At 44.9% G+C, this 72,089-nt stretch overlaps 1 protein-coding gene and 1 long non-coding RNA gene across 2 annotated transcripts; both read left to right on the forward strand.

The window, feature by feature from the left end:
* Positions 1-38,269: 38,269 nt before the first annotated feature.
* On the forward strand, positions 38,270-43,500 carry LOC123409114. The gene is made up of 8 exons (XM_045102097.1): positions 38,270-38,588; positions 39,238-39,336; positions 39,500-39,583; positions 39,815-40,299; positions 40,478-40,913; positions 41,055-41,134; positions 41,608-42,993; positions 43,173-43,500. Exons 1-7 carry the CDS (start codon positions 38,270-38,272, stop codon positions 42,952-42,954), a joined length of 2,850 nt encoding a protein of 949 aa, XP_044958032.1. The 3' UTR covers positions 42,955-42,993; positions 43,173-43,500.
* Positions 43,501-45,525: 2,025 nt separating this feature from the next.
* Positions 45,526-48,040, forward strand: LOC123411064. The gene is made up of 2 exons (XR_006613165.1): positions 45,526-45,677; positions 45,889-48,040. It is a non-coding gene; the product is annotated as an uncharacterized LOC123411064 (long non-coding RNA).
* Positions 48,041-72,089: the final 24,049 nt, after the last annotated feature.

The raw sequence follows: 72,089 nt of genomic DNA on the forward strand, positions 1-72,089 counted from the left end.
GTGGGTTGCCCCCCCCCCGGTGAACTCCCGGAACCCATTCGTCATTCCCGGTACATTCCCGGTAACTCCGAAAACCTTCCGGTAATCAAATGAGGTCATCCTATATATTAATCTTCGTTTCCGGACCATTCCGGAAACCCTCGTGACGTCCGTGATCTCATCCGGGACTCCGAACAACATTCGGTAACCAACCATATAACTCAAATACGCATAAAACAATGTCGAACCTTAAGTGTGCAGACCCTGCGGGTTCGAGAACTATGTAGACATGACCCGAGAGACTCCTCGGTCAATATCCAATAGCGGGACCTGGATGCCCATATTGGATCCTACATATTCTACGAAGATCTTATCGTTTGAACCTCAGTGCCAAGGATTCGTATAATCCCGTATGTCATTCCCTTTGTCCTTCGGTATGTTACTTGCCCGAGATTCGATCGTCAGTATCCGCATACCTATTTCAATCTCGCTTACCGACAAGTCTCTTTACTCGTTCCGTAATACAAGATCCCGCAACTTACACTAAGTTACATTGCTTGCAAGGCTTATGTGTGATGTTGTATTATCGAGTGGGCCCCGAGATACCTCTCCGTCATACGAAGTGACAAATCCCAGTCTTGATCCATACTAACTCAACTAGCACCTTCGGAGATACCTGTAGAGCATCTTTATAGTCACCCAGTTACGTTGCGACGTTTGATACACACAAAGCATTCCTCCGGTGTCAGTGAGTTATATGATCTCATGGTCATAGGAATAAATACTTGACACGCAGAAAACAGTCGCAACAAAATGACACGATCAACATGCTACGTCTATTAGTTTGGGTCTAGTCCATCACGTGATTCTCCCAATGACGTGATCCAGTTATCAAGCAACAACACCTTGTTCATAATCAGAAGACACTGACTATCATCGATCAACTGGCTAGCCAACTAGAGGCATGCTAGGGACGGTGTTTTGTCTATGTATCCACACATGTAAATGAGTCTTCATTCAATACAATTATAGCATGGATAATAAACTATCATCTTGATATAGGAATTATAATAATAACTATTCATTTATTATTGCCTCTAGGGCATAATTCCAACAGTCTCCCACTTGCACTAGAGTCAATAATCCAGCCCTCACATCACCATGTGAATTACATTGTAATAAATCTAACACCCATACAGTTCTGGTGTCGATCATGTTTTGGCCGTGGAAGAGGTTTAGTCAGCGGGTCTGCTACATTCAGATCCGTGTGCACCTTGCATATATTTACGTCCTCCTCCTCGACGTAGTCGCGGATGAGGTTGAAGCGTCGTTTGATGTGTCTGGTCTTCTTGTGAAACCTTGGTTCCTTTGCCAGGGCAATGGCACCAGTGTTGTCACAGAACAAGGTTATTGGATCCAGTGCACTTGGCACCACTCCAAGATCCGTCATGAACTGCTTCATCCAGACACCCTCCTTAGCCGCCTCCGAGGCAGCCATGTACTCTGCTTCACATGTAGAATCTTCTACGACGCTTTGCTTGGAACTGCACCAGCTTACTGCACCCCCATTAAGAATAAATACGTATCCTGTTTGCGACTTAGAGTCGTCCGGATCTGTGTCAAAGCTTGCATCGACGTAACCTTTTATGGCGAGCTCTTCGTCACCTCCATACACGAGAAACATCTCCTTAGTCCTTTTCAGGTACTTCAGGATATTCTTGACCGCTGTCCAGTGATCCACTCCTGGATTACTCTGGGACCTACCTGCCATACTTATGGCCAGGCTAACATCCGGTCTAGTGCACAGCATCGCATACATGATAGAACCTATGGCTGAAGCATAGGGGACGGAGCGCATATGCTCTCTATCTTCATCAGTTGCTCGGCACTGAGTCTTACTCAATCTCGTACCTTGTAAAACTGGCAAGAACCCTTTCTTGGACTGTTCCATTTTGAACCTCTTCAAAACATTATCAAGGTATGTGCTTTGTGAAAGTCCTATCAGGCGTTTTGATCTATCCCTATAGATCTTAATGCCTAGAATGTAAGCAACTTCTCCTAGGTCCTTCATAGAGAAACTTTTATTCAAGTAACCTTTTATGCTCTCCAAAAGCTCTACGTTGTTTCCAATCAGTAATATGTCATCCACATATAATATTAGAAACGCCACAGAGCTCCCACTCACTTTCTTGTAAATACAAGATTCTCCAACCACTTGTATAAACCCAAATGCTTTGATCACCTCATCAAAGCGTTTGTTCCAACTCCGAGATGCTTGCACCAGTCCATAAATGGATCGCTGGAGCTTGCACACCTTGTCAGCATTTTTAGGATCGACAAAACCTTCGGGTTGCATCATATACAACTCTTCCTTAAGAAAACCGTTAAGGAACGCCGTTTTGACATCCATCTGCCAGATTTCATAATCGAAAAATGCAGCTATTGCTAACATGATTCTGACGGACTTAAGCATTGCCACGGGAGAGAAAGTCTCATCGTAGTCAATTCCTGGAACTTGTGAAAAACCCTTTGCCACAAGTCGAGCTTTATAAACGGTCACATTACCGTCAGCGTCCGTCTTCTTCTTATAGATCCATTTGTTCTGAATAGCCTTGCGGCCCTCAGGTAGTATCTCCAAAGTCCACACTTTGTTCTCATACATGGATCCTATCTCGGATTTCATGGCTTCTAGCCATTTGTTGGAATCTGGGCCCACCATTGCTTCTTCATAATTTGCAGGTTCATTGTTGTCTAACAACATGATTGATAAGACGGGATTACCGTACCACTCTGGAGCAGCGCGTGATCTCGTCGACCTGCGTGGTTCAACAGAAACTTGAACTGGAGTTTCATGATCATCATCATTAACTTCCTCCTCAACCGGCGTCGCAATGACAGAGGTTTCCCCTTGCCCTGCGCCACCATCCATAGGGATGAGAGGTTCGACAACCTCGTCAAGTTCTATCTTCCTCCCACTCAATTCTCTTTAGAGAAACTCCTTCTCGAGAAAAGCTCCGTTTTTAGCAACAAACACTTTGCCCTCGGATTTGAGATAGAAGGTGTACCCAACTGTCTCTTTTCGGTAACCTATGAAGACGCACTTTTCCGCTTTGGGTTCCAGCTTTTCAGGCTGAAGCTTTTTGACATAAGCATCACATCCCCAAACTTTAAGAAACGACAATTTTGGCCTCTTGCCATACCACAGTTCGTATGGTGTCGTCTCAACGGATTTTGATGGTGCCCTATTTAAAGTGAATGCAGCTGTTTCTAATGCATAACCCCAAAATGATAACGGCAAATCAATAAGAGACATCATAGATCGCACCATCTCTAACAAAGTACGATTACGACGTTCGGACACACCATTACGCTGTGGTGTTCCAGGCGGTGTTAACTGCGAAACAATTCCACATTGTCTTAAGTGAGCACCAAACTCGAAACTCAGATATTCACCCCCACGATCAGACCGTAGGAACTTGATATTCTTGTTACGATGATTTTCCACTTCACTCTGAAATTGCTTGAACTTTTCAAATGTTTCAGACTTGTGCTTCATCAAGTAGACATAACCATATCTACTTAAATCGTCAGTGAAGGTGAGAAAATAACGATATCCGCCGCGTGCCTCCACGCTCATTGGACCACACACATCGGTATGTATGATTTCCAACAAGTCACTTGCACGCTCCATTGTTCCGGAGAACGGAGTCTTAGTCATCTTGCCCATGAGGCATGGTTCGCACGTGTCAAGTGAATCAAAGTCAAGTGACTCCAAAAGCCCATCAGCATGGAGTTTCTTCATGCGCTTTACACCAATATGACCCAAGCGGCAGTGCCACAAAAATATGGCGCTATCATTGTTTACTCTAACTCTTTTGGTCTCAATGTTATGTATATGTGTATCGCTATCAAGATTCAATATGAACAATCCTCTCACATTCGGTGCATGACCATAAAAGATGTTACTCATAGAAATAGAACAACCATTATTCTCAGACTTCAAAGAGTAACCGTCTCGCAATAAACAAGATCCAGATATAATGTTCATGCTCAACGCAGGCACTAAATAACAATGATTTAAGTTCATCACTAATCCCGATGGTAGCTGAAGTGACACTGCGCCGACGGCGATTGCATCAACCTTGGAACCATTTCCTACGCGCATCGTCACTTCGTCTTTCGCCAGCCTTCGTCTATTCCGCAATTCCTGTTTCGAGTTGCAAATGTGAGCAACAGAACCGGTATCGAATACCCAGGCACTACTACGAGAGCCGGTTAAGTACACATCAATAACATGTATATCAAATATACCTGATTTTTCTTTGCCCGCCTTCTTATCTGCCAGATACTTGGGGCAATTGCGCTTCCAGTGACCCATACCCTTGCAATAGAAGCACTCTGTTTCAGGCTTAGGTCCAGCCTTGGGTTTCTTCGGCGGATTGGCAACAGGCTTGCCGCTCTTCTTCGAATTGCCCTTCTTGCCTTTGCCGTTTCTCTTGAAACTAGTGGTCTTGCTCACCATCAACACTTGATGCTCTTTACGGAGTTCAGACTCTGCGACAATCAGCATCGCAAACAACTCGCCGGGAGACCTGTTCATCCCTTGCATGTTGTAGTTCAACACAAAGCCTTTATAGCTTGGCGGAAGTGATTGAAGGATTCTGTCAGTGATAGCCTCTTGCGGGAGTTCAATCCCCAGTTCAGCTAGACGGTTTGAGTATCCAGACATTTTGAGCACATGTTCACTGACAGACGAGTTTTCCTCCATCTTGCAAGCATAGAATTTATCGGAGGTCTCATACCTCTCGATCCGGGCGTTCTTCTGAAAGATAAACTTCAACTCCTGGAACATCTCAAATGCTCCATGACGCAAAGCGACGTTGAAGTCCCGGTTCTAAGCCATACAAGACTGCACATTGAACTATTGAGTAGTCCTCCTTACGTGCTAACCAAGCGTTCTTAACATCCTGATCAGCCGTAGCGGGTGGTTCATCTCCTAGCGCAGCATTAAGGACATAATCCTTCTTCCCAGCTTGTAAGGTTAGCTTAAGATTACGAGCCCAGTCTACAAAGTTGCTTCCATCATCTTTCAACTTAGCTTTCTCTAGGAACGTATTAAAATTCAGGATGACACTCGCGTGAGCCATGATCTACAACACAAATATATTCAAAGTGGACTTTAGACTATGTTCAAGATAATTAGAGTTTAACTTAATCAAATTATATGCTAAACTCCCACTCAAAAAGTACATCTCTCTAGTCATTTGAGTGGTTCATGATCCACTTACACTATCCCAAGTCCGATCATCACGTGAGTTGAGTATAGTTTCAGTGGTAAGCATCCCTATGCTAATCAGATCAACTACATGATTCATGATCGACCTTTCGGTCTCACGTGTTCCGAGGCCATGTCTGCACATGCTAGGCTCGTCAAGCTTAACCCGAGTGTTCCGCGTGCGCAACTGTTTTTCACCCGTTGTATGTGAACGTTGAGTCTATCACACCCGATCATCACGTGGTGTCTCGAAATGACGAACTGTAGCAATGGTGCACAGTCGGGGAGAACACAATTTCGTCTTGAAATTTTAGTGAGAGATCACCTCATAATGCTACCGTCGTTCTAAGCAAAATAAGGTGCATAAAAGGATTAACATCACATGCAATTCATAAGTGACATGATATGGCCATCATCTCGTGCTTCTTGATCTCCATCACCAAAGCACCGGCACAATCTTCTTGTCACCGGCGCCACACCCTGATCATCCATCAACGTGTTGCCATCGGGGTTGTCGTGCTACTTATGCTATTACTACTAAAGCTACATCCTAGCAAAATAGTAAACGCATCTGCAAGCACATATGTTAGTATAAAGACAACCCTATGGCTCCTGCCGGTTGCCGTACCATCGACGTGCAAGACGATATTTCTATTACAACATGATCATCTCATACATCCAATATATCACGTCACATCGTTGGCCATATCACATCACAATCATACCCTGGAAAAACAAGTTAGACGTCCTCTAATTTTGTTGTTGCATGTTTTACGTGGTGACCAAGGGTATCTAGTAGGATCGCATCTTACTTACGCAAACACCACAACGGAGATATATGAGTTGCTATTTAACCTCATCCAAGGACCTCCTCGGTCAAATACGATTCAACTAAAGTTGGAGAAACCGTCACTTGCCAGTCATCTTTGAGCAAAGGGGGTTACTCGTAACGATGAAACCAGTCTCTCGTAAGCGTACGAGTAATGTCGGTCCAAGCCGCTTCAATCCAACAATACCGCGGAATCAAGAAAAGACTAAGGAGAGCAGCAAAACGCACATCACCGCCCACAGAAACTTTTGTGTTCTACTCGAGAAGACATCTACGCATGAACCTAGCTCTGATACCACTGTTGGGGAACGTCGCATGGGAAACAAAAATTTTCCTACGCGCACGAAGACCTATCATGGTGATGTCCATCTACGAGAGGGGATGAGTGATCTACGTACCCTTGTAGATCATACAGCAGAAGCGTTAGAGAACGCGGTTGATGTAGTGGAACATCCTCACGTCCCTCGATCCGCCCCGCGAACAATCCCGCGATCAGTCCCACGATCTAGTACCGAACGGACGGCACCTCCGCATTCAGCACACGTACAGCTCGACGATGATCTCGGCCTTCTTGATCCAGCAAGAGAGACGGAGAGGTAGAAGAGTTCTCCGGCAGCGTGACGGCGCTCCGGAGGTTGGTGATGATCTTGTCTCAGCAGGGCTCCGCCCGAGCTCCGCAGAAACGCGATCTAGAGGAAAAACTATGGAGGTATGTGGTCGGGCAGCCGTGAGAAAATCGTCTCAAATCAGCCCTAATTGCTCCATATATATAGGAGGAGGGAGGGGGACCTTGCCTTGGGGTCCAAGGGACCCTCAAGGGGTCGGCCGAGCCAAGGGGGGGAGGACTCCCCCCCCAAACCGAGTTGGACTTGGTTTGGTGGGAGGAGTCCCCCTCCCTTCCCACTTCCTCCCTCTCTTTTTTTCTTTTCCTTTGATTTCTTTTTCTTGGCGCATAGGCCCCCTTGGGGCTGTCCCACCAGCCCACTAAGGGCTGGTGTGTCTCCCCAAAGCCTATGGGCTTCCCCGGGGTGGGTTGCCCCCCCCCCCCCCGGTGAACTCCCGGAACCCATTCGTCATTCCCGGTACATTCCCGGTAACTCCGAAAACCTTCCGGTAATCAAATGAGGTCATCCTATATATCAATCTTCATTTCCGGACCATTCCGGAAACCCTCGTGACGTCCGTGATCTCATCTGGGACTCCGAACAACATTCGGTAACCAACCATATAACTCAAATACGCATAAAACAACGTCGAACCTTAAGTGTGCAGACCCTGCGGGTTCGAGAACTATGTAGACATGACCCGAGAGACTCCTCGGTCAATATCCAATAGCGGGACCTGGATGCCCATATTGGATCCTACATATTCTACGAAGATCTTATCGTTTGAACCTCAGTGCCAAGGATTCGTATAATCCCGTATGTCTTTCCCTTTGTCCTTCGGTATGTTACTTGCCCGAGATTCGATCGTCAGTATCCGCATACCTATTTCAATCTCGTTTACCGACAAGTCTCTTTACTCGTTCCGTAATACAAGATCCCGCAACTTACACTAAGTTACATTGCTTGCAAGGCTTATGTGTGATGTTGTATTACCGAGTGGGCCCCGAGATACCTCTCCGTCATACGAAGTGACAAATCCCAGTCTTGATCCATACTAACTCAACTAACACCTTCGGAGATACCTGTAGAGCATCTTTATAGTCACCCAGTTACGTTGCGACGTTTGATACACACAAAGCATTCCTCCGGTGTCAGTGAGTTATATGATCTCATGGTCATAGGAATAAATACTTGACACGCAGAAAACAGTAGCAACAAAATGACACGATCAACATGCTACGTCTATTAGTTTGGGTCTAGTCCATCACATGATTCTCCCAATGACGTGATCCAGTTATTAAGCAACAACACCTTGTTCATAATTAGAAGACACTGACTATCATCGATCAACTGGCTAGCCAACTAGAGGCATGCTAGGGACGGTGTTTTGTCTATGTATCCACACATGTAAATGAGTCTTCATTCAATACAATTATAGCATGGATAATAAACTATCATCTTGATACAGGAATTATAATAATAACTATTCATTTATTATTGCCTCTAGGGCATAATTCCAACAATAATAACTTATTGATTATTGCCTCTAGGGCATAATTCCAACAACCCTATCTTTGCACTTCATATTGAGAAAGAGTCTTCATCTACTGATGAAAGGAGATCCTCATTCCCGAGGATCTTGAACATGCCCCTCCTAGGCAGAAAGAGGAGCATTATGCTTCAATTGATGCCTTGGTCACTTTGAGGTTGGATGCATTAGGTGCAAGAAATCCACCACTGGAGAATCCCGTGGGTGTGATAAAGCAACCAAATGCATCTCTCCCTAATATTGGCCAACAACCTCAAGTTGGTGACAACAATCGTGTTCCTTGGCAATAAGCAAAACCTACAGTGGACAAACCTAAGTATAATGCTGGGGGAAACCCTCCTTTACTTGATGACACTGCCAAATTTTCATTGTGAAGAGTTGGTATGTAGGATCATCTTAGGTTTGCCAATGATGAGATGCTCGGGATCTTGGAGAAAGGTTACAACCCCGTGAACCCCAAGGATCTCACACCGGGTGCAATCTATGACGAGCACCTCAATGACACCATGATCATGCTCATAAGAAAGGGCATGTCTGACAAGCAGAAAAGGCCCTACATTCACCTATCAAATGCAAAAGAACTTTGGGATAGTATTGTGATGACCAAGACGGGAACGTCCCCTCTTTGTCTTGCACAATATGAGATTCCAAAAGGAGAGTTACAATATTTTTGCATGAATAAAGGAGAGAACCCCAAGCATTTTCTTGAGAGATTGATGACACTCGCTGCCGACAATGAATCATATGATTGTGACAAGAGCCAAGATGGATTCAACTTTACCAAACGATTTCTTGTGGATAAACTGTTGAAAGCTCTTGCTCCATGTCACCATCAAATGGTATGGGACATAAGAAGAGAGCATGGTTTTAAGGACATGTCTCTGGATGATGTCATTTAAACCTTCCAATTATTTTAAGAATCAAAGGCCAATGCTAAAAGAACTCTTTCCATACATGGCTCCTCATCACCCAAGACAAATCTTGCCTTGAAGGCCAAGCATGTGAGGGTTGATGATGTTAGTGAAGATGAAGAAGAAGGTTACGAAGATGACTCAGATGACGAGCTCTCATATCAAGACATGGCCCTCTTTGTGAATAATTTTAGTGCGGGAAAATTCAAGGGAAGATTCCAAACAAAGAATATACGAACTTGCTATAATTGTGAAGAAACCAACCAGTTCTCAAACGAGTGCCCCTATGAGAAGAGAGAAGACAAACCAAGATATCCAAAGACTTTTGTAAAGAAGAAGTTGCCCAACCCATTAAACTCCAAGTTCAAGAAGAGAGATGGGAACGCAATGGTGGCTCAAGATGATTCCGACCCCAATGATGTTGGGGGTGTTGCAGGTGTAGCTCAAGGCACTCAAACCACATTGAGACTTGTCAACAAAAGCAGTGATGTTGTTACCTACAACCACATGAAATACTACAAGGGTAGCACACACAAATGTCTCATGGCAAAGGGTGTCGTGGAATATAACGAGGGTCAAGCATCTCTGGACAAGGTAAAGGTAACTCCACGGCCTAACCCTCCCCTATTCACCCCTACCACATCTAGTGATGAATATCTTGATGAAGAGGACCATGATCATGAATCTGAAATAAGTGATGCTATGTTTGCTAAAATGAAGAAAGTCATGTGCTCTCTCAAAGGAAAGAAGCTCATTATGTTTCTATGCTTATGGAGATGGTGAGTAAGCAAACCACCTCCATTAAGGAACTCGAAACCCTCATTACCGTGGAAAAGGAAAAATGTGAAATCCTTGAGTAGAAAGTCATATATGAGGAAGCACATAATGATGAATTATGTTTAAAAATAGGTGCAAGTATTGATAATCACACTACAGAACTTGCCTCTTTGAAAAGACTAAAAGTGTTTATTATGTGTTAATAAATGACAAGTGTAAGCTTGAGGAGTCTCATGCTACTCTTTCTAAGGATTGTGAGCTCTTACATTTGTCTCTCAAGACAAAGGAAGAAGAGCTCAACATTCTGACAAACAAGTTTGATGAACTCAAGCTTACATATCTTAACACTCTTGGCAAAGTTTATTCCTCTCCTATTATAAATGTTGATGCTTGTGCTACTAACCCCAGTGGTGACGTAGCTAACATACTTGAGGAGAACCGGTTACTAAAGGTTCAAATTGAAAAAGCGCTCATGTCATGTGCCCAAGGACAAAAGAACCTCAATGAAGTGTTGAGTCAACAGAAGGAGGTAGTGTCTAAGGAAGGACTTGGATTTGACCCAAGGACAGGCAAGAATAGAATGGTGACAGATAAGTCCACAACTCCCCTTAAGGAGATATTTGTGCGAGAAGGGCACAAGGAGAAAGGATTGGGTAACGTTGGGAAGGTTGCGAGTAGGAAGGCCACAAGGGGCCAGCCTACTCCCAACAAGCCAAAAGAATGTATGCCTCCATCATATGTGCGTTGTAAGGCAAAAGATGGAGATGTTTATGCTATATTTGTTGGTCCAAGGAATGCCTTTCGTTTCTATGCAATTTGGGTTCCTAAGACCCTTGTCACTAACTTGAGAGGTCCCATTGTAAAATGGTTGACTCTAACCAAGACTTGAAATTTGTGTAGGTTGCCTTCTCCGATGGAGTGAAATGGGTGATTGATAGCGGATGCACAAATCATATGACCGGAGATGGGACTTTGATCATGGACTTCATGGAAGTGATTCGACCATTGTCGGGACCCCGATCCTAAGCCATAGGAATCCAGCGTGTAACACATCGCATCCCTTTGCGGTCTCACGCACGGTTAACCCCACGGCTGCAGCCTTACCTTAGCCGGGACCGTTTGCGTCTTTTGACTCACGTATGCAACTGTGTCGCTAGCATTCCAATGTCAAAGAACCCGGATCGACAAGTCTAGTCATAAACCAAAGTGGCAGTACCGCACAGGGACAGGCATACATGACCCAACATAGCAGGTGTCGGTCACTAGCGAATGTAGACGAGTCGTAGCAAGCTACAAGGACTCCATTACATCGCGTGACATTTCCCCAAAGGGGACAGACACAGCAGCTAAGAAGGACACATGCCGGTCAACCAATGTGTCCGGAGCAGTACCGAGCTACCATGGCTCGTTGGATCACAAAGGGGCATTTCCCTGTAAGGAGTGCTACTAAAATTCACGGCTAGGTAATCGACCCCATACATATCAAGTACGACACACGTATGCATGGCATACCGATATGTATAGATACATCGATGGCATCACAACATAACCATAAACATACAAGCTTTATTTAAGAGGCTCAGAAGAGCCACACACATAATATTACACAGTAAAGGTCTCACGACCCATAATAGTAGTCATTCAGTTACAAGCCAGCAGAAGTGTTTAAAACTGTCTGAGTACAGACAGGTGCAACTAGAAGGCACATGGCCTGACTATACTATAGACCCAACCTAGGGCCAGATCGTAGCTGGGACACCAGCTACTCGTCGTCGTCGATGTCTATGAAGAACCCTCCATTAGGGTCATTAGCAACCTCTGCAACATTTATTAAGCAAACATGAGTACGGAGGTACTCAGCAAGACTTTAGGATAACTATCTACTCATGCAATGTATCAATAGGGTATTGTGGGGTTTAATGCGGAAAGCCAGCATTTGACTCGTGGCTAAACAACTTGCATTTTAAAATAATTTTGACAACTTGATTTCTCGCACACGAGTCCACTAACACCACAACAATACTCCATCGTGGAATCATTCCGTCTCCATACGGAAATGCCGTCCACGACACTCACGCTTGTCTTGACAATTTTATGAGTAGCCATTTAAGTTATCTATGAACAACTTATGTCTCCAAGTAGTCCATATCCGCGGACGCGGCTATTCGAATAGATCATAACCCTGCAGGGGTGTACTTCGTCACACACGCTCTCGCCACTTATCGCCATGTGCATGTCATGCACCTCGACAACCTTCAAGCGGAAGCCCAGCGAGGGAGTGGGCCACGACCGTTAACCACATTAATACCTAGTCCAGGTTTATCGCCTATTTGAGAGTAACCCATACGGAAGTCCGGCCGAGGTTTCCGTCACGGCCCCAAACGATGTGCGCAGGGTTCCCAAGCCCACCATCCGGGTGCCACTTGGTACACCGTGCCACTGCCTACCGCATCACAGCCCACCTCTCAGGTCAGCACCATGCACGGCCTCCAGCATGACTATAAACACCAGAAACTACTTGCAACTCCTGGACCGAGTACTAAGCGATTAATAAGTCGAGCGGGGTCATATTTCAGGGCCCAGCATGTGGTAGTATCTCGTCTTGGATTACATACACGGAACTCAGTTCCTAAGGACGGTTCCAATGAAACAACCCGCCATGTACTCCTACACAGCCTTTCACCGGTACCTTTACCAAATCAGGTTCAACACACATCCTTTGCTTACCGAACACATTCTCACAATTCTGTTCATCTCCCAGATGACAGACCATACACAACTCTAAGCATAGCATGCATAGCAGGATAAGGCACATCATGGCTCAAGCAACTACCAGGTATGCTATGTTGCAAGGTTCAGCTATTTACTGTGACAAGGATAGGTCATGCAAAGGAAGTGGGTTCAACTAACGTGGCAAAAGCATTTGAAGCATTTGATCCTAATGCAATAAGTAAGTGCAGGAGCAAGAACATGGGATTTATCGGGATGATCAAAAATGGTTGCTTGTCTTGTTGCTCAGAGGAGTGACAATATCCGTCAGACGGATATTCGGTGGAATCCGGGGGAGCGGAGCCTACCGAAAGGAATGACAACAATCAATATCAAACATATGCAATCAAGATGATGCATGAGCATGGCATGAGGATACAAGGTGATATACTATTATAGCTAACATGTATTAGGTTTGAAGTTGATTTGAATCAAATTCAAATATCACTTCAAACGAGGTATTCTCGGATACCATTTTAATTGATTCGACCTGATGCTCAGATCAACTTGCTTTTAACATGCATGGGATGACATGTTAGGTTGCTGGTTTGTAATTAGGACAGTGTTTGATCATGTCATTTAAAGTGAAATTTAAATATCTTCCCAAATTCCATCTACAAAGTATTTATAAGAATTAACTTATTCATTAATCTACATGTTTGGGTTCTGTAACATTTTCAAACATGTTTGAAAATGACATATTCAGATTCCTTGAATTTTTCTGATACTTTTTCATATATAAATTATTTTCATTGGAGTTACAGATTAATTTCTATGAATCTTAGAAGTTTTGGCATTTTTCTGGAATTCTTTTAAATCAGAAAACTCTTTATTGCATCAGCATGACATCAGCAGGTCCAACTGGCCGTTGAAAGTCAAACCTGACCAGTGGGACCCACTGGTTAGTGACTCTGGTCTGTTTTAGATTAGAATTAATCTTAATTAGCTAATTTACCTCTCTGGACCCACATGTCAGTGACTTATCAAATTAATTAAATTTATTTCTGTTAATCCTAAACTGCCAGAGGCTGGCCCCATGCGTCAGTGGCTCAGGCCAGCTGGATCCACCGGCGGCGAGGTCGTCCTCGCCGGCGGGGAGCCTCCGGCGACCACCAAAATGACGGAGGGGCTCGGAAACGGCGCACAGGGGGCCAAACTCTGCACGGAGAGCACCAGAGGAACGACACGTCTCCCGCGGGTTCATTTTTGCACTTAGCCGGGGCTGATCTGGCCGGAGATGGCGCCGGCGACGAGCTTGGCGGCGGCCAAAGTTCGGGCGTCATTGGGGTCATCGAAACAGAGGGAGCTACGCACGGAACTCAGCTCTTATGCATCTACGCGATGGCCTGAAGCTGCTGGTGGCCTCAGAAGGACGAGCTGATCACCGGAGGGCTATCGGCGACGAGCTCCCGCGGCGGATCTCGTCGGGCTCCGGTGAAATCATGGCTAGAGGAAGGAATCTAAGGGGGAAACTTGTGTAAAAGTTGCGCAAGCTCACGGGGAGTGCAGTGGTGGCGCTAGCTTGCTCGGGGATGGCCTGGAGAGGAAGAACGTCGGCGACGAACTTCGGTGAACCGAGGAAGAAGACGACTGCGTCTCGTCGTTTCACTGCGTCTCGGCGTCGGGCTCGTGGCTAGAAAGCTTCAGGGAGTTGTGGCGGACCTATTGCACGTCTCAGGAGGGAGAAGGGTAGGCTAGAATGACGGCGAGCTCGAGCTCTGCTCGGGCTCCAATGGCGGCAGAAAGAAACGAGGCAGAGGGGGAGAATGAGGAGAGGATGAGCTCGGGCACGCCTCGGGAGGGTTATCCCCTCGCATGCCAGCGCAGAGCGGCGGCCAGGCAGGCGCACAGGTGCGTGGCCGCGCCGGAGTACGCGGCGGCCACCTCCTGCTGCCCACTGGCGGGGGAGGAAGATGACAGGAAGAAGCTAGGCCGGGCGAGGTGAGCGACAGGTAAGACTTTTCTCAGTTTCTTTCTGTTTTGTTTCTGTTTTAATTACTGACATTGATTGCTATTTATTTCAGCTCCCAAATAGTTTGTAAAAACTATTTTGAACACACCAGAATATTTTTTGGAATATATCCAACCATTCCTGGAGTTTCCAATATTTTTGAAAACTTAAAGTTTCTGATTTCAAATTTTAAACTTGAAAACAGTAGCTTTTTGCATTTATTCAAAATGCTTAAAGTATCAAGAAAATGGTTTTCTTCATTGCTTATTTACTTCCAAGATTTATCAGTAAGATTGAACTTTTCTTGAGGCCATTTTGGGTTCATTGATTTTAACTACTTTGAAATTTCCTTTAATTTGAGAAGTGGCTAGGGTTTGTTGAATTTTCCTTCACCACTTACTTAATTCTTGTTGAAAATTTCCTAGATGCAATGCAAAGAAAACATGAGCACAAGGCTAACTTGATTAAGGTGTCAGGGATGGTTTATGAGCATTATCTTTGGTGGAGGATCAAAAGGACACATACTTGGGTTGGGTGAGGTGGCTATCATCAATGACATGTCACTTGCAAATGTCATGCTTGTCCAATCCCTTAAATATGATTTGCTTTATGTTCGTCAATTGGCTTATGTTGGTTATGATACACTATTTGTACTAACAGATGTAATAGTATTTAATAGAGATACTCCTGAAGTTGCCTTTGTGGGGGACTGGGATGGCAACCTTTACATGGTTCATTTCTTGAAAGAGAGCACATTCCGTGCAACTTGCCTCATGGCCAAGGCCGAAAGGGATGGCTATGGCATCGCCATCTAGCCCATGTCGGCATCAGAAAACTTCAAGATCTCTTAAAGGGTGAATACATCCTTGGACTAACCAATGTATCTTTTGGTAAAGATCGTGTGTCTAGTGCATGCTTATCCAAGAAGCAACATCAATCAAAGCATCCCCCCCAAGAATATAGTATCAACTTCAAGACCTTTAGAGCTCCTCCATGTGGATATCTTTGGGCCTCCTTCATGGGATAGTCTTTGTGGGAAGAAGTATGGGTTTGTCAATGTTGCTGATTACTCAAGATACACATGGGTGCTCATTCCCAAATCCAAGGATGAGACAAAGATCACGTTCATTGATTTTGCCAAGCAAGTTCAACGCAAGTTTGACAAAGAAATCTCGGCAATAAGAAGTGACAATGGATCCGAATTCAAGAACTACACCCTGGAAGAGTTCCTTAGTGATGAAGGAATTGATCATCAATACTCCACACCATATACCCCACAAAAAAATGGGGTAGCTGAAAGGAAGAGCCGCACTCTTGTGGAGATGGCAAGACATGTTGGATGAGTACAAGTCTCCCCATAGCTTTTGGGCAGAAGCCGTAAACACCGCATGCCATGCATCAAATCGTCTCTTCCTTTGCAAGATCTTGGAGAAGACCCCATATGAGCTCATAACCAGAAACAAGACAGATGTCAAGTATTTCTGGGTATTTGGCTACAAATGCTTCATTCTCAACAAGAGAGAAAGGTTAGGAAAATTTCAATCTAAAACAATCGAAGGAATATTTGTTGGTTATGGACCAAACTCCCATGCCTATAGGATCTACAAGAAATCCACGAGATCATTGTAGAAACTTGTGACGTGGTGTTTGATGAATTTAAAGGATCCCATGGGTAGCAACTTGATCTAAGTGATGCAGGTGATGAAGACCCTTCACAAGACATTCTAACCATGGATGTAGGTGCTTTCCTTCCAATGGAACATGTTCCACGTGAAGGTGAAGATGAGGACACAAGCACCACTCATGCTCAACCAACTACTACACCTTCATCACCACAAGATCTCATCCCTCAAGAGGAGTTCATAATTCAATAACAAGATGATGTTCACCATCAAGTACAATAACAAGAACATGTTCATCATGAAATACAAGAACAAGAACATGCACATGTCGATGATGATGAACCTTCTGATGATGGTGAACCTCAACAAATGATGCATGAAGAATAAGATCCTCCACCACACATTACAGATCCTTACTTTGAAGATGTTGATTATGGGAATGAAGTTGAACCTCGTGAAACCTTAACCTCCATCATGCCTCGTGTGGCCGGTCGTATTGATGTTGATCAAATTCTTATCAGGATATTGGAAGGTAGAGTCAATCATAAACAGTTGATAAGTTTTTTAACATTTTTTGTGGATTTTACTGTTCAATAGAGAGCATGTGAGCTCGGGATCAAAAGAGCACTCTTGCCTGTGTTATGATAACTTCCCTCACTAGACTCCATACTCTCCAAGGCTTTCGAAGCGAAGAGTCAAGTTTTCCAAGGATTCACTAATGGAGGACCTTACAAAGGGGACCAAAGCTCTAGTACCACTTGTGGGATTGATAAGTATGTCTAGAGGGGGCGATAGACCACTAAGTTCATGAATGTATTATTTTCCTATGTTTTAATTTCTTGGCTGATTTTAAGCTTTATAGCTTTCTATAGATCACCCTACACATGCAAATCTAGACTAATGGGTAAGGAAATGTAAATACATTAAAGTGTAAAGTAAAGGAGTAGAGTTGAGAGAACTGAAACACATTTGGCTTGGTGAATATTTTTCCCGTGGTTCAGATAGTTGGTGATATCTTATATCCACGTTGATAGAGGCTTCAAACTACAAAGGATGTAAGATAACAAGGATCATTCCACGGAGGAACGAGCACGAAGAACACTCACCAAAGAAGGGTTCATGAAGGAGAGACAAACCTACCCCACTAGGGAGATCTTCACAAAGTAGGTGACCTCCAGAACCATACAAACTTCTTGGATTTTTGACAAACTTGAATACTTCCAAGCACACCTAGACAATCTAGGAGGCGCACACCCTTCAAAAGTAACAAGATAGATTTTGTTTGACAATGAATTCCTTGATCTCGTGCTTCAAAAAATAATCTCCTCAGCACTCAAACACTCTCAAGATTTTTCTATGAATTTGGAGATGGTATGAGTGGAAAGATGGAAGGGGTTAGATCTCATAGGATTTATTGGATAGCTAGATTGGTATGCCCTTTGAAACCAACAAGATGAGGTGGAGTTCTCTCATAGAACAAATGATGGGACTGGAGTTTTCTTCAATCTGAACTCGTGGGATAGGTGGGGGTTTAAATAGGCCGGGGAAAAGTTCTAAACTTTACACACTTTATGCACAGGTCGGAGGCTCTAACTGGTTTTGTTCGGTGGTTCTGAGTTGAACAAAAGTGTCAACTTTTAGATTCATTGGTGGGTCCAAAAGATTTCAATCAGTGGCTCCTAGGTGAGTATGTTGGAACTAACACACTCTGTGTTGATCCTTTAGAGTATTTCTCTTAGTTTTCTTAGAAGTCCTGACATGAGAACATAAGGTTTGCCAAGTCCCTTCAATGACTCCGAATGAAATGTTGGAGGTTCTGATTGAACTAGGGTTTGGAACAATGGCTATGTTTTGTTGTATTCTGGCTTCGAGTGGAAGTGCTTTGGCAGCCCCGAATGGAATTGAGTATTTAGATATAGTGGAAAATCTTAAAGGATTTCATGGAGTTTTGGAGTTTGAACTTTAAGCACATGGAGCAAAAGCCTCATTGTCACATCCTCATCCCCTATTGATAGCATCAACATGCATATGAACTGAATGTGATTTTGGATCACTAAAATGAAAATGTAGATTCCATTGGCTTGTACGACACTTGTATGTAAGCATTTCTAGGGGTCACCTTCCATCCATTGTTGTACGTGAAAAAACTTATTCTGAAATATACTTTGAAGTACCATTATTTCTTCGAGGTATGTTGACATGAATTACCTTAATCCACCTCGAAGGTTAGATGCACTTTCAACACTCCATTGCATCCCTCTAGTCCGTGATAGGTCCTTTATTCCCGAATAATATAAATACATTATATTTAGGGAGAATCATATTCTCGTGAATAATAATGAAAGTTCCTCGAAACAAAAGTACATGATAATGAAGTTGTCGTGTCCGAGTTATATTATTTGGTCCTTGTATTTCTCGAACTTGAGCTCACGTAGGGGTTATGGGTGTAATTGTAGTAAGGATGCTCTCATCAGTCGGAGTCATGTCCATAGTAAATCATAGTCATCGAACATAGATACAATACTATAGATGCAAAAAATTGAATTAATAGCTTATGTATTCTACACGATCTTGACGTTGTAATGAAGTACTCGATGCATCCCAAAATTGTTTTCTTAGATTTATCTAGAAATGAATGTATCTGAATACTAAAACCTGACTAGATACATTCATATCTAGAGAAATCTAAGAAAAGAAATTTGGAAAGGAGGGAGTTTTATTATGGAGGGTGCTTCACTTTCTCTCATAAAAATCAACTCTTAGGTTATATGATTACGTAACACAATTATTCAAATAATTTGAGTACATATTTGACACGATGAACAATATTGACTCATCATACACATAACCAAACAACAAGACCCTTCATGAGGATTCAAATCATACCTATCCTTGAAGATTTGCTAGGTAAAATAGGAAGGAAAAGATTGTTTCCCGTGCACTACACAACACAATAGATCACAAAGAGAGGTCAACCCAGCATTTTGGCAATGAGATAGAAACTGAAATGGTAAAATTAAAGAGTATGAAAAAATCACACGCGAATGGCACATCCTATATTTGGCAGACATTAATTCCATGGGGTCTATAAGATCCCTTGTCCGTCCTCGAGTCCTTGTTGCTACTCTCGAGTTCTTGCAATATTCCATTTATTATGCGCCTTGCTCGTCGTGTGGGAATCCCTTGCACAAGGTGTGAACTCCTAGATCTGTTTCTTGCTATTCTTGGATTTCCATAGGATTTTTGCCATGTTTTGGGTTGTTTACTGACGTTGGTTCGCAACTTGTGTTTAGTTTATAGGAGGGAAGAAGAGATGGGTATGCATGAGGAAAGGCATGGAAAGGGGGTAGTTGTGAGCGAGTTCCCATCATGGTTGCGTGTGCTCGCTATCGACAATGATCCTGTCAACCTCAAGGTCCTAGAGATTCTCCTGCGCATGCGCAACTATCATCGTGAGTGTTCCTACCCACCTATTCCATCAAGATCCAATCATGGTTAAATCTATTAGTAGTAGAATATTGATGCTGCTTGATTTTGTTGCTTATGCACGGCAGTGACAATCGCGAGGGATGCAATGACAGCCCTCCGAATGCTTAGGGAGGGGGGGAGGGGCAATTTCGATCTGGTGATTAGCGATGTGTACATGTCAAACATGGACGGCTTCAAGCTTCTCAAGCTCATCGACCTCGAGATGGATCTACCGGTCATCGGGAAAGCCTTTTCCCTAATATATTGTTCATTTTTTCTACCTTAAATAGCGCCAATCGGCGTACAATAGTACTAGAAACCTATCCAGATATCTACTATTGGACAACCATCCAAACAGGTTGAATATATCATGAGCTACCATCTCCCATCGGTAGATCTAGTAGCCAAAGACTCCCTCTTCTCCGCAGGAGTGAGTAGCGACCACGTACGGATCAAAGACGTTGTCGTGTGCAAAACCTGCAAAAAATTGGTTTGATATTTCCTATTAAAGACCATTTCATTCCCGCAGTTCCATATAGCCCATAGTAACCACAAACTCCAATGTGAATCTTGTTGGAATTATGCCCTAGAGGCAATAATAAATGTATAGTTATTATTATAATTCTTGTATCAAGATAATAGTTTATTATCCATGCTATAATTGTATTGAATGAAGACTCATTTACATGTGTGGATACATAGACAAAACATCGTCCCTAGCATGCCTCTAGTTGGCTAGCCAGTTGATCGATGATAGTCAGTGTCTTCTGATTATGAACAAGGTGTTGTTGCTTGATAACTGGATCACGTCATTGGGAGAATCACGTGATGGACTAGACCCAAACTAATAGACGTAGCATGTTGATCGTGTCATTTTGTTGCTACTGTTTTCTGCGTGTCAAGTATTTATTCCCATGACCATGAGATCATATAACTCACTGACACCGAAGGAATGCTTTGTGTGTATCAAACGTCGCAACGTAACTGGGTGACTATAAAGATGCTCTACAGGTATCTCCGAAGGTGTTAGTTGAGTTAGTATGGATCAAGACTGGGATTTGTCACTCCGTGTGACGGAGAGGTATCTCGGGGCCCACTCGGTAATACAACATCACACACAAGCCTTGCAAGCAATGTAACTTAGTGTAAGTTGCGGGATCTTGTATTACGGAACGAGTAAAGAGACTTGCCGGTAAACGAGGTTGAAATAGGTATACGGATACTGACGATCGAATCTCGGGCAAGTAACATACCGAAGGACAAAGGGAATGACATACGGGATTATACGAATCCTTGGCACTGAGGTTCAAACGATAAGATCTTCGTAGAATATGTAGGATCCAATATGGGCATCCAGGTCCCGCTATTGGATATTGACCGAGGAGTCTCTCGGGTCATGTCTACATAGTTCTCGAACCCGCAGGGTCTGCACACTTAAGGTTCGACGTTGTTTTATGCGTATTTGAGTTATATGGTTGGTTACCGAATGTTGTTCGGAGTCCCGGATGAGATCACGGACGTCACGAGGGTTTCCGGAATGGTCCAGAAACGAAGATTGATATATAGGATGACCTCATTTGATTACCGGAAGGTTTTCGGAGTTACCGGGAATGTACCGGGAATGACGAATGGGTTCCGGGAGTTCACCGGAGGGGGGCAACCCACTCCGGGGAAGCCCATAGGCTTTTGGGGGGGTCACACCAGCCCTTAGTGGGCTGGTGGGACAGCCCACCAAATCCTATGCGCCAAGGAAGAAAAAATCAAAGGAAAGAAAAAAAAAGGAGAAGTGGGAAGGGGGAAGGACTCCCTCCCACCAAACCAAGTAGGACTCGGTTTGGGGGGGAGAGTCCTCCCCCCTGGCTCGGCCGACCCCTTGGGGTTCCCTTGGACCCCAAGGCAAGGTCCCCTCCCTCCTCCTATATATATGGGGCTTTTAGGGCAGATTTGAGACGACTTTCTCACGGCTGCCCGACCACATACCTCCATAGTTTTTCCTCTAGATCGCGTTTCTGCGGAGCTCGGGCGGAGCCCTGCTGAGACAAGATCATCACCAACCTCCGGAGCGCCGTCACGCTGCCGGAGAACTCTTCTACCTCTCCGTCTCTCTTGCTGGATCAAGAAGGCCGAGATCATCGTCGAGCTGTACGTGTGCTGAACGCGGAGGTGCCGTCCGTTCGGTACTAGATCGTGGGACTGATCGCGGGATTGTTCGCGGGGCGGATCGAGGGACGTGAGGACGTTCTACTACATCAACCGCGATCTCTAATCGCTTCTGCTGTACGATCTACAAGGGTACGTAGATCACTCATCCCCTCTCGTAGATGGACATCACCATGATAGGTCTTCGTGCGCGTAGGAAAATTTTTGTTTCCCATGCGACGTTCCCCAACAGTGGCATCATGAGCTAGGTTCATGCGTAGATGTCTTCTCGAGTAGAACACAAAAGGTTTTGTGGGCGGTGATGTGCGTTTTGCTGCCCTCCTTAGTCTTTTCTTGATTCCGCGGTATTGTTGGATTGAAGCGGCTTGGACCGACATTTCTCGTACGCTTACGAGAGACTGGTTTCATCGTTACGAGTAACCCCCTTTGCTCAAAGATGACTGGCAAGTGACGGTTTCTCCAACTTTAGTTGAATCGGATTTGACCGAGGAGGTCCTTGGATGAGGTTAAATAGCAACTCATATATCTCCGTTGTGGTGTTTGCGTAAGTAAGATGCGATCCTACTAGATACCCTTGGTCACCACGTAAAACATGCAACAACAAAATTAGAGGACGTCTAACTTGTTTTTGCAGGGTATGATTGTGATGTGATATGGCCAATGATGTGATGTGATATATTGGATGTATGAGATGATCATGTTGTAATAGAAATATCGACTTGCACGTCGATGGTACGGCAACCGGCAGGAGCCATAGGGTTGTCTTTATACTAACATATGTGCTTGCAGATGCGTTTACTATTTTGCTAGGATGTAGCTTTAGTAGTGATAGCATAAGTAGCACGACAACCCTGATGGCGACACATTGATGGAGATCATGATGATGGAGATCATGGTGTGGCGCCGGTGACAAGAAGATCGTGCCGGTGCTTTGGTGATGGAGATCAAGAAGCACGTGATGATGGCCATATCATGTCACTTATGAATGGCATGTGATGTTAATCCTTTTATGCACCTTATTTTGCTTAGAACGACGGTAGCATTATGAGGTGATCTCTCACTAAAATTTCAAGACGAAATTGTGTTCTCCCCGACTGTGCACCATTGCTACAGTTCGTCGTTTCGAGACACCACGTGATGATCGGGTGTGATAGACTCAACGTTCACATACAACGGGTGCAAAACAGTTGCACACGCGGAACACTCAGGTTAAGCTTGACGAGCCTAGCATGTGCAGACATGGCCTCGGAACACATGAGACCGAAAGGTCGATCATGAATCATATAGATGATGTGATTATCATAGGGATGCTTACCACTGAAACTACTCCCGACTCACGTGATGATCGGACTTGGGATAGTGTAGGTGGATCATGAACCACTCAAATGACTAGAGAGATGTACTTTTTGAGTGGGAGTTTAGCATGTAATTTGATTAAGTTGAACTCTAATTATCTTGAACATAGTCTAAGTCCACTTTGAATATATTTGTGTTGTAGATCATGGCTCACGCAAGTGTCATCCTCAATTTTAATACGTTCCTAGAGAAAGCTAAGTTGAAAGATGATGGAAGCAACTTTGTAGACTGGGCTCGTAATCTTAAGCTAATCTTACAAGCTGGAAAGAAGGATTATGTCCTTAATGCTGCGCTAGGAGATGAACCACCCGCTACGGCTGATCAGGATGTTAAGAACGCTTGGTTAGCGCGTAAGGAGGACTACTCAATAGTTCAATGTGCAGTCTTGTATGGCTTAGAACCGGGACTTCAACGTCGCTTTGAGCGTCATGGAGCATTTGAGATGTTCCAGGAGTTGAAGTTCATCTTTCAGAAGAACGCCCGGATCGAGAGGTATGAGACCTCCGATAAATTATATGCTTGCAAGATGGAGGAAAACTCCTCTGTCAGTGAACATGTGCTCAAAATGTCTGGGTACTCAAACCGTCTAGCTGAACTGGGGATTGAACTCCCGCAAGAAGCTATCACTGACAGAATCCTCCAATCACTGCCGCCAAGCTATAAAAGCTTTGTGTTGAACTACAACATGCAAGGGATGAACAAGTCTCCCGGCGAGTTGTTTGCGATGCTGAAAGTCGCAGAGTCTAAACTCCGTAAAGAACATCAAGTGTTGATGGTCAGCAAGACCACTAGTTTCAAGAGAAACGGCAAAGGCAAGAAGGGCAATTCGAAGAAGAGCGGCAAGCCCGTTGCCAATCCGCCGAAGAAACCCAAGGCTGGACCTAAGCCTGAAACAGAGTGCTTCTATTGCAAGGGTATGGGTCACTGGAAGCGCAATTGCCCCAAGTATCTGGCACATAAGAAGGCGGGCAAAGAAAAATCAGGTATGTTTGATATACATGTTATTGATGTGTACTTAACCAGCTCTCGTAGTAGTGCCTGGGTATTCGATACCGGTTCTGTTGCTCACATTTGCAACTCGAAGCAGGAACTGCGGAATAGACGGAGGCTGGCGAAAGACGAAGTGACGATGCGCGTAGGAAACGGTTCCAAGGTTGATGCAATCGCCGTCGGCACCGTGTCACTTCAACTACCATCGGGATTAGTGATGAACTTAAATCATTGTTATTTAGTGCCTGCATTGAGCATGAACATTATATCTGGATCTTGTTTATTGTGAGACGGTTACTCTTTTAAGTCTGAGAATAATGGTTGTTCTATTTCTATGAGTAACATCTTTTATGGTCATGCACCGAATGTGAGAGGATTGTTCATATTGAATCTCGATAGCGATACGCATATACATAACATTGAGACCAAAAGAGTTAGAGTAAACAATGATAGCGCCATATTTTTGTGGCACTGCCGCTTGGGTCATATTGGTGTAAAGCGCATGAAGAAACTCCATGCTGATGGACTTTTGGAGTCACTTGACTTTGATTCACTTGACACGTGCGAACCATGCCTCATGGGCAAGATGACTAAAACTCCGTTCTCCGGAACAATGGAGCGTGCAAGTGACTTGTTGGAAATCATACATACCGATGTGTGTGGTCCGATGAGCGTGGAGGCACACGGCGGATATCGTTATTTTCTCACCTTCACTGACGATTTAAGTAGATATGGTTATGTCTACTTGATGAAGCACAAGTCTGAAACATTTGAAAAGTTCAAGCAATTTCAGAGTGAAGTGGAAAATCATCGTAACAAGAAGATCAAGTTCCTACGGTCTGATCGTGGGGGTGAGTATCTGAGTTTCGAGTTTGGTACTCACTTAAGACAATGTGGAATTGTTTCGCAGTTAACACCGCCTGGAACACCACAGCGTAATGGTGTGTCCGAACGTCGTAATCGTACTTTGTTAGAAATGGTGCGATCTATGATGTCTCTTACTGATTTGCCGTTATCATTTTGGGGTTATGCATTAGAAACAGCTGCATTCACTTTAAATAGGGCACCATCCAAATCCGTTGAGACGACACCATACGAACTGTGGTACGGCAAGAGGCCAAAGTTGTCGTTTCTTAAAGTTTGGGGATGTGATGCTTATGTCAAAAAGCTTCAGCCTGAAAAGCTGGAACCCAAAGCGGAAAAGTGCGTCTTCATAGGTTACCCAAAAGAGACAGTTGGGTACACCTTCTATCTCAAAACCGAGGGCAAAGTGTTTGTTGCTAAGAACGGAACTTTTCTCGAGAAGGAGTTTCTCTCGAGAGAATTGAGTGGGAGGAAGATAGAACTTGACGAGGTTGTCGAACCTCTCATCCCTCTGGATGGTGGCGCAGGGCAAGGGGAAACCCGTGTGATTGCGACGCCGGTTGAGGAGGAAGTTAATGATGATGATCATGAAAACTCTAGTTCAAGTTTCTGTTGAACCACGCAGGTCGACGAGATCACGCGCTGCTCCAGAGTGGTACGGTAATCCCGTCTTGACAATCATGTTGTTGGACAACAATGAACCTGCAAATTATGAAGAAGCAATGGTGGGCCCAGATTCCAACAAATGGCTAGAAGCCATGAAATCCGAGATAGGATCCATGTATGAGAACAAGGTATGGACTTTGGAGATACTACCTGAGGGCCGCAAGGCTATTCAGAACAAATGGATCTTTAAGAAGAAGACGGACGCTGACGGTAATGTGACCGTTTATAAAGCTCGACTTGTGGCAAAGGGTTTTTCACAAGTTCCAGGAATTGACTACGATGAGACTTTCTCTCCCGTAGCGATGCTTAAGTCCGTCAGAATCATGTTAGCAATAGCTGCATTTTTCGATTATGAAATTTGGCAGATGGATGTCAAAACGGCGTTCCTTAACGGTTTCCTTAAGGAAGAGTTGTATATGATGCAACCCGAAGGTTTTGTCGATCCTAAAAATGCTGACAAGGTGTGCAAGCTCCAGCGATCCATTTATGGACTGGTGCAAGCATCTCGGAGTTGGAACAAACGCTTTGATGAGGTGATCAAAGCATTTGGGTTTATACAAGTGGTTGGAGAATCTTGTATTTACAAGAAAGTGAGTGGGAGCTCTGTGGCGTTTCTAATATTATATGTGGATGACATATTACTGATTGGAAACAACGTAGAGCTTTTGGAGAGCATAAAAGGTTACTTGAATAAAAGTTTCTCTATGAAGGACCTAGGAGAAGCTGCTTACATTCTAGGCATTAAGATCTATAGGGATAGATCAAAACGCCTGATAGGACTTTCACAAAGCACATACCTTGATAAAGTTTTGAAGAGGTTCAAAATGGAACTGTCCAAGAAAGGGTTCTTGCCAGTGTTACAAGGTACGAGATTGAGTAAGACTCAGTGCCCAGCAACTGATGAAGATAGAGAGCATATGCGCTCCGTCCCCTATGCTTCAGCCATAGGCTCTATCATGTATGCGATGCTGTGCACTAGACCGGATGTTAGCCTGGCCATAAGTATGGCAGGCAGGTTCCAGAGTAATCCAGGAGTGGATCACTGGACAGCGGTCGAGAATATCCTAAAGTACCTGAAAAGGACTAAGGAGATGTTTCTCGTGTATGGAGGTGATGAAGAGCTCGCCGTAAAAGGTTACGTCGACGCAAGCTTTGACACAGATCCGGACGACTCTAAGTCGCAAACCGGATACGTATTTATTCTTAATGGGGGTGCAGTAAGCTGGTGCAGTTCCAAGCAAAGCGTCGTAGCAGATTCTACATGTGAAGCGGAGTACATGGCTGCCTCGGAGGCGGCTAAGGAGGGTGTCTGGACGAAGCAGTTCATGACGGATCTTGGAGTGGTGCCAAGTGCACTGGATCCAATAACCTTGTTCTGTGACAACACTGGTGCCATTGCCTTAGCAAAGGAACCAAGGTTTCACAAGAAGACCAGACATATCAAACGACGCTTCAACCTCATCCGCGACTACGTCGAGGAGGAGGACGTAAATATATGCAAAGTGCACATGGATCTGAATGTAGCAGACCCGCTGACTAAACCTCTTCCACGGCCGAAACATGATCGACACCAGAACTGTATGGGTGTTAGATTTATTACAATGTAATTCACATGGTGATGTGAGGGCTAGATTATTGACTCTAGTGCAAGTGGGAGACTGTTGGAATTATGCCCTAGAGGCAATAATAAATGTATAGTTATTATTATAATTCCTGTATCAAGATAATAGTTTATTATCCATGCTATAATTGTATTGAATGAAGACTCATTTACATGTGTGGATACATAGACAAAACATCGTCCCTAGCCTGCCTCTAGTTGGCTAGCCAGTTGATCGATGATAGTCAGTGTCTTCTGATTATGAACAAGGTGTTGTTGCTTGATAACTGGATCACGTCATTGGGAGAATCACGTGATGGACTAGACCCAAACTAATAGACGTAGCATGTTGATCGTGTCATTTTGTTGCTACTGTTTTCTGCGTGTCAAGTATTTATTCCTATGACCATGAGATCATATAACTCACTGACACCGAAGGAATGCTTTGTGTGTATCAAACGTCGCAACGTAACTGGGTGACTATAAATATGCTCTACAGGTATCTCCGAAGGTGTTAGTTGAGTTAGTATGGATCAAGACTGGGATTTGTCACTCCGTGTGACGGAGAGGTATCTCGGGGCCCACTCGGTAATACAACATCACACACAAGCCTTGCAAGCAATGTAACTTAGTGTAAGTTGCGGGATCTTGTATTACGGAACGAGTAAAGAGACTTGCCGGTAAACGAGGTTGAAATAGGTATACGGATACTGACGATCGAATCTCGGGCAAGTAACATACCGAAGGACAAAGGGAATGACATACGGGATTATACGAATCCTTGGCACTGAGGTTCAAACGATAAGATCTTCGTAGAATATGTAGGATCCAATATGGGCATCCAGGTCCCGCTATTGGATATTGACCGAGGAGTCTCTCAGGTCATGTCTACATAGTTCTCGAACCCGCAGGGTCTGCACACTTAAGGTTCGACGTTGTTTTATGCGTATTTGAGTTATATGGTTGGTTACCGAATGTTGTTCGGAGTCCCGGATGAGATCATGGACGTCATGAGGGTTTCCGGAATGGTCCAGAAACGAAGATTGATATATAGGATGACCTCATTTGATTACCGGAAGGTTTTCGGAGTTACCGGGAATGTACCGGGAATGACGAATGGGTTCCGGGAGTTCACCGGAGGGGGGCAACCCACTCCGGGGAAGCCCATAGGCTTTTGGGGGGGTCACACCAGCCCTTAGTGGGCTGGTGGGACAGCCCACCAAATCCTATGCGCCAAGGAAGAAAAAATCAAAGGAAAGAAAAAAAAAGGAGAAGTGGGAAGGGGGAAGGACTCCCTCCCACCAAACCAAGTAGGACTCGGTTTGGGGGGGGAGAGTCCTCCCCCCTGGCTCGGCCGACCCCTTGGGGTTCCCTTGGACCCCAAGGCAAGGTCCCCCTCCCTCCTCCTATATATATGGGGCTTTTAGGGCAGATTTGAGACGACTTTCTCACGGCTGCCCGACCACATACCTCCATAGTTTTTCCTCTAGATCGCGTTTCTGCGGAGCTCGGGCGGAGCCCTGCTGAGACAAGATCATCACCAACCTCCGGAGCGCCGTCACGCTGCCGGAGAACTCTTCTACCTCTCCGTCTCTCTTGCTGGATCAAGAAGGCCGAGATCATCGTCGAGCTGTACGTGTGCTGAACGCGGAGGTGCCGTCCGTTCGGTACTAGATCGTGGGACTGATCGCGGGATTGTTCGCGGGGCGGATCGAGGGACGTGAGGACGTTCCACTACATCAACCGCGATCTCTAATCGCTTCTGCTGTACGATCTACAAGGGTACGTAGATCACTCATCCCCTCTCGTAGATGGACATCACCATGATAGGTCTTCGTGCGCGTAGGAAAATTTTTGTTTCCCATGCGACGTTCCCCAACAAATCTGTCTCGTCGTACAAATATCTACTCCGCCTAGCCACGTACCAAACAATGACTGAATGCTAGTTCGAGGCATGATATTAAAGGCTATATGGATCGAACTCCATAATAGTTTTTCCAGCGGGCAATCGAGAAAGAGGTGTTTGATTGTCTCGGGCTGATCATAGAAGCTACATCTTTTGTTACCACCCAAATTACGCTTTGCCAAATTATCTTTAGTGAGACTCACTTCCTTGTGAATGAACCACATGAAAATTTTGATTCTTAAAGGCACCTTAATCTTCCAAGTATGAATCAGTTTGGGGATTGATCCAGTATCAATGAGGTCTAAGTACATTGTTTTCACCAAAAATATGCCACTTTTTGATAGCTTCCAAGGAAGTCTATCGGCATCGTGTGATAAGGTGACCTCCATCAGCCTCCTGACTAGATCAATCCAAGCAATCCAACGATCTCCTCTCAAACTCCTTCAGAACTGAATATTGAGAGGAACAGACTATAAAACAGTAGCAACATAAGCCTCCTTACGTTGCACAATATTATATAGAGAAAGTTACTGCATGGCTAATGGCGTCTCCCCCAACCACGTGTCCTCCTAGAACCTCGTAGTCTCCCCATTCTCGACGATAAACTTAGACCTATGAAAGAACGTCGCCTTCATTCTCATTAGACCTTTCCAAAAGGGTGAATCGTTGGACTTCAAAGTGACTTGAGCCAAGGTTTTACCATGTAAATACTTACTTCTCAGTATTTGTCCACATGCCTTCAGACTCTATGGACAGTCTCTATAAGCATTGCTAAGCAGACATTTGTTCTCGACCTCCAAATTCTTGATCCCAAGACCACCTTGTTCTTTGTGTCTACAGACAGTGTCCCACCGAGAAAGTTTGTATTTTCTTTTGACCTCATCACTTTGCCAAAAGAAACGAGATCTATAAAAGTCCAACCTTTTTCGTACCCTAATCGGTATCTCAAAAAAGGATAGAAGGAACATTGACATGCTGGTGAGAACTGAATTAATGAGGACCGGCCTACCCCTATAAGACAATAACTTGCCTTTCTAGCAACTTAGTTTTTTCTCGAATCGTTCTTCAATTCACTTCCATTCCTTGTTTGATAACTTCCGGTGATGTATTGGTATGCCTAGATAACTGAGCGACAAGCTACCTAACGCACACCCAAACAGTTGTTTATACATATCCTCCTCTTCGTTTGCTTTCCCAAAGCAGACCAGTTCGCTTTTGTGGAAATTTATCTTAAACCCAGACAACTATTTAAACAAACAAAGGACCAATTCCATATTTCGGGCCTTTGCAACATCATGTTCCATGAGCAAAATTGTGTCATCAGCATACTATAAAATGGACACACCATCATCAATTAGATGACAAGTCCACCTACCAAACCTTCTTGTTTTGCTCTTCCAATCATAATTGCCAACATATCCGCGACTATATTGAAGAGGATAGGGGACATCGGATCCCCCCGCCGCAGCCCTTTACGCGTTTGGAAATAGTGCCCAATGTCGTCATTGACTTTAATTCCAACGCTCCCCTTCTGTACGAATGATTCGACGTGTTTTCTCCAAACATCATCAAAACCCTTCATACGTAGTGCTTGCTGAAGGAAAGGCCATTTTACTTTTTCATACGCTTTCTCGAAATCCACTTTGAAGATAACTTCGTTTGGTTTCTTTGAGTGAATTTCATGCAGCGTTTCATGAAGGACCACTACACCCTCAAGTATGTTTCTGCCCGGCATGAAAGCCGTTTGACTCGGTTGCACAACCTCATGTGCAATCTGTGTAAATCTGTCCATGCCAACCTTAGTGAATATCTTAAAACTCACGTTAAGAATGTAAATCGGATGAAATTGTTCAATTCGCACATCCCCTTCCTTCTTTGGCAACAACGTGACCGTTCCAAAGTTAATGTGAAACAACTCTAAGTGCGCATTAAACAAATCATGGAACATCGGAAGTAAATCATACTTAATGATGTGCCAGCAACTCTTATAAAATTCAGCCGGGAACCCATCCGGTCATGTTGCCTTGTTATTTTTCATTTGCGCAATAGCCTCAAAAACCTCTTTCTCCGAAAAAGGCACTGAAAGAACCTCATTGTTGGCCACACCGAGCTGAGGTATGTCATCGACCCTTTGCTCATCCACGGGCACATAACTGTCCTCATGAGCACCAAACAGCTATTAATAATAGTTATAGATATACAATTTTAGGTTCTCATGTCCTACAATTGTACCCTCATCCTGTTCAAGCTGGAATTTTTTCTTCTTCGTGTGTTTGACATTGGCAATCAAGTAGAAAAAATGGGTATTAACATCGCCCTCGACCACTTGACGCACTTTAGCCCTTAGTGCCCACTTCAACTCCTCTTCTCTTAGAAGTTGTTTGAGCTTCTGTTCAGCCTTGGCCTTGGTTGTCGTGTCGTGATCAAGGAGAACATCTTCTTCGGCCTTGACATCAAGCTCGTTTAAAAGATTCAGGAGTCTCTCCTTTTCCACCTAATAAATCCCGCTTTCATGTTTTTCCCATCCCCTTAAGAATTGCGTCAAGTGCCTAATTTTATTTTGCCAAGTGTCAATATTCGATCTCCCCGGCTTGACACGGGTCCACTCCCTGGATACCAAGTCCAAAAGGCCCTCCATGTCGAACCAGGCTAGCTCAAAGGAAAAGACATTCTTGTTCCCTGTGTGGGTTGCTTCTCCAGAATCCACAAGCAGGGGAGCATGATTGGAAATAGATCGTTGCAAAGCTTTAACGGAAACCAGAGGGAATTTCTGCTCCCAATCTAAACTGTTTAAAACATGGTCTAACTTCTCAAAAGTTGGGTTAGGTAAAGCATTTTCCCAAGTAAACTTTCTGCCCGAAAGTTCAATCTCTCGAAGATCTAAAGTTTCAATGATTGTATTAAACATAAATGACCATCTGTCATCAAAGTTATCATTATTTTTTTCATGTCTTCGTCGAATGATATTGAAATCACCTCCGACAAGAACCGAAAGTCTGTCGTTACCACAAACCCTAACTAAATTAGCCAAGAAGTCCATCTTGAGCTCCGGCTCGGCAGCTCTATACACTGCAACCATCGCCCATTGGAACCCATCTTGCTTTGATCTCACCCTGAACTTGAACGCAAAGTCCCCATAGGACATGTGTCAAACTTCCAGAGTTTCGCACTTCACCCCAAGTAAGATCCTACCAAACCTTCCTCTTCGTGGTAGACAATGCCATTCAAAGTCTATACCGCCGATAGAGTACTCAGGAATTGTGAGGTGAAATTATCTGTACCGGTCTCCATTAATGCAATAAAGTCAAGTTTGTGCTCTAACATCTCTTCCACTAGGAACCTTCTTTTAGCCAAGTTAGCAAGACCTCTTCTATTCCAAAAGATTCCTCTTATCTTCCATCAAATAATTTTTTTGACGTCTTTAACCTCGCGCTTCTGCGAACTACAGACACATGATAGACCTTCCTCTTTCAGGTTCTTCTTGGTCTATCCTGGTCAACCAGCCGGTCCATATAACCAACATCTGGCTTAGCGCTATCCGGCCCGATCTATACGAGCCAGCATGGGACATTGACATGGAGGTCGAATGTTGGCGTCGATGTATTTGAAGGAGCATGGATTTCATGAAGATGGGAAAGAAGTCAAAGACCACTCATTAAAGTACACATGTAGAGACATTATCCAGCGTTGCACCACATGACCGTAGCATCAAAACCCTATTGCATTAGGATGATAGCCAAGAAAAATGCAGGCGGCCTCGTGGGGTGCATTGGCGGTAGGAGTGGGTTCGTGGGGACAACCAAAGATGCGCAAACTACTACACGAGGGTGGCCAAAATGGTGGGGTACAAATCCACCGTGGGTTTCAAGGGGAAAGGTGAGAAGGAGAGTAACTGTAGAGAGTGCATCAGGCTGGAATCGAGGAGGGGTGTTGGAGTGGTACATGAAGGTGCATAGTTATTGTTGAATATGCAGAGCATGCGCTTGACATGGCCATTCTCCTACGAGGTGTAGAAGCAGGTGAGACGAAGGATCATCATGTGGGAGGAGAGGAGGGTGCATACACCTACATTGTTGAATTATGTTGTTGTTAGTTTGAAAATAAAGCACGAAACAAGATAAATGCATGGCTACATAGGCATAAAACGAAGCGAATGTAGAAAGTAATACCAAAAACAAGAGTTATTAGGGATAGTATTCGAAGTTTTAAGAAAAACAAATAACTTATAAAAAGAGGGTTGAACCAAAAAGTCATTTGGTAACTTCGAATAGTAGTTGATAACTGTTGGAACTCGCCCACAGATCGATCACATCAAAACATGATGAACACGCACGCGCAAAAACTTTTGGCCAAAGGCATGTGTCGTGCCTTTCTTTTCCCTCTTTTTATTTTCTCCTTTTTTCAACTTACGGTACAAAGTCTAGTTACAAAGTGTTGCTGCATATAAATATGCTGCCACCCTAACCTAATCGACCCATAGTAAACCGATTCTAACCCAAACACCTAAGCCTACACGGACTAAACCAACCTAGTCCAAATTGATCTCCTAACAGACTAAACTAATCACCGGCATGCAGCCGGACACATCAAGTAACTAATCAACGTAGCTAACATTTAGATAAGATTATATTTAACAATCTCTTCCTCATCTTGATGCTTGTCTTTCATGCTTCTTCTGATCTTGGTTAGTTATAGATTCGCGACTTGACGATCCACCTCAACGTATGATACACACTCACAGTCACTCTGCCAGGTAACACCATCGATCACCCCTAACACAGTACATGCCAACGAATCACAAACCATCCCATATAGAGACAGGTCCTCATTGAATAGGCTCAACTTCACTGATCATCGTCCCACTACACGCTTAAACTTGATCTTCACTTCACGTCTACGCCCTCGGTGTTACACCACACCGGACAACCCATCGACAGTGACACGCTTCATCTTCAACTGGACCTCACAGAGAAGAGCACTTGCACATGACGACGACGAATCATTGACTCGACGACGACCGAGATGTGCCAACCCGCATGACTACTTCACTCCCTCGGACAAGTCGATCGAACGTGTGAACTCATACGACTATTTAACTTCAACTCTCTTTGACGATGAACTTGATGGCTTCTCGGTACCGCACCTCAGCACCACCGCTCCGTAAAGGATCTTCTTCCACCGCCTTGCCGATGACAGCCCATCGTCCCTCCTTGTCACTTTGCCGAACAACTATCGCCTGAACCTCCTCGTCCGTCGCTCCACGAACGACTATTGCCCGCTCCTCCTCGTCGCTGCACCACCGAGCGACTTCATGGCCCGTCCCGAGGCGCTAGTAGATCGCCACCCCGAGGCAAGTGCAGCTTTGCCTTGAACCTTGCTCTGATACCAATTGTTGGAACTTGCCCACGAATCGATCACATCAAAACACGATGAACACGCACACGCAAAAACTTTTGGCCAAAGGCACCTGTCGTACCTTTCTTTTCTCTCTTTTTATTTTCTCATTTTCTCAACTCACGGTACAAACTCTAGTTACGAAGTATTGGTCCTGCGGCATATAAATATGGAACCACCCTAACCTAACCGATCCATAGTAAACCGATTCTAACCCAAACATCTAAGCCTACACGGACTAAACCAACCTAGTCCAAATTGAACTCCTAACACAATACGTATTAGACTAAACTAATCACCGGATCACGCCGACACATCAAATAACTAATCAACCTAGCTAAGATTTAGACAAGATTATATCTAATAATAACATACGAAGATCGTCTCCAAGCTACTTTCACTCCGATCTGATATCACACATTCATGGTGTCTTTTAAGAAGCGATTTACGCACAATAATTTTCTCCTCGCTAGTGAGACCGCCCAGCTGCTTCAAAAGAGAAGTTGCTATCTTGCTTAAGGCCTTGTTCGGCGTCCCTCCGCTCCGCGACTCTGCTTCTTGAGCTGGTGGAGCTTAAATTAAAAACCACAGAGCGGGAGAACGGGTACTTCACAGATCCTTACTTTTCGTGGACCTGATGGATTGCCGAACAGCTCCTAAAACCGCCATCGCGAAGGCATTTGATATGGTCACTTCTTTTTGGAAGGAGTGGCACACTTTATTAAACTAAAAATACAGCTACTACATCATGAATTAGTTCAGCTAGAAGAAAAATGAAGCATCACCATCCCAAGAAAATACAGAATTTATATCATAGGAACTTCTAGTTAAAGTGTGTGCCACCTTGTTTGCCTCCGACAATGAGAAAATGAGACTAATATAATCTTGTAAGAAAATTGAATGGTCTCATCGAAAAAGATTTTTTTTCTCCGCTTTATATTACAAAGCAACCAACATCGATACAACCAACGACAGATGCTGGGCTGAAGCAGCGCAGTCGCGCCAAAAAAACAAAAGAGAAAATACAAAAGGAATAAATACCAACAACGGTGGATCAATAAAAACGAAGAAGCCTCGTGACCACTGCTAGGCCAGTCTTTGAGAGTGATTCAGGTGCATAACAGATCAGGGCCCCATTTTTTGTAGGCCCCCAACTTTCTAGGTTGAGTGTACATTACAGGATTTTTTTTTTTGTAGTGGACGTCCAGCTCTTGGGCTGCATCTGCGGTCCAAATTCTCTACGCACGCGACGATGTACGCACACAGGATCTGATCGAGACGAGACTTCTAGACTCCTAGCGCAATATGCCCCTAAAAGTAAAGAAAAAAATCATGGTCGAGATCAATCGAGTAGAGACCTAATCTAGCGATGAGTCGATGACGGTTTCGCCTGCTCACTGAAGGAGATTAGGAGAAGAAAATGATGAGGCCCCTGCGTTGGCACTCGGCAGTCAATCATTCCGATCGCGTGACAAGCACCTGGTGACAAGGTAATTTGGCCACACATGCACACGCACTGCAGTGGCAACACCTGTTTAGGATGTTTCTATGTACTAGATGAAATAACACATATTGAAGTTATGTACTAAAGTGAAACTATTTTTAGTTGTTATGTAATATGAAATTTCAAAATTTAGGGCCTCATTTTGTGTTTCGCACATGGGCCCCCAATTTCTGGAGACGGCCTTGATCGTTGTGCCCATCGTAGATCTCCCACCAAGCTCCTAGACTCCGAAGCAACATACGAATCAACACCTTCAAAAAGGGACGCGACGATGACAACACTGCTGTCAAGGGTTTCCCCCGGTACGCGACGATGAGAAGGGAAGGTTAGCCCCCGACGCCTTTCAGGAAGGTCCGACATCACCCTCAGAAGCCACCGCGTCAGTGTCAATCAGGTCAAAAAGAATTTTTCCCGATCCCAACCTTCACCTCGGGTGCTCTGGAGCTCGGCACCATACTGACCATCACCCTGTCCCAACACGGTCTTGAAGCTTCCCACGCCGTCTCATCACTACACCACAAAGTGAGGCCTGCACAACGAAGAAGAAGAGCCAGGGCTAGGGCCGCAGCATCGTCAACACGCGGAAGGGCCCATGACAATCAGACTCAAAAGTGACCATATGGCTTGAATGTACAGTACGGCCGCTTGGTCCTTCTTGCTGAGGTTCTTTGGCATATAGTTTTGTTCCTAGTGGTATGGCGCTCCTAGATTGAAACTTTATCGTCTTCTACCACCACACGCATAGTCTTTGATTGCTCAACGAGACTTGTCAACGGGTTTCACGCAAGGGAATGCGTTCTCACCAATGCTTTTCATCATTATTCCTTCTGTAAACTAATATATAAGTATTTATATTATTAAAATAATAATCTAAACGCTTTTATATTAGTCTACGAAGGGAGTATCAATAATGAAGAGTTGGCCCTTGAACGTTTGCCCCCACCTATGTCCCCGTTTGTTTTTCTCTCTTGTATGCCACTCATTTCCACGTCTTGCATTAACTCAATCAAACCTTTGCAAAATCTCATCTAAATCAAAAATTCTTACATTCCACTGTTCATACCTAAGTCAAATCAAATCTTCTCAAAACCTCAACTAAACTAAAACTTTCGTCGGGTTCCCCTACCCATACCTAAATCAAATCACAACTTACCAAAACCTGAGCAAAATCAAAACATTCATTGACTTCCCCTACTCATACTCAAATTTTATCAAAATCTAAAATATCATGTGTGTAAGGTACTTGTCGGACGTGATTGTTGTTGAACCACTAGAATATGTATGCATCCGTTGAAGGCACAAACAATTGGCTATTTCTGATAATACGCATTCCCTTGTGGTGGCGTCGGAGCACCATAACCTCCCGGCTCCGCTGGCCTAGCACGGCTTCTACATCCATCGCTTCTCCATTTATGAGGTCGTACCATGGAGACATTCAAGTGATGCTAACAACAGATAATGATTACTATGAGACGAAGGTAATTGGGGAGCCCCCCTCCTCCCGTGACCTAGCGCCGTATCACCGGGAGGCGGCCGGGGCGCCGCACAACCCCTCCCTCTGTCCCCCCTCCTTCTCCCTCTCCCTTCACCGTCGTCGGCGGGCGCCCCCGGCTTTGGCTTGGGTGGTGCTGGTGGCGGCAGGAACTCCTTTTCCCTCGCGCGACCTTCCTTCCCATGGCAAGGGGCGGTGGCGATGCAACCCGGCAACCTCGTGGTGGGAACCGGCGGCCCATGTGGTGGTGGCGCTTCCCTTGGCGGTGGGGCGGACCAAATCTAGTCCCTTGGGGCCCCTCTGGGTCCTAGCGAGCCGGCTCCAGTGCGGCCATGATGCCTCCTGTGTGGTGAGTTGGGGGAGCGGGTCGGACCAGGGCCGGCGACACCGATGGCATGCCTTCTGCAGCACGGCGGCGGGAGCTTTACGGGCATCTGAGGGCCCGGACGGGCCTGGTATGCTCCTGCTGCGGCGTTTGGTCGGTTACCGACATTGACGGTGGAGGTTGGGCCCTTCTGGGTGCCGACAGTGTTGCTGCTTCTAGTCTCGGTTCCTCCTCTTCGTTGCGCAGGTCCCACTTTATGGTGTCGTGGTGAGACGACATGGGAAGCTTCAAGATCGTGTTGGCGCAGGGTGGTGGTCGGTATGGTGGTGGGCTCCAGAACGCCCGAGGTGAAGGTTGGGACCAGGAGAAATCCCTGTCGTCCTGGCCGACACCGACGCAGTGGCGCCTGAGGGTGCCGCCGGACCTTCCTAGAGGGCGTTGGGGGCTACCCATCCTTTCTCCTCGCCGTGTACCGGGGAAACCCTTGGCAGCAGCGTCGTCATTGTCACGTCCCTTCTTGGAGGTGTTGATTGGTACCGACGCTTCGGAGTCTAGGAGCTGGGTGGGAGATCTTCGGTGGGAGCAGCGGTCGCGAGGTTTCTTCGTTTTTTGTTGATCCGCCGTTGTCAACATTTGTTCCTTTTCTATCTTCTCTTTTTTTGGACGTGATTGTGTTACTTCCGTTTCAACACCTATCGTTGGTTGTATCGATGTTGGTTGCTTTGTAATATAAAGTGAAGGGAAACCATTTTTCAGAGGAGACCTTCAAGTGGTTAAAACTACCTTGGAGATATTCGGTGAGGAGCCTGATCTACTCCCTCTGTTCCTAAATATAAGTCTTTTAAGAGATTTCACTACGAACTACATATGGATGTATATAGACATACTTTAGAGTGTAGATTCATTCATTTTGCTTCGTATGTAGTCCGTAGTGAAATCTCTTAAAAGACTTATATTTAGGAACGGAGGGACTATCTTGCATGCCTTCCCAAGAGCTCTGGCTTTCCCATACAATGCAGAGATGACATCATCTAGCTCGTGAGCTCCATCCTGCTTTGATGATGCAATCAGCTGCACACCAAGTAGCCGGGCCTTCCTCTCTCCTTGAGAAACCTAGTGCCATATACTAACTCAAGGTGAGAGGAAAGATAATAGAAAAGCCCGGGGCATAAATCACTATTTTATTAGAAATATAATATAATATATCATTTAAATATCCTGAAATTTATCATTTTAATTTAAAAGGTACATTGTTCATGTGCTTCGGGTGGGCGGGCGGGCTTAGGATTTTAAGGTCGGGCCCGAACCAGGCCCAGCCTGGAGGATGCCCAGGTTTAGAGGATGGTTTGTCAAAACTTAGCCGGTTGAATTGCAGGTTAGCCGTTAATTGTCTTGATATATGAGCTTGATTCCTGCCCGATTTGCACTTTGAAACAGAATAGAACATTGCAGAGTTTCTTTGGCACGTTTGATGTCTGTTCAACATGTATAACGCGTCTGCTTTCAGTTTCCTCATCTACATATGGAAAAGACAAGAGTTCATCAAATGAACACTTCTTTTCTGATCTTTATCCACAGGGATCGACATTCGGTGATGTGGTAGTGCATTTTTCTTTTAATTCCTGCATTTTGAAACTGAGCCACTGATTGATATGCTATGTGCAGTGTTATCGGCGAATGAGAGGCCCGAGGCTATTGTAAAAGCGAGTGGAGTCTGTTTTAAACCTTGAAAATGTAAAGCGTGATGTAAATGAACCCTAACGTCTCAATCCCTGAAGTTCATACCCTGATCTCATTGATCCCGGTCGTTTTTGACCTTTAGTCTGTATTCAAACAGTAGGATTTCTATGTGGCTCCGGAGAGACCGGGATAGAGGTGAGTCAGCTACCTGCAGATGGGTCCCATGCGCGCTCAGCCGCCCCAGCCGTGCCCCCGCGCGCTCTCGCCCCAGCCGTGCCCGCGCTCGCGCTCAGCCGCCCCAGCCGTGCCCGCGCTCGCACCAGCCGCACCCGCGCGCGCCCCGGCCGCGCCCGCGCTCGCGCTCAGCCGCCCCAGTCGTGCCCGCGCTCGCCCCGGCCGCACCTGCGCGCGCCCCAGCCGCGCCCGCGCGCGCTGCCCCGCTCCGGCCGCGCACGTCCGCCCCAGCCCCAGCCGCGCACGCGCGCGCTCGCCCCCGCTCCGGCCGCGCACGCGCCCGCGCTCGCCCCGGCCGCACCTGCGCGCGCCCCAGCCGCGCACGCGCCCGCGCCCGCGCTCGCCCGCCCCAGCCGCGCCGCGCTCACGCCTAGGCCACACGCACGCACCAAGGTTCGATCCCCACTGGCATTTGATATAGAAAGTAGAAACAGCAAATTTCACCCAGGCCACATGGTGTCTTGAGTTTGCAATCCCACCCACCCGCGGCGCCACATCAGCAAATCCAGTCCTAAAACCGGTGTGAGGGCGATTTCAACCGGGATAAGAAATGTCAGGGTATGAACTTCAGGGATTTAAAGATCAGGGTTTATTTACGTCAAGCCCTACATCATCAGGGTTTGAAACAGACTTCACTCTTGTAAAAGCTATAGCTTACGGAGCGTGTGGGTACCTGGTGAAGCCGGTGCAAACCAATGATCTCAATATCATGTGGCGGCAAGTCATAAGCAGGAGAACCCCTGACCCATGGAGCTTCTGCAGCAGCATCGGTAATGCTGCCGCTGAGAAGGCGCAACCTACAGGAGGAGCCGCCGGCGGTGAGCAGGGCGGTGCAGAAAGCACCAAGTACGGATGGGCGAAGAGTCATGAACACGATGGAGATGACCATGATGCGAACAAGGAGAACGTGTCGCCGGACCGGTCGACCGGGAAGAGGCTGAGGACGACATGGACCAGTGAGCTGCATGACAAGTTTGTGAAGGCTGTCAGTCAGATCGGCATCAACAGTAAGAGAACTCGATCACACTTCTCATGGCTTGCAATATTAACCCGTCAAAAAAAATATTACCAAAACAAAGCATGCGATCTTGGCATTATTGTCTCTAGTATAAAAAGAACTTTTTGGTTATGCGAATGTATGTATGCAGGGGCTGTTCCATCGAAGATACTGGCTAAGATGAATGTGGATAATAACGTCTCTAGAGAGAGTGTTGCAAGTCATCTGCAGGTTTACTTTCTTCGCCTTGTGTATACTTTTCTTCTAAATATAATAGGCAATATATTGATGCATCAAGCTGATACTTTCCCAATATATAAGCACATCCACCACCTTATACTTGACTTCTGTATGCACTGAGTTAATTTCCTTTTCTTTTGCTGTATTCATATCTCACAGTGCGCCCAAAAACTGGAATTTCATAGACTTGTTCCACCTTACTTAGCTTGTACTTAGCTTGTCTTTACAGAGGGAGAATAATTCTTCTGTGAGAATGTGACACATCTGATATAATGATCATGCCCGATGATTTCTAGAGTTTTTGGAGCCATGCAGCACTTTCGTTCCTTTAATTTGTTCTCTATATATATGCCTTCTTCTTTTTTGCAAGATCTATATATACATCTTCAGAACAATAAAAAACAAAATATAATCTCCATGCGCTTCTCATCTCATCTATGTGCTCGCCTATCTTGTGATTTCAGAAGTACAGGATGTATCTTAGAGGGGCCGTGGACGAGGCGGAAGAGAGGCGCAATTTGCTTGCTGCTGAAAGGTGTAACATAAGTAGGGACGCTCTGGAAGAAGGCATCAAGTATTTCCATGGACAAGGGATATATCGGCCGTCAGCAAACCCAGCCTCTTGGAACCCTACCAGTCTCCCCACAGGGAGGGATCATACATCCGCGTTCGGAGCGCGTGGTGCGGGTGCCCATGGTGGCAGCATGCTCTTCAGGGATGCCGCACCTAGATCATCGTCACTGCTGCCGGGTGCGAGACAGTGGCCCTCTTCCTCCAGCTCCAGCCATTCCCGTGGCGACTCATCCTACATGGGCATACTGCGCGGCAACCTGCTGGGGACAAACAGAGGCATCTTCTTGGCGGACAGAGACAGACACAATGCTGGGATGTGTTTGCCTCTGAATCGGTTTCCAATGCAGTCATCTCGCCAACCGGGATTCCGACCTCCAGTTCGGAGGAATCCATACAGAGATACCGGGAACTGCCTAGGCAACTCCTGGCAAGCAGCTATGAAGTATCCTGATCTTAGCCGTGACGATTGGAGAACGACTCCAGGGCCATCGCAGGCGAACATCCCCAACATCAACCAGCTCACATGCCTTGGAGCCTCACCAGCTGGGCAGATAGCTGGCCAGGTACCGATGAGTCTCGACGAGCTGCAGAATCAAATAGCAGCTTTCTTAAACAGCAGAACATCGCTGGCAGGTTCCAGTCAGGAGATGGCGCCTTTCAACGTCGATGTAGCCATCAACAACAACACAAGCTCAGTACAGATGCTGAATGGCAACATCGCAATCGACGGCAACACAAGCTCAGTAGAGATGCTGGATGATGACTTCGCAATCGACCACAACGCAAGCTGGGCAGAGATGCTGGATGGTGACTTCGCAATTGACGACAACACAAGCTGGGCAGAGATGCTGGATGGTGACTTCGCAATCGACGACAACACAAGCTCAGTGAAGATGCTGAATGGTGACTTCCCAATCAACTACAACACAAGCCAGGTGGAGATGCCGAATGGTGACTATGCAATCAACAACAACATAAGCTCGGTGGAAGCAGTCAACAACAACACAAGCTCGGTAGAGATGCTGAATGGTAACTTCGCACTTGGTAGTGCTTCAAGCATCGGTGCTGCATTGCCTGATCTTGAGATGGGGACTTCTGCCGCGCCAACTCAGATGCTGAATGGTGGGGGTGCAGGCGGCGTTCTCCCTGTGCAAGCACAAAGCACAGCTAATCAAGAAGCTGTTGATGGTCAGCTGAATATCAACAGTGATGAGTTCTGGGAATTTGGAGATTTTTAGATGGACAGAATTTTTACCGTCATCAACATGCTTAATGAGGTAAGAAGTTTTCTCATTCTTTTCCTGCATGATGCCTGCCCATTTTTACCCAGCCTGCTTTCGTTTTGGCACATATACTACTATCTTGTCTCCAGTTTTTTCAGGCTTTGCACATAAATGCACTAGCACTACGGAGTTAGATAAGGTTGCATCTAACTAAACTTGTTTTCCGACTGCAGGGTTTAGCAATCAACGAGGTTAATATCATGGATGGAGACCTGTAGTTAGGTCGTTAGCCCCTAACTTGGAGAGAGATGCTCCTCTACCTGCTGATTCTTGCACATTCTGTGTGTGAAATTGTGCTAGTCAGAAGGAGTTTAGTTTTATCTGTTATCTTTTGGAGTCATAAATAAGGTTGTCCTGTATGTTAGGCAGAACCAACTTTCATGTATGATTTAGATTATGAGATGGCATGCCATCAGCCTGTACTCTAGTCATGGAGTTCAGTTTTACATCAGATTTAGCTTTTACTCGGTGGTTGTCTTTTGGGATCCTAAACAAGGTTATGTTATGTTTGGTAGAACCAATTTTCATGTATGATTTACACTATCAAATGGAGTGTCTTTTATAAATTATCTGGAACGATGTGCTACATTAATTTGTATCACTGCAATGCTGCTCTTTCCATAGAATTAACAAGAAAGAAACCAACAGTCTAGATATAGATCTTCATTGTTTTATTGCGGTCTTAAACTGAGTAGTGAACCGAAGAAATATTCCTTTTCAGAAATAGAAGCACTTCCATGTGTTTTTGGACCCTGATAAGTGTCACACGTGTGGCACGAACACATGGCAACTCCGAACATTTTTTATGGCAAGTTTAGTTACGCAAGGATGGCAACTTTAGTTGCCAAGCGCCTTACGTTACGCCTGGACCAAATGATCTTTGTTCTTACTGCTTGGTAGAACAAAGCAGGGCATCAAGTCGATAGACAACATCGCAAGGGTTTTGACACTTTGGTCGTGTTGGTAGTTTGGTGGGTATGAAAGCATAGGAATGGTTATGTGTTTTTGAGGGGGCTTCACCTAGTCTTAATATAATTCTGCAGAACATGAGGGAGGAGGCTCACTTGTGGGGTATGCTTGGGGTCAAAGGGCTACAAGGGATTTGGCCTTAGGTGTTTCTTTGTAATAGACTTCTGTCCTAATGGGCGTGTATGAGGCTTTTTAGAACTCTTTCCTCTTCTTAATATAATGATGCGCAGCTCTCCTGCGTGTTCTAGAAAAACAGTTGTCTGAAGTAAGAAGCAAGGGATCTTCGGGTCAAATATATGCAGTACCACTGTGCCTCCAATGAAGGTAAGCTTGTTTCTATCAGCAGGTGCAGAGCCGACAGTAAACTGAGTGAAGCACTCCATTTGTAAAATTGAGTGAAAACAAACATATGGGGTGAAGTTCAGTAACACGTCTCTTGCAAGTGGAAGGAACTGTATGATGCAGGAAACAAACCATTGATGGTTCAGTAACTGAGTCCCCAAATTTTAATGTTTGTTCCGGAAATAAACTGATGTTGGTACCCCACCAGGAAGCAAACAAACACCCAACAAACTGGATAAATTGGAGCATCCACCCAGAAACTAATACTTTGATTATATTGACCAGAACAAAGCTCCCAGAACATTCCATCCCCAGTCCACATCAGCAAAACAGAGAAGAAAAGGAGTGTCATATGCTTATGTGCAGCAGTGCAGAAGCACAACTGAATATTAATTGCATTGACGGAGATCGGGTTTACCAGCGTTTACGAGCCTGTATTTCAAAGGAACTATCTCACTTCCTGAAGGATTCAAAGTAAATTACCAATGCCCTGAACAAGACATTAGCCTGTTATCTGTAACTCGTAATGAGCCAAATTCATCATTGCCATAAAAAAAATTCAAAAGGTTTACCCACCGAAAGCAGCAGAGTGAAAGTGAACTAGTATAAAAGAAATGGTGCAATAAATAGTGAGGTTGAAATCACAGATTACTAATAAAAGTACAAAGGGGGGAGGACTAGGAGAGAAAAATTTAGCCCCATTTGCAACGTAGGGAAAGGGGGGATGCTGCAGATTATGATGCCTAGAATTTATACAAGTGTGAGAAGAAAACATGATTCATCATTTATGCACCATTCTTCAGCAGATGCAGCAAAGAAAAACAGAGGTTAGGAGAAAAACATTGCATGCTTTCAACACAGCCATAAAACTAAGATGCGTCAGTAACAGCCTAAAATTTTAGCTATGCAATTCGGGTCCCCCGTTTTCATTGGGCTCTGAGGAATGAGCGCATGCGGTGAACGCGGCGGCACCGCGGCAATGAGTGGTGAGGTCAGTTTCATGTGGTTCGGGAGGAACAGAGCTTCGGTCTTTATGGAGAAAATTACATTTACAGTAATTCACTTTGGTCATTGTATTAACGAAAACATAATTTAGGGTTACCGGGCTGGACATGACACGTCGACAGAAAATTAAGAAGCGAGCAACCACCACCTGTTCGAGACGGTTCAACTTTTCATCGACGCCTCCGAGGCACAGGAGAAGAGAAAGGAAAGGGGAGGAGGTGATCAGAGTGATGCTCGGTTAGGGTTTCGTCGCCGCCGACGGATGCATCCACCGACGGAGCGACGGTGGCCAGAGGGTTCATCGACGACTTGAACCATGTCACCTCGTCGTCGAGTAGAAGGAGATCCAGCGCCTGTGTATGGTAAGCCCATGTTTCCTCTCTGGACCTCTGCAACCACCCCCCCCCCCCCCCAACACACACACACACCCCTCTTCTCTCTGAAACTAGTGATTTGAGGTCGATTAGGTGGTTAATCGCTCTTATTTGCCTTCAGATTTTGATGTAACTGCTAGGATTTTCGTTCTTCTATGGATTTTAGGCGGTTAATCTAGGGTTTTATGTCAACCTGCAGATGAAATTGCTATGCCTCAAATGCCTCAAACTTCAATCTTTGCATCAATTTTGGTGGTTATTTCCTTGGAGTTGGTAAAAACTGTGCATATGTGAATGGAGAAAACGTGTGGTATGATTATGTCGAAGGGGATACACTTACTGTGGTGAAGTTAGAAGATCTGGTTGAACAACTGGGCTATGAAGTGAAGGGAAGATGCACATGTATTACTGTGTGCCTGGTAAACCAATGACTGAAGGTGGTCTTGTGAAGATAACTTGCAATGATGACTGTCTGAACACGAGGGAACATGTAACATTTGGACACAAGTATTTGCAAATGTATCTTGATCATGATGACAACTTCACGCAGTTTGACTGGGATGATGTGATAGAGTTTCCTGTAGCAGACTCGCCTACTGTTGTTAGTCCTATCAAACCAATTCAGATCAGTAAGGAGGGAGCACTAGAGAAGCATAACTAGGAGATTCAGAAAGATTTATTGGATAGAAAAAATTTAAGGAGGAAGCAGTGCAAAATATGCAGTGTAAGTTCGTCACTCATGTGACCATTGCAGATGATGCAGACCAAGCAGAAGAAGAACAAGGAATAGGTGGAGATCAAGCTGTAGATCAAACAGTAGAAGAAGAAAATGCACAACAAGCAGTAGAAGAAGAAAATGCACAACAAGCAGGAGAAGAAGCAATTGCATATGTGGAGGAGCGGTGTGAAGAGGATAGTGAGGGAGAAGTTTCTGATGCTGAAGTAATTGGGAGTGAACAAGGATCAGCCTATGCTCATGATATTGTAGATAGTGATTATGATGTGAGTGATTTAGATGATGATCTTAAAGAGGGCACAGTGGAGGAGCCTGCTGATGTTCATAGTAGAGCGAAGCCAGGCCCTGTACAAGGATCTGATGAAGAAGAACTTGAGCTACCAGATTCTGATGATGAAGCAGCTGCAAGGTATAAATTTACAAGCTTTAGGAAAGAAGATTTGCATGATCCACAATTCAAAATTGGACGGGTTTTCTAGTCACCAGAAATGTTTAGACAAGCAGTGAGAGAATATGCTTGCAAAAACAGAATTGACATCAAATTGCCAGTAAATGACAGGAAAAGAATTTCAGCAAAATGTCAGCGTCACGGCCCGTGGAACATTTGTTATAGTTACGATAGCAGAACAAAATGCATGGTCATCAAGAGTTAAAATGATGAGCACAAATGTTCTAAGAAGTGGAAAGTAAAGGCGTTTACTTCTAGATATCTTGCAGAAGAGTACTTGGAGTACTTCAGGGCAGATCAAGGAATGAACTTGAGAAATTTTGGGAGGTTAGTGCAAAAGGACTGGAATATGAGAGTTTCTTGTAGTAAACTAAGCAGAGCAAGGAGATATGCATTGAAGATAATCCACGGAGATGTTGAGGCACAGTACAACATGCTTTGGGATTATGCAAATGAAGTTATAAGATCCAAACCTAGCAGCACATTTTTCATTCAATTAGACAATGAATCAAGGTTCAAGAGATGCTACTTCGGTTTTGATGCATGTAAAAGAGGATTCCTTGTAGGGTGTAGGCCCATAATTTGCTTTGATGGTTGTCATTTGAAAACTAAGTATGGAGGTGTGCTTCTGTCTGCAGTGGGCATGGACCCTAATGATTGTATCTATCATATTGCACACTATGTTGTAGGTGTTGAAGATAATAACACTTGGAGCTGGTTTCTGAGCACACTGAGCAAGTTCTTGGGATTCAAAACACCTCAGCATGGATTGTCATGTGTGATAAGCAAAATGGCCTAATAAATGTTGTAGAGTAGCATTTTCCTCACTCAAAACACAGATTCTGTGTCAGGCACCTTTGGTAGAATTTCAGAGAGAAATACAGAGGAGATGTTTTGAAAACAAGCTCTCGAAGATAACTAGGTGCGCAACAGTTGATCAGTATGAAGAATATATGGAAGAAATGGTTTTGTTCTTTTTTGTCAGTGTTCAGCGGTCAAATGAATGTTATGAAATCCAAAATGTGTGTTCAGTCCAGGCCATGCAATAACATCACTTTGCAACAAGAGGGGAATCGGCTGTAGACGTGGGAAATGAGAGGAGAATTGGCTCACAATAAACCCTTGATGTATCATGTCCAGTTCGTGAGTCAAAGTGTTTTTTGGTCAGATTCGTCCATGTGGACATAATACGCGCAGAAATGGTATGGGTTACCATACAGTGACCCGGTTCAGCGAGTCCGGTGACCGCAAATTGCGTTTTCGTAATACCGTGACCAAAGTGACCCCTAGAGTCAAGTTCAGTTATTGTAGATGTAATTTTCTGATCTTTTGGATGGGCAAACGTTTCCACCGGTGGAAACGTTGGTCCGGACGCATCCACGCACACGCGCTACAATGACTCGAGTCACGACACGTGGGGCGACGGGGAGCCACATACGTTATATTTTCCCCATCTCACGCAGGTGTCGTTGAAGGGTGCTAGGCAGAGCTCGCCGCCGTCGGCCTCCATCCTGCGCGTCAGCTCCTCGAATCCCTCGGTTGCCGCCGGGTCGCACATCTTCTCCCCGTCCTTCTATCTCGCCATCTTCTTCCTCGTCCCTTTGTCTCGCCAACCCCCGAGCTAGCTTCCCCCTTGATTCACTCTCTCAGTTGCATCTACTACTGCTCCATGATGACCGGAGCTACAACAGCTATGGCTAGCGAGCTGCATCCATGACCGGCGATGCACAACACTATATTTTGTTGCAAACCGGCTATGAGGAAGTTGCGACTAGCTCGAGGTAGAGCTGCAACCGGCAACTCATTTTGCTACGGTCGACGCATATTTTTGCTGGATTGAGAGAAGTGAGTGTTGAGACCGGCGTTCAGCGGAGGTGCAACCAGCATCACAAAATGCTACATCGAGTTTTTTTGTTTGTTGCAACTGGAGAGCAGACTGGCTAAGACCGATGTGCGGAATAGTTGCAACTCGTAGTCCCAAATGCTACAATCGGCTTCCTAAAATGCTACATCCAGCATCTTAAAAAGCTTCAACATGATACATGAAGTTGGGCCGGCCTGTTGGGGAACGTTGCATGGGAAACAAAAAAAAATCCTACGCACATGAAGACCTATCATGATGATGATCATCTACGAGAGGGAGATCGGATCCACATACCCTTGTAGATCGCTAAGCGGGAAGCGTTAATAAACGCGGTTGATGTAGTGGTACGTCTTCACAATCCGTCCCACGAACCGTCCCACGAACCGTCTCATGATCCGTCCCACGATCCGTCCCGATCAAGTGCTGAACGGACGGCACCTCCGCGTTCCGCACACGTATAGCTCGATGACGATCTCCGCCTTCTTGATCCAGCAAGAGAGACGGGGATGTAGATGAGTTCCCCGGCAGCGTGACGGTGCGCCGGTGGTGGTGGTGATCTATTCCTGCACGGCTTCGCCTAAGCACCGCAGAAATACGATCTAGAGGAAGAACTACGAAGTAGAGGTTTAGGGTTGCACGTGGAAAAGTTGTGTGTCAAAAACCCTAAAACCTCTAGTATATATAGGAGGAACCAAGGGGTGGAGACTTTCCTCCTACTCCAAGTAGGAGGGGTCGGCCGAGCTAGGAAGGAAGGAATCCTCCTCCAATTTGGTTTGGAAGGAGGAGTCCTTTCCTTCCTTCCCACCTCCTCTTTTTTTTTTCCTTTGTTGTTCTCTTTGCTGAAATAGTCCTATTGGGCTGGCCTCACTAGCCCACTAAGGGCTGGTGCGCCACCCATGGGCCTATTAGGTTCTCTCCCGGGTGGGTGGCCCCTCCCGGTAAAACCCTGGAACCCATTCGTCACTCCCGGTACTTTACCGGTAATGCCCGAAATCTTTCCGGAAGCCAAATGCAAAAATCCTATATATCAATCTTCGTCTCCGGACCATTCCGGAACTCCTCGTGACATCCAGGATCTCATCCAGGACTCCGAACAACCTTCGGTCACCAACACATATAACTCAACTATACCGAAACGTCACCAAACCTTAAGTGTGCAGACCCTGCGGGTTCGAGAACTATGCAGACATGACCTGAGACACTCTTCGGTCAATAACCAATACCGGGACCTGGATGTCCATATTGGCTCCCACATATTCTACTAAGATCTCTATCGGTCAAACCTCTATGTCAAGGATTCAGTTAATCCCGTATGTTGTTCCCTTTGTCCTTCGGTATGTTACTTGCCCGAGATTCGATCGTCGGTATCTCCATACCTAGTTCAATCTCGTTACCGGCAAGTCTCTTTACTCGTTCCGTAATATAAGATCCCGTAACTAACTCCTTAGTCACATTGCTTGCAAGGCTTGTTGTGATGTTGTATTACCGAGTGGGCCCCGAGATACCTCTCCGTCACATGGAGTGACAAATCTCAGTCTTGATCCTTGCCAACCCAATAGACGCTTTTGGAGATACCTGTAGAGAACCTTTATAGTGACCCAGTTATGTTGCAACATTTGATAACCCACAAGGTATTCCTCCGGTGTCCGGGTGTTGCATGATCTCATGGTCATAGGAACAAATACATTGACATGCAGAAAACAGTAGCAATAAACTGACACGATCATATGCTACGTTCATAGTTTTGGGTCTTGTCCATCACATCATTCTCCCAATGATGTGATCCCGTTATCAAGTGACAACACTTGTCTATGCCCAGGAAACCTTGACCATCTTTGATCAACGAGCTAGTCAACTAGAGGCTCACTAGGGACAGTGTGTTGTCTATGTATCCACACATGTATTTGAGTTTCCAATCAATACAATTATAGCATGGATAATAAACGATTATCATGAACATGGAAATATAAAAAAAACCAGTTTATTATTGCCTCTAGGGCATATTTCCAACACGGCCATGGTGTAATAGCAAAAAAACTACAACACAGAGATGAAAATGCTACATCCGGCCCCTGAAAAAGCTTCATGAGGCTATGGTGCTTTACAGTAGATGTGACCGACAACGGCGAGGACGACATTTTTGCTGCATCAGCCTCAATTTTTTGCTACTATCAGCGACATGTTTTTCTAAGTCCATTCATGGGTCATGGTGCTTCAAGCACGACCATGAAGCACAAAACGAGATGATGGTGGTGGGTTGCCATGAATCCCGGCAACGAGATCTGGCATGTAGCAAGGATAAAACGTGCGGTGCTACGATCGGGAGGGGTGGGGCAGTAGAAGAGCACGATGCACGCCCCATTGAGTTTCATAAGATGTGGGAGTGTTGCGCGAGATACGGGAGGAGCGGGAGAGAGGAGAGCACTATCCATGAGGCTGCTAGACGCGAGCCACATAGCAGCAATCACCGAGAGGAGGCGGCAATAGAGTTGTTGTAGACACGGAACAAAGGAGATGCGGGGAAGAAGACAAGGAAGACGACGACCTGCCCCTGGAGATCCAATGACTCATACTGTTGGGATCGTGCGGCTGTGGTCCAACTGACCCAATTTGGGTCGGGTGTCAGCGGCTAGCAGTCGCCTTTTGGATACTGACTACCTACGGACTCAATGTAGATTGGTTATAGTTGTTAGGAAACTAGACAATTCCCCACGGGCAGGCTGGCAATGAGGATAACCCATGCGGGTAGTGGACTTTCATCTCGTCCCCGCAACAGCCTTTTCATACCCGTCCCTATCCCCATACCCGTTTGTGGGGATAAAATATTTTCATTTCCATCCCCGTCAAGTTTTTCATCCTGATGGGGAAACCTATACACACAATCAATAACAAGCTTTTATAGCATTTTGGTACAAAAATAGGATTTTAACATAATAAAAAATAAGATGCGGCTAAGTTAGGGATTTCTTAGTATTTTTCTCCAAAGGGGTGGGATGTGTGAAAATTTAGGTCGGTAAGGATGGAAATTACGTGGGGTCTACTAATTTTAGGCCCCACATGTAAGGCCTTCATGGGTAAGGCGGGTAACGGTCACAGGTAATGTTATTTCACCCCCATACCCATCCTCGTCTTGGGCGCTGGGTAAGGTATTTTACCCACTAGATTTCCCGTGAAATTAAAGTTGGCACATCCTCGTCCTGTGATAGAGTGATTATCCACAAGGATTGGGTAACGGTTAACCATTGCAAGCTTGACTCACGGATTGTTATGGGAATTGTTGGCAATATGTTTAGATGATACATGTTTATATGAAACATGAGTATTACAATTAACAATATCAGCATGAAAATACAAATCCATGAGATTTATTTAACTAAATTGCTTTATTGTCATAAAATAGATTTGGAACATAAGTAGCATAATGTGATTTTAAAATTCTTTGGAGTTGTCCACGTGGATGTCTTCTTCCTTAAGGAAAAAGTGGACATGAGTAATGAGTATGACTCTTTCCGCGTGAATTGTTGCGTTAAATTTGTTACAAAAAAGGAAAAAATAGTTACTAAATATAATGAAAAGAAAGTATCTAAAAATCTAAGAAAAATAAGTTTTAGTTAAAAATGTCATTTCAAACAAAAATTTGAAGGATGACTAACATGAATATATGATGTGGCACTCTTGTATGCATGGACTAATGCTAAAATAATTGTAATTTATAAGTTAAACACTTGACTCACTTATGTGGAAAATTTTGAATGGCTTAGTGGGAGCGAAGACTTAAATGCATTGCTTAGTGGAACATTGAGGTGGACACTTTGCATGTTGAGATAATTGGAACCAGATTCTTAAGAATGTAAGATATGCAACTTGATATTATCATATGCTAGCCATCATATATATACATGTATAGGGAGAGGCCAATGGGCAGAATACAAAAGGTAAAAGCCACCACAACACTGATTTTGAAGAGGTAAAATTCATGTTGCGCTCTAGTTTGGGCCTTCATGAAGAAGTCGCTCAGTTGTAACTTGGGAGGCACATATTGAAGAGCACTAACATGGTCATGCACCTGTATTGTCTGACAAAAGTGTAGTAGGTGTACTAATAGTAACACCAAAATCCTCAAGTAACCGGCGTAACCAAGTAACATATGTCGTGAGAAGAGTCATAGCTCGCAACTCAGCCTCTGCACTCGAATGGGAAACTGCAGTTTATTTCTTCATCTTCCAGGCAATGAGATAACCACCAAGAAAGACACAATCAGCAGAAAGTGAATGGCTACCCGAAGGATCACTAGCCCAGGTAGCATCTGAATAAGCCTAGAGATGTAATGACCTGGAACCAGGAAAGAAGAGACGGTGAGAGATCCTGCAACGAGGATATCATAGAGCACAAAGGAGGTGACTATAATAAACCGAAGTGTGACAAGAAACAAAGTAACTCAGGATACGAACAATATAGGAGATATCCGAACGGGTGACAGGATAAGGCTCCCAACAAGATGGTGATAACGGGTCGGATCAGACAAGGGCTCATCATGAGAAGCACAAAGGTGAACAGTAGGCTCCATATGAGTCTCAATAGTGCGCTCATCACTAAGAGGTGCACGAGTAAGAAGATCTTAGATATACTTATATTGAGAAATAAAAAAGGCATCATAAGTGGAGGAAATCTCAATCCCAAGAAACTAACAAAGATGACCAAGATCGGACATAGAAAACTGCTCACTCAGATGGGCATTGACAAAGGCAATGTACTCAAGATCATCGCGAGCGATGACCATGTCAGCAACATATAGAAGAAGAAGAGTGCGACCACGAGCAGAAAGGTGCACAAACAATGTTGGATCATGGACATTAGGCAGAAAAACTAATCTAAGCGGAGCTATTCGGTATCGTTGTGCCCATGTCCAACGGTCAGTTGCATTCCTCGAAGCATTTGTCTAATAGCTGACGAGGTAGAGTAGGACATGGTACAAGTGTAGGCTCACTGGAGTCAAGTTGTCTCCATCTCTCATGACCCACTCTTCCTCGTAGGAGCCCGTCGCGTGCATGTCGTTGGTGAACATGAGATCGATGATGGATATGTCATGGTCGGAGCCGGTGGCATCCCCAATACTGGTGTGGATCCCGGGCTGGTCGTACACCATGTGCAGAAGAGTGTGACTCCGCCTTGCCAATGGCACATGACTAAGGCTCACGCCGCCTCCCGCGCCCGCTGCATTGCACGGCAGGCACATCGTGTCATACTTGCATCGGACAACAGACATGGGTTCACCTCTGCCTCGGCGCACCAACAAAGCAGTTGCGCATCCACCACCGCATTCGGACACTAGACAGGGCCGCAACGGCTTTGATGAGGCAGCGGTTGCACACCACGTGCCAAATCCATGTGTTATTTGGGAAGATGAAATGAATTTCCAGCAGAAGGAGTCTGACCGCTGTCGACAGGCGACCTCCTCTCGGGAGCGGCGAAGCACAACACTCACGATCATATCCTCCTCGAGGACCCATGGGACAAGATGTGGATCAACGAATCTGGAGGCATAGGACTCGGATCTGTTACCCGCCATGCCGGAGAAGGTGAGAGATTGCAAGATGGGAACTTGTGGATGGATAGGGGTGAACTGAAGGGGAGGGGAGTGGAATGCAGCTAGGGTCTTGTCCATAGTGCGAATAGGATCCAATTTATGTGAGGTCAGGTGGGTCAGAGTGGGCCAGATCTGAAATGGTGCTGGGGTCCAGACATCCCCATATCTGCCATAGATATGGACTGGATATGGGGGTTGCCGGTCAGTCCGGGTGCTTGGGCCAGATATGGGACGCCCAATTGGGTGGCGTATTTTCATCCGAACACTGACTGGACAACTCGCGCGGGCGTGTGAGGCGAGTACGGGGTGTGCGATTGTGGATGCTCTTAGGTTTCTTTTGAGGAACCAGTCCATCAGAATTCAAGTTTTAAATTTGATATTGATGGTCGTATTTTTATATTTATTTTAGTGATTTTGGTGATGCTTATTCAGTGAAAGGAAATATTCCTATTAAATACGACGCATGTGATGGCTTTGTCAATCTTGAGATGTTATGTCGTCTTAGTGTTTCAAAGGTGTTCATAGAAATAGAATATGTGTATGTGTGTTTATAGGAATTAGTATATGTGCATATGTGTGCATTGATGTCTACTACCCAACTTTATTCTTGTAGATGTTGTTGGGCCTCCAAGTGCAGAGTTTTGTAGGATAGCAGCAATTTTTTCTCAAGTGGATGACCTAAGGTTTATCAATCTATGGAAGGTGTAGTATGAAGATGGTCTCTCTCAAACAAGCCTACAATCAAATACAAGAAATCTCTTGTGTCCCCAACACACCCAATACAATGGAATATTGTATAGGTACACCCACTAGAGGAAGACAACATACATCGCATCAAAATATCGAACGAATACCAAATTCACATGACTACTTATAGCAAGACTTATCCCTTGTCCTCAGGAACAAAAGTGACTACTCACAAAGCATAATTATGTTCATGACCAGAGAGGTATTGAATAGCATTAGAGATCTGAACATATGATCTTCCACCGAGTAATCTAACTAGCATCAACTACAAAGAGTAATTAACACTACTAGCAACCTTACAAGTACCAATCGGAGTCGCGAGACAGAGATTGGTTACAAGAGATGAACTAGGGTTTGGAGATAAGATGGTGCTGATGAAGATGTTGATGGTGGTGAGTCCCCTCCAATGAGAGGAGTGTTGGTGATGACGATGGCGACGATTTCCCTCTCCGGGAGGGAAGTTTCCCCGGCAGGACGACCCCACCGGAGCTCTAGATTGGTTCTGCTCAAGTTCCGCCTCGTGGCGGCGGCGACTCCTCCCGAAAGCCTCCTCTTGATTTTTCTGGAACGAAACCCTCCTTATAGCAAAAGATGGGAGCCATAGGGGCAACAGGGGGCCCACAACCCACCTAGGCGCGGCCAGGGGGTAGGTCGCGCCTGGCAGGCTTGTGGCCTCCTAGTGGCTCCCCTCTGGTATTTCTTCCGTCCAGTATTTTTTATAAATTCCAAAATAATTCCTCGTTGATTTTCACGGATTTTGGAGTTGCGCAGAATAGGTATCTCAAACTTGCTCATTTTTCAGGCCAGAATTCCAACTGCCGGCATTCTTCCTCTTCATGTAAACCTCACAAAATAAGAGAGAAAAGGCATAAGTATTGTACCATGAAGTGTAATAATAGCCCATAAAGCGATAAATATCAACATGAAAGCATGATGCAAAATGGACGTATCAACTCCCCCAAGCTTAGACCTCGCTTGTCCTCAAGCGGAAACCGAGATCAATAAATATGCCCACATGTTTAGAGATAGAGGTGTCGACAAAACAAGATACGGACATGCAGGCATCATGATCATAATTAGAACAACAATATCATCATATAATATCTTATGCTAAAGTGATAATTCCTTCACAAAGTAAAGTATGGATCAAGAACCTTATTGAGAATTAACAACCAATAGCCTTTAGTCATTGAGGCAATTGCAATTTATCATAATGTCGGAAAGAGTCAAATAAGATCTTGTAAAGCAAATCCACATACTCAATCATCCTTTCGTCTTCTACAATTGCTAAAACTCACGTGGTACCCATGAGATCAAAGTTTCAGTTGGACACAAAGAAAGATAGGGGCTTATAGTTTCGCCTCCCAACTACTTACCTCAAGGGTAATGCCAACAATAATAATTCATGAATACTTACTTCCAAGTTGACATATGAATATAGATCTTTCCCTAGCATATGACATTAGCCAAGATAAAGGCGAAATAAGGAATTGGTGTCGATCACCATGACACTTTTAAGGAAAAAAAGTAAAGGTACAAGATAGGCCCTTCGCAGAGGGAAGCAGAGGTTGTCATGCGCTTTTGAGGTTTGGATGTGTGTCCTGTTAGTGTGAAGGAACGTCAGCCTCCTGTGATAAAGAACTTTATTATGCAGTCCGTCGCTTTTATGTCTTCCTCATCACAGGTTTGTACAAAGCTTATTTTCCACACACTAATAGATCATACATATTTGGGGAGCAATTTTTATTGCTTGCACCGATGACAACTTACTTGAGGGATCTTCTTCAATCCATAGGTAGGTATGGTGGACTCTCATGGCAAAACTAGGTTGAAGGTTTATGGATGCACAAGTAGTATCTCTACTTAGTGCGGAAGTTTTGGCTGATATGAGGTGGAAGCAATCGTCACATGCTAAGGGATCTCTAGTCATATAACATTGTTCGGAACCAAGCAAACATAATTCATTATGTTGTCTTCCTTGTCCAATATCTACTTCTAAGCATGTAATAGTTTAATGAGTGTTCACAATCATAAATGGTGCCCAAGATGATATATTTATATGTAAACCTCTCCTTCCTTATTACTCCCTATTAATTGCAACAATGACCAAGGTCTATGTTTGTCCACCCACAACAAGTTTCAATCAACATTCTTTTTATATGTGAAGCCATCACTTCCCATAAGACCATTACATGATCTTTCATGCTTATGTTCTCTTATTATTCTTTTCTTTAGATCATGGCATGAAGCAAGGCCCTTAACTAAAACACTCTTTATTATATGACTCACGAGCTCGAATACATTGGGGGTAACACAGAGCAAAACTCAAGCCTAGAACACTAATAACTTTATTCTACTAGAGAAAGATAAAACAAAAAAGGATCAAACTAAGAAAAAAGGTAAAGGCAAAAGATGTGATGGTGATACGATACCGGGGCAACTCCCCAAGCTTGGCACAAGCCAAGGGGATTGCCCATACCCGTGCTTAATTGTCTTCCTTCGAAGGTGACGGTGATGGAGTTGTCCTGTCTTTTGATTCCAAGAGGGCCATCAATCTTTGATTTATACCTTGGAGCTCTGTGATATGTTTCTCCAGCAAAACAACTTCACAGATGAGAAAAGTATTACGAACACGAGTTATTTCACATAACCTCAAGAGCTCGATCAAGGATGGAGGTAAAAGGTGGAGGTAGGGTTGAAGAAAATCCTCTTCCTCAGCTTCTTCCTTGTTGAGCAAAGATTGCCCTTCGTCCAACGCCGGATTCTCCTTCTTACTTTTGCCCTTAGTTTCTTCAAGCAGCCTTTCCTTGGCCTCCATGACCTCCATTATTTTCAGTTCAGCATTTACTTCTTCATAGATGTAGCGACCCGACTCAAAACGAGTCAAGCCTCTGTGTATCTATGCCATCCCTGGATCAGTATGCTGGCACACACAGTACATCAATGTATATATCAAAGTGCAATCACATGTAAATAGCGTAAAACTGATATATACCTTAAATATCTCAGCGGAAGCAGTCAAGGGAGTGGAGTCCCAATAAACACCAACGGCAAGTTGAGTGTAGACCGTAACCCTGAATCGTACTCTTACTCGTCGAAGAAAATATCTGCAACATAAGACGTTGCAGCCGTGTAGGTCAGCATATTGAATATGCAGGCAAGTCACATAAGAGAGGGGTGAAATGTAATCATCTATACTATATGCATATATGGCAGGTGGGGCTATAAGTTTTTAGCGAAAAGCAAGTTTTCTCCTACATCAAGAGAGGGCTAAAAGCAAAATGTTACTACATTGTTGGTTGTTAACGAGATGGTTCCACCGACCAATTCTCGTACCCATGTTGTCAATAATACCCACATCAATATTATTATTTGTGTTGAGAATTTCACATAACTTCAGTTCCTTTGGCTCAAGTTGTCCATGACCGTGGACACGGCTAATCGATTAGGTTTGAGTACTCTGCAGAGTTTTGCACACATTCCCCACAAGATTTGATTGCCTCCGTGTATGTCCTTGCACTTCAGGGTGTTTGAAGACCGGATGATCAAAACATGGTCTTTCAACGGGTCCCTCTGAATCCCTGTCGGTGCCCATCCAATCCTACCGTTCTTCTACATCTGCTAGCACCGCCTGTCCAGAGTCGCCGAGTTGTCCAACCAAGCCAGAGCCCATAATGACTTGTGGCTGTGCAGGTAAGCCTTGGGTCTTGAAAATATCCGTCCGTCTCTTTGAGCCTGGGTGAAGCTTTCCGCAAGATGTCATGGCCGTCTCCAGCATCCCGGGTCATCCACTGGTTTCTCCAGGGAGCCAATCAACCGTCCTTCACCCGGAGTTGAAAATCTTGTCTTAACCGGTCTTGGTTATTTAATCAACCTCGCATCACTCGTGTTATGCACTCAACCGAAATCCCGTCTACTCAAGCATAGCAATATGAAATTTGTCGTCCCGGGGCCAAGTATCGGGGTTGTTGTGTGCCTACCACATGATACTACAACCTATACTAAAATTTCCAAGTACCTAAGCAGCATGCAATTGGGCAAAGAAAGGTGAAACTACCATGCATCAAAAAACATAGGAGATAGTATGATCAAAATGACTTGCCTGGTGATGTTGGCGAAGAAGAATTTTCGTTCTCGGGAAATACGTGATAGAACTATTCGTCACTCTCCGATGAAATCTATATAATCAAACATAGTATTCACATAAGCACTCACACTAGCAATCATTCTAGAAATCAATTAACAAACAGCAATAAAAGTTGATGCAATCAAAAAACAATAAGAGAGAGCGGATAAAATCCAAAGGAAGCTTCAAAGAAGCTAGGAAGCCTTCTACTACATCAAACACTATATAGTTTTTGTTCTAATCTGAAAATAAAACACTAAAATAGAAAAAATAACAGAAAACAAAATATAAAATAACTAAGATAACAAAAGTAAAATTTACAAAACAATATTATTTTATAAGTATTTTCAAAATAGGAAATCAAACTAGTAATGCAATCAATTCGCAAGTTAGTATAGAACTAGAATTGATTCTATGCAAACAAATAAGAATAAATAAAATAAAATTTTGTTGTTGTTGAAAATTTACTTGTAAATATCAAAAACAAAATATAACTTGTCACAATTACAAAAAAAAAACAAATTAAGAACATTTAATACAAAAGAAATAGCAAGAAAACAAAAAAGGCTAAAACAGAATCTGTTTTGCTTAAAACCCTAAGTAAAAATATTTTAAAAAAATTGGAACTTAAACTACTGAAAGATATGATCAATAGGAAACAGTAGCGAAAAGAATTAATTTAAAAGCTATTTTTAAACTCCCGGTATAAGCAAAACAAGCTTTAAATCAAATCTGATCTAATTCAAATTTTATAAATCCAAACATAGACAAATTATATTTCTATAGAAACTACATAAAATTTGTGATCCAACGCAAAAAGAATCACCTAATTCAGAGTTATATACTAATAGATATGAATTTTCTAAAATTGCAATTTTGTGAAAAAACTGTAATACGAGATTTCGTGAATCTCACCATGGGTGACAGAGAGGAAGAACTCCGGCGAGGTAGCTGCTCCGGCGAGGTGGGGAGGTCGCCGGTGGGGTGGGGGTGCGATGGAGGAGGGTGGCGGTGAGTCTCCTCCGTCGAACGACGTCGTCGGCGAAGCGAAGGGGAGTCGGGGCGGTCGGGGAAGCGCCCGGGGAGTTCCTATCCGGCCGAACTCCGGCGAGGCGAGGGGAGTGGCGAGGAGCGGAGAAAGCTTGGGCTAGGGGCAAAAATGAGTTGCGGTGGACGAGGGGGTGCTTGTGGCAGCGTCGGTTGGGGCGGGGAGGCGAGTGGTGGCGCGGGGGTGGCGAGGGCGTTCTACTGGTGCTTCTCCGGCGAGGGCAGTGGGTGGACAAGGCAGCGTGGAGCGAGGGGTCGAGGGGGGGCTCGGGGTGGCGGATTTTATAGGGGGAGAAGGGGCCGAGGGAAGGAAGGGGGGGCGAGTGAAGGAAAGGATCCCAACGATCCAGGAGGTTGCAGGAGGTGCGCCATGGATGGGGGCAGTGGCGCTGGGAAGGAAGGAGTCACGTGGGAAGAAAGAAGGAAGGAAGAAGAAAGAAGGAAAAAACAGAAAGAAAGAAAAGAAAGAAAAAAATAAAGAAAAGAAGAGGAGGTGTGCTGGAGGGTTGGATGCTCGTGGGGATGGCCAGGAATCTCTCCCAGCGATGGGGAGATCTGCCAAGGAAAATCTCCCGATTTGTTTTTTTAACAACAAGGGAAAAATAATAAAAGGAAACAAATAAAAGATTTATATGGGGTATTATATACCAAATCGATCAGAAAAAATATTTCCTAATTGATTATCATTTTTCCAAAACCAAAATAAAAACTTTTTAAAAATGTTTTTTTTTCAGAAAAATCCCTAAGGCTTTATTTTTTTTACGACAATTAATTTCTCCATAAAACTTCGGCTCAAAATATTTCAGAAATGCCTCACATTTTGGAGGGTCATTTTCCTCCGCTCTTTCTTGCGTGCAAGAATTTTGTCGGGGAAGAAAAATATAGAAGCAAGGGCAAATATTTTGAAAGGATTCAAATGCAAACTCCGTTCCAAATTCTTTATAGTTGAAGAAGTCATGTCATCTTCTCTCTTTGCTTTTAAAAGATTGAATTTGAATTCACCGGAGATGGGGAAAGTCATTTTATTCCCTCTCATTAAAAAGTTTTTGAAAAGTTTCAAATTTCACTCAAGTTTCAATCACTCAAGCAAGCAAACAAACAATATAATAATTATATTAACATTCCAAAATTTCGGATGTTACAATAGACTTGAGGGAGATCGTTCTCCCCGACAAATTCCTGAGACGACATCCTTGCCCTAAATCTGCAGCAAAAACATGCTCGAAACGAAAACAGAGGATATTTGCGTGATACGAGGGTCAGACCTTTCGGGAGAATATATAATGAATTTTTCCCGACCAAAAGGAGTACTCCGCAAGAAAACGAAGTCCGGGAGGCACACGAGGTGCCCACAAGCCACCCAGGCGCGGCCAGGGGGGTAGGCCGCGCCTGGCGGGCTTGTCGCCTCCTCGTGCACTTTCCGGACTACTTTAATTTTTTTCTATTTTTCTAAAAATTCCAAAACGGAGAAAAATTGCTACTGGAAAAGTTTTGGAGTCGGTTTACTTACCGAATCACATACCTCTTCGTTTTTGGAGTCTGAAACAGGCTGATAAATATCCCTTATGTACTCCTACGGAGTTATGGTATTTATAATATTGCTTTCAACATTTATGGGAGTACCTGAGATATAATGCTTGATCCTTTGCCCATTTACCACTCCCGGAAAATTACCTTCCGTGTTGTTGATCGTGATGGCACCGGAACGATATACTTCCTCAACAATGTAAGGACCTTCCCATTTAGAGAGAAGCTTGCCTGCAAAAAATCTTAAACAAGAATTGTATAGAAAGACATAATCACCTACAATGAACTCGCGTTTTTGTATCCTTTTATCATGCCACCTCTTAACTTTTTCTTTAAACAACTTGGCATTTTCATATGCCTGAGCTCTCCATTCATAAAGTGAGCTAATATCAAACAACCTCTTCTCACCAGCAAGTTTGAAATCAAAGTTGAGCTCTTTGATTGCCCAATAAGCCTTATGCTCTAGCTCAAGAGGTAAATGACATGCTTTACCGTAAACCATTTTGTACGGAGACATGCCCATGGGATTCTTATAAGCAGTTCTATAAGCCCACAGTGCATCATCATGCTTCTTAGACCAATTCTTTCTAGACCTATTAACAGTCTTTTGCAGAATTAGTTTAATCTCTCTATTACTTAGCTCTACTTGACCACTGGACTGAGGATGATAGGGAGATGCAATTTTATGGTTGACATCATACTTAGCAAGCGTTTTACGGAAAACACCATGAATGAAATGTGAGCCACCATCAGTCATTAGATATCTAGGGACTCCAAATCTAGGGAAAATAACTTCTTTAAGCATGCTAATAGAGGTGTTGTGATCAGCACTACTAGTTGGGATAGCTTCTACCCACTTAGTAACGTAATCAACAGCAACTAGGATATGAGTATACCCGTTGGACTTTGGAAAAGGTCCCACATAATCAAAACCCCAAACAAAAAAAGGTTCAATGACAAGTGATTATTCATAGGCATTTCCTGTGTTTACTAATATTACCTATTCTTTGACATTCATCACAAGACAAGACAAACTTACGGGCATCCTTGAAGAGAGTAGGCCAATAGAAACCTGATTGCAATACCTTGTGTGCAGTTCTATCTCCCGCATGGTGTCCTCCGTAAGCCTCGGAGTAACACTTCTGTAGGAGTTGTCCCTGTTCATGCTCAGGTACACAACGTCCAATAACACCATCTACTCCTTCTTTATAAAGGTGAGGATCATCCCAAAAGTAATGTCACAAATCAAAGAAGAATTTTTTCTTTTGCTGGTATGTGAAACTAGGTGGTATATATTTATCAACAATATATTTTGCATAATCAGCATACCACGGTGTACTACGTGAAGCATTGATGACATTCAATTGCTCATCAGGAAAGCTATCATCAATAGGTTGTGGGTCATCAAGAACATTCTCCAACCTAAAAAAATTATCTGCTACGGGGTTCTCAACACCCTTCCTATCAACAACATGCAAATAAAATTCTTGTAGCAAGAGAACCCATCTGATAAATCTAGGTTTAGCATCTTTATTTTCCATGAGGTACTTAATAGCAGCATGATCAGTGTGAATAGTAGCCTTGGAATCAACAATGTAAGATCTGAACTTTTCACATGCAAACACGACTGCTAAAAATTCCTTTTCAGTAGTAGCATAGTTTCTTTGGGCACTGTCTAGAGTTTTACTAGCATAGTGAATAACATTCAACTTCTTATCAACTCTTTGTCCTTGTCACATCCCTAACCCTTAAGCAAGTTAGTCTTGTGCTCATGTCTTCTTTGCATTTGCATCTAAGATTCTCCAACAAGAACAAGAAAGTGGCAAAGGAAAAACTCAAAACCCTAGCCACTACTTCAAATAAAGGATTTCTCAAACTAGTTAAAATCAATTAACCCAAAATGGCCTCAAGAAATGTTCAAACTTTCTGATAAATCATGAAAGTAAATGAGCATTGGAGAAAACTATTTTCTTGACACTTTAAGCATTTTAAATTAATGCAAAAGCCACTGGTTTCAAACTTTAAATTTGAAATCAGAAACTATAAATTTTCAAAAATGTTGGAAACTTTGGAAATGGTTGGGAATATTATAACAAATATTCAGGTGTGTTTAAAATAATTTTTACCACCATTTTGGAGCTGAAATAAATAGCAAAACATTAGTTAGCAAAACAGAACAAAACAGAAAAGAAATAAGAGGAAGAAAAACATTACCTGTCGCCTGAGGAGGCCTAGCCCACCAGGGGCAGGGTCATCTTCTTCCTCTGCCTTCTGGCAGAGGGGAGATCGACCACGGCGGCCCCCTCCACCTCCTGCTTCGCCGTGGCGAGCTCCAGAGCACCCGGGACAGCGCGACAACGGGGATAAGCTCCCCGGGGTCTCCTCTATCCATTCCCAGCGTCGGCTCTCTCCCTCCTCTCGGATCTTTTCCCCCCTCCTGCTGCCGCCATTACCACGAGCTCGAGCTCGAGCCGCAGCACTTCTAGCCACGGGAACCTTCCTCCGAGTAGTCCGTTAGCTCTGCCTCATCGTTCTGGTCCTCTCTGCAGAAGCCGAAGCTTCCCCGAGCTCTGCATCGCCCCAACACCATCGTCTTCCACCTCCGGCCGCCGGAACTCTCTCGTCGATTCGCTCCCTCCGGCGCACCCCCGAGCCCCTCAGCAACACCATCAGAACCGCCGTGAGCTCGTCATCGTTTCCCCTCTCGCCCCACGCTCTTCCGTGCATCGTAGCCCCCTTCCCCACCAAGGCCGAGAGCTCCTCGCCGCCGGTCATGTCGTCGCCGTCGCTGTTGTGTCTAATCCACGCGCTCGAGCTAAGGTTCGAGGTCCTGGAGCCTCCAGGAGTGTGATGAGCCCCTCAGCTGTCCTCCCCGTGCACTAGAGCCATCAACTGCGGGAGGCCGAGCTTCGGCCGCCGCTTCGGCTCGTTGCCGGTGCCTTCCCCGGCGACCCTAGCCTCCCCTGATGCCCCTGCCAGATCGGCTACTTCGCCAGCGTTCCGTAGCTGCAAACCGCGTTCGAATTGGTGCTGTGCAACGCCGTTTAGGTCGCCTCCGGCGAGCCCTCCGCCGTGGGCTTGGTCGCCGGCGACCACCCTCCGGTGGGGGCCGACGTGGCAAAGCTAATCCAGTAGATTAGGAGCTTAATCTCTCGCTGACAGTGGGCCCAAGGCCAAGTCAACTCAGTTTATGGACTGGTCAGCGCGGGATTAGTCCCAGAGAGGCTGACTAGTTGGTCCCCCCTGTCAGGTTTGACCTGAACAGGTCGGCTGACCTGCTGACGTCAGTCTGATGCAATAAAGAGAATTTCCAGTATAGAAATAATTCCAGGAAATTGCTAAAACTTGTAAAAATCATAGAAATTAATCTGTAACTCCAATGAAAATAATTTATATATGAAAAAGTATCAGAAAAATTCAAGGATTCTGAATATGCTATTTTCAACCATGTTTGAAAAATTTACAGGACCCTAACATATAGAATAAGGAATAAATCAATTCTTAAAATTACTTTTTAAATGGAATTTGGAAAATATTCAAATTTCATTATGGTTGCCATGATCACACAATGTCCTAATTACAAATCAGTACATTAACATGACATCCCATGCATGCTAACATCAAGTTGATCTGAGCATCAGGTCGAATCAATTAAACCGGTAACCGTGAATACCCCGTTTGAATTGATATTCGAATGTGATTCAAATCAACTCTAAACCTAATACATGTTGATTGTAATAACCTATCACTTTGCATTCTCATGCCATGCTCATGCACCATATTGTTTGCATGTGATTGTTATTGAATGTTGCCATTCATTTCGGTAGGCTCCGCACCCTCGGATTCCACCGAATATCCGTGTGACGGATATCGTCCCTCCTCTGAGCAACAAGGCAAGCAACCCTTTTGATCATCCCGATAATTCCATGTTCTTGCTCCTGCACTTATTTATTGCATTAGGATCAAATGCTTCAACTGCTTTTGCCACGTTAGTTGAACCCACTTCCTTTGCATGACCTAACCTTGTCACAGTAAATAGCCGAACCTTGCAACCTAGCATACCTGGTAGTTGCTTGAGCTATGATGTGCCTTATCCTGCTATGCATGCTATGCTTAGAGTTGTGTATGGTCTGTCATCTGGGAGATGAACAGAATTGTGAGAATGTGTTCGGTGAGCAAAGGTTGTGTGTTGAACTTGATTTGGTAAAGGTACCGGTGAAAGGCTGTGTAGGAGTACATGGCGGGTTGTTTCATTGGAACCGTCCTTAGGAACTGAGTTTCGTGTATGTAATCCAAGGCTAGATACTACCACATGCTGGGCCCTAAAATATGACCCCGCTCGGCCTATTAATCGCTTAGTACTCGGTCCAGGAGTTGCAAGTAGTTTCTGGTGTTTATAGTAATGCTGGAGGCCGTGCATGGTGCTGACCTGAGAGGTGGGCCGTGATGCGGTAGGCAGTGGCACGGTGTACCAAGTGGCACCCGCATGGTGGGCTTGGGAACCCTGCGCACATCGTTTGAGGCCGTGGCGGAAACCTCGGCCGGACTTCCGTACGGGTTACTCTCAGATAGGCGATAAACCTGGACTAGGTACTAGTGTGGTTAACGGTCGTGGCCGACTCCCTCGCTGGGCTTCCGCTTGAAGGTTGACGAGGTGCATGACGTGCACATGGAGATAAGTGGCGAGAGCGTGTGTGACGAAGTACACCCCTGCAGGGTTATGATCTATTCGAATAGCCGCGTCCGCGGATATGGACTACTTGGAGACATATGTTGTTCATAGATAACTTCAATGGCTACTCATAAAATTGCCAAGATAAGCCTGAGTGTCGTGGACGGCATTTCCGTATGGAGACGAAATGATTCCACTATAGTGTATTGTTGTGGTGTTAGTGGACTCGTGTGCGAGAAATCAAGTTGTCAAAAATAATTTCAAAATGCAAGTTGTCTAGCCACGAGTCAAACGCTGGCTTTCCGCATGAAACCCCACAATACCCTTTTTGATACCTTGCATGAGTAGTTAGTTATCCTAAAGTCTTGCTGAGTACCTTCGTACTCATGTTTGCTTAATAAATGTTGCAGAGGTTGCTAATGACCCTAATGGAGGGTTCTTCGTAGACATCGACGACGACGAGTAGCTGGTGTCCCAGCTACGATCTGGCCCTACGTTGGGTCTGTAGTATAGTCAGGCCATGTGCCATCTAGTTGCCCTGTCTGTACTCACACAGTTTATAACTCTTCCGCTGGCTTGTAACTGAATGACTGCTATTATGGGTCGTGAGACCCTTAATGTGTAATACTATGTGTGTGGCTCTTCCGAGCCTCTTAAATAAAGCTTGTATGTTTATGGTTATGTTGTGATGCCATCGATGTATCTATACATATCGGTATGCCATGCGTACGTGTGTCGTACTTGATATGTATGGGGTTCGATTACCTAGTCGTGAACTTTAGTAGCACTTCTTACGAGGAAATGCCCCTTTGTGATCCAATGAGCCTTGGTAGTTCGCTACTGCTCCAGACACATTGGTTGACCGGCATGTGTCCTTCTTAGCTGCTGTGTCTGTCCCCTTTGGGGAAATGTCACGCAATGTAATGGAGTCCTTGTAGCTTGCTACGACTCGTCTACATTCGCTGATGACCGACACCTGCTTTGTTGGGTCATGTATGCCTGTCCTTGTACGGTACTGCCACTTTGGTTTATGACTAGACTTGTCGATCCGGGTTCTTTGACATTGGATTGCTAGCGACACTATCGCATACGTGAGTCAAAAGACGCAAACGGTCCCGGCTAAGGTAAGGCTGCATCCGTGGAGTTAACCGTGCGTGAGACCACAAAGGGATGCGATGTGTTACAGGCTGGATTCCTATGGCTTAGGATCGGGGTCCCGACAGCGTTGGTATCAGAGCCTAACTGACTGTAGGATTACTAAGCCAAACTGGTCGAAGTTGAGTCTAGAATTGCTTTAGTTATATATGAGGGAATTGTTTGTGGAAGGGAACATAAGACTCTTGTTCTCTTTTCAAGTTATTCTATTCTGGTCATCCTCGTCTCTTCTGCGGGAATTAAGGACTAGGTTACTCATCTTCTCCTAGGCTCGTGTTTCCGATCGGTAGTTTATAGGACGACGGGTCAAGAGATATTGGGTTTCTTTTATTCCTAGGAAGCAGGAAGTAAGTTTGATGATCAGAGAGTTGAACTTGATAGTTGAGTGGTTACGCTATTCCATTTTTGGGTTGTCTCAAAATTTGTTTTTGAGCATTTACAGCCGTTATGCTGCCCAATTTTGCATTCGGAGCTCTAATGCTTTTGCATTACTCTCTATTTACAGATGCCTGGCCGTCCTTCTCGTCAGGTGGTACGTCTGACCAGGTGCATTGATGTGCCGGGTCATACGGCCATGCTGGTCAGGGTGATGTCGATGTGCGGTTACCGCTGGTACCCCGAGTACACAGTGGAGGAACAGTACCGAGACTTCAACCAGAGCCAGTACATCTGCACTGTTAAGGTATTTCCAGATTACCCTAGAGCGGAGAAGCCAATCCATTGGTCCTATGGGTTGGGGGTCACTGTTGACATGGCAGTACAAGATGCTGCCTATTCAATGCTGACCATTATGAGAGCGAGACATGCACTGCTGCAGAATTCAGAGTTTTGCTATGTTCCGGCCTCTCAGCCTGGTGAAAGGGATACCTCAGTGGAGTCTATTTTGATTCTTCTATGGAGGATCCACTTCTGTAGTCCACTGTTGAGATGCTAGAGAACAGAGACAGGGATGCTCGTGCTCTCCGCATGGAGCTTTATGCTACCCGTGCCCGTCTGTGGACAACTTTGACGCAGCTGGCACCGGTAGTCCAGACAGGGTATGGAGAGATGGAGATGCTGAACCCTGTTAGGACCCATCTTCCGGCCCACGTTGACTGGCCAGCTATAGGAGGAGTCACACCTCTGCGGGGACCCCTCTTACCACCAGTCAGGGGACCAAGGCCACATCCGTGTCCTTATGGATCCCAGGGATCTCAGGCTAGAGTGTTTCCTGATCCGCAGGTTGAGCTTCCAGGTCATGGAGGCAATCTCTATGAGGTGTTTTATGCGGATGCCTGAGCTGTGAGCGGAAGGATAGTATGGTAGTAGCCGTACGTTCACAGTCCTGCATGACTTGTGAAGTATGCATGTAATGTGAAATGAATTCCAAGGCCTAGATAAATAATGTATAGGAAGCTTGTAAGCCTCTGATGAGTAGTTTCATAATTTCAGTAGTTTGCTCTTCGGTTAAGGTTGTACTGAACTATGTAAGGGTGTGTATGAACCATGGTGTATATATAGCAGTTGCTTGTTACCATGCTATTCGGATATTCATTTCCGCATTCCGTGTGTTCAGTACATTCTTAATCCATAGCTAGTATTGATATGATGTTGGTCTAAGCTATGAGTTTGTTTGTCAGGATGGTGCTCACCAGGTTGAACCGTGCCCCTGCTCATGAGCAAGGTGAGGGTAGTCAAGCGTCGCAGGAAGACCTGCCTCACCCACCTTCTCTGGTAGAAGTGATGCTTGAGGCAGAAAGAAACAAAAGGGAGACCAACCGACTGCTAGAGCGTATTGAGCAGAATACGGCTCGACAGCCTAGGAATGCTGCAGTGTCCCTCAATGACTTTGTGAAGCTGAATCCTCCAAAGTTTCATCATTCTGTCGATCCCCTCGACGCTGATGACTGGCTGTGCAACATCTCACGCAAGATTCGCTCTGCGAATGTGTCTGAGGCCGACAAGGTGACCTTTGCGGCGTATTTCCTGGAAGGACCCGCCAATCTGTGGTGGGAGAATTTTGAAGCTATGCGTCCCGCTGAACCAGTGGCCACATGCGCAGACTTCAGTGCAGCTTTTCGTCTGCACCATATTCCACAGGGCCTGATGGACAGAAAGAGAGAGGAGTTCTGTACCTTCACTCAGGGCAAGTTGTCTGTGGATGCCTATAGCCGCGAGTTCGGTAACCTCGCCCGCTATGCAACAGAGGAGGTGTCTACCGACGCCAAGAAGCAAGCAAGATTCCGTAAGGGTCTGAGCCCTGAGCTCCGTCGTGACCTGCGCCTCCATGAGTGTGCAAGCTTTCAAGCCCTGGTCAACAAAGCGATCAGTGCCGAGATTGGTCATACTGACTCCGAAGCCACAAGGAAGCATTCCCGTGACTTTGGCTCATCTTCTAGTTCCGCGTTTCCAAAACGCAGGCTGTGGGTTCCAAACAGTTCTCTGCCACCAAGATACACTCCGAGGCCATCCTACGTGGCGCCTCAGACGAATCAGGCCAACCCTCCAGCAAAAGCTTATGGTGGTCCAGCTAGCAATGCTGCACCACGTGCCAACCAGGTGATATGCTACAAGTGTGGAGAACAAGGGCACTATTCCCGTGAGTGTCCTCAGAATGTGGGTGCCAAGCAACCCGGAAAGTCCGTCGGGCAAGCCAAGTCGGGCAAAGCTTATTATGTGAAGCCAACTCCTGCACGTGGCCGTGTGAACTATGTGTCAGCAGAAGAAGCTGCAGAGGATATCGACGTCATGCTGGGTACGCTTCTTGTTAATCATCACCCAGCGTCCGTTCTCTTTGACACTGGGTCTTCTCATTCCTTCATTTCAGAACGTGATGCACAGTTGCATAACATGTCTTTTTGTGATATGCCAATCCCATTGGTTATCCAAACCCTTGGTAGTAAATGGCAAACCTCTAGGATAACCTATGACAATGAAATTCTAGTAGACAGGCTAGTTTTTCTAGCCTCATTGATAGCCTTGAAATCTTCGGATATTAATATCATCTTGGGCATGGATTGGATGTCAGCTCACTATGCCAAGATTGATACTCATTCTAGAAATGTCCAGCTTACCCATCCCTCGGGTGAGATAGTAAATGTCTCCACTCGAGTTGCCAACTGCCAACTCTACTCCCTAAATGCCAACCCTCTTCCGAAACTCGAAGACATTCCGGTAGTCCGTGACTTCCCGGATGTTTTCCAGAGGAACTGCCAGGAATTCCACCTGACAGAGATGTAGAGTTTGTGATAGATCTTGTTCCGGGAACTGTCCCAATAGCCAGAAGACCTTATAAGATGGCACCCCTGGAGCTAGCCGAACTTAAGAAGCAATTAGATGAGGCTTTGAACAAAGGTTTCATTCATCCTAGCTCTTCTCGTTGGGCTTGTCCCGTCCTCTTCGTAAAGAAGAAAGACGGAACGGATCGGATGGTTGTAGATTACCGACCAGTTAATCTGGTCACCATAAAGAACAAGTATCCGCTCCCCAGGATCAACGACATGTACGATCAGCTCGTTGGATCCTCAGTCTTCTCCAAAATGGATTTGAGGTTGGGATACCATCAAATCAAGATTAAGAACGAGGACATTCCAAAAACGGCTTTTGTTACTCGTTATGGCCAATATGAGTACACCGTTATGTCCTTCGGTTTAACCAATGCCCCAGCCACTTTCTCTCGGCTGATGAATTCAATCTTCATGGAGTATTTGGATAAATTCGTCGTGGTATACCTCGATGATATTCTCATCTACTCGAAGAATGAACAAGAACATGCCGAGCATCTAAGGCTGGTATTGATGAAACTTCGAGAGCATCGCCTTTATGCCAAGTTTTCAAAATGTGAATTCTGGTTACCGGAAGTGACCTATCTAGGACACGTAATCTCTGGTAAGGGTATTGCTGTCAATCCCGAGAGAGTTCAAGCTGTCCTTGATTGGACTCAACCTGAATCGGTTAAGCAAGTTAGGAGTTTTCTTGGTTTAGCGAGCTATTGTCGCCGCTTCGTCGAGAATTTCTCCAAGGTTGCAAAGCCTCTAACTGAACTCCTCAAGAAAGATAAAAAGTTCGAGTGGACACCATAGTGTGAACATAGTTTTCAGGAACTGAAAAGACGCCTGACTTCCGCACCTGTGTTGCTACCACCAGATTTTTCTAAGGACTTTGTTATCTATTGCGACGCCTCGCGACAAGGATTAGGTTGCATTCTCATGCAGGATCGTCATGTGATCGCATACGCATCTCGACAGTTGCGTCCACATGAGGATAATTATCCCACACATGACCTTGAGCTTGCAGCTGTGGTCCATGCACTAAAAACCTGGCGACATTACCTTCTGGGTAATCGTTGCGAAATATTCACTGATCACCAAAGTCTGAAATATATTTTCACCCAGCCGGATTTGAATCTCAGGCAAAGACGGTGGGTTGAGTTGATCTCGGATTACGACTTAGGGATAACTTACACCCCGGGGAAGGCCAATGTTATGGCCGATGTACTAAGTCGTAAATCTT

This window comes from Hordeum vulgare, chromosome 7H (genome assembly GCF_904849725.1).
Source record: "Hordeum vulgare subsp. vulgare chromosome 7H, MorexV3_pseudomolecules_assembly, whole genome shotgun sequence".
In the NCBI taxonomy this organism is placed as follows: domain Eukaryota; kingdom Viridiplantae; phylum Streptophyta; class Magnoliopsida; order Poales; family Poaceae; genus Hordeum; species Hordeum vulgare.

Excerpts from the sequence above, each read along its gene's own strand:
- LOC123409114 (XM_045102097.1), top strand. The coding sequence starts at position 38,270 with ATGGGAAGCTTCAAGATCGTGTTGGCGCAGGGTGGTGGTCGGTATGGT. Across the intron at positions 38,589-39,237 it reads GTGGGAGCAGCGGTCGCGAG|GTACATTGTTCATGTGCTTC; the intron begins GTTTCTTCGTTT and ends TTAATTTAAAAG. Across the intron at positions 41,135-41,607 it reads GTGTTGCAAGTCATCTGCAG|AAGTACAGGATGTATCTTAG; the intron begins GTTTACTTTCTT and ends TTGTGATTTCAG.